The 72089-nt window shown below is 36.6% G+C and overlaps 2 protein-coding genes across 3 annotated transcripts; both read right to left on the bottom strand.

Annotated features, from left to right (window-relative positions):
* Window positions 1-6692: 6692 nt before the first annotated feature.
* Window positions 6693-12531, bottom strand: LOC137830989 (L-ascorbate oxidase-like). Its single transcript, XM_068638443.1, has 5 exons — window positions 11843-12531; window positions 11618-11710; window positions 10321-10533; window positions 9152-9346; window positions 6693-7715 (listed from the first exon to the last, which is right to left on the bottom strand). The coding sequence occupies exons 1-5, from the start codon at window positions 12101-12103 to the stop codon at window positions 6756-6758; spliced, it is 1722 nt and encodes a 573-aa protein (XP_068494544.1). The 5' UTR covers window positions 12104-12531; the 3' UTR covers window positions 6693-6755.
* Window positions 12532-40309: 27778 nt separating this feature from the next.
* LOC137830988 (uncharacterized) lies at window positions 40310-42042 on the bottom strand. Of its 2 annotated transcripts, XR_011084302.1 has the most exons (5): window positions 41646-42042; window positions 41326-41561; window positions 41082-41249; window positions 40581-41003; window positions 40310-40503 (listed from the first exon to the last, which is right to left on the bottom strand). XR_011084302.1 is itself a non-coding variant. In XM_068638442.1 (4 exons), the coding sequence occupies exons 1-4, from the start codon at window positions 42027-42029 to the stop codon at window positions 40895-40897; spliced, it is 897 nt and encodes a 298-aa protein (XP_068494543.1). In that variant the 5' UTR covers window positions 42030-42042; the 3' UTR covers window positions 40310-40894. The 2 variants fall into 2 exon arrangements, 1 of the variants encoding a protein (XP_068494543.1); XM_068638442.1 differs by having other exon boundaries at window positions 40310-41003.
* Between the last annotated feature and the right edge of the window lie 30047 nt (window positions 42043-72089).

Raw genomic sequence — 72089 nt, forward strand, 5'->3', positions numbered from 1 at the left:
AGCAAGCAACTAGAGAGTTCTCTGGTCAATTTGCCAAAAGTTCCAACCCTTTTTCCAACATTCCCTGCGCTATTTAAACTACCCAAGCATTTAAAGCGTCTTAAAGCGCTTTTAATCACAAACGTAACGCACTCATTAAAGCGTTTAATTAGAAAACGTAGCGCATTTAAGACGTTGAAACGCTCGGGAGCCATTATAGTACCTGAATGTTCGAAAGGGAAACTGTATTGAATGACTTTTAATTACCTGGCACCTGACTAAAGGGTGTTTCTATTCTGGCATGGCTGTCGTACACGTGGAGGGCCTCATGACGCCATGACTCCATCTGGGGGCGCTTCTGCCCACCTGGAGACGTTTCTACGTGTGAGTCCTCCTGCTGGGAGTGCTACTGTGCTAGGGGTGACTTTTTGGGTGCCAACTCATGCGCCCAATCATCTAGTCACTCACTCTGAGAGCGTATCTGCCTTCCTCTCGCACCCTGCACCCGGTTACCCTGGGCGTGACCTTCCTCTTGGGTCGTATCTGTCCCGAAGGCGTCTCTGGGGCGGCAGGGATACTTCACGAGTCAGGCTGCCCTACCCAGATGCTATCACTATGGCCTTGAAGCCACCTTTTCCTTCTCTTTATCACTTTCCCGAGCTATCGGGACCTGAGGTCTTCCCACGGTGTCGCTCCCTCCATGGTCTTTCCTACCCATGGGTATCGGGGAACCACACTGTGATTGCCTTGTTTTTACACTGTTTGACCTGGCGACGCCTTAGTTGGGCGACACCTTCACCTGGGCGACGCCTTCACCTAGGCGACGCCTTGCCTTGGCGACGCTTCCTCTTGGCGATGCCGGCACTTGGCGTCTCTCCACCTAGGCGACGCCTTGCGTTGACTTTGACTCTTCAGCCGTTGACTTTGACCTTGATTTGGTCAACGCCCGGATACGGGACGGTACACCTGCCCTCGGATAAACAATCTTTCATTCAGTTGGAGTATCTGACTTGAGTGTTACTTACACTCCAAAGCCTACTCTTTAACCTCGAGGTAGGTTGGCATACCCTGCCCTTGGATTGATAAATTTAAATTCTTTCAGAATACTTGAACTCATAATTTTACTGAGACAAAGGTCGTCTTTCTTAGCTCAAACCAAACGATCGCAAGCTACGATTCAGGGTACCCAAGCTCAGAGTCTCACTGAGCAAAAGGTCCTCTCGCCTAAATCGCTACGAGTCTCTATGCTCCCAATCTTGGAATCTTACCAAGGGGAGGTTGTCTTTCCCAGCTCAAGCCAAACGATGGCGAGCTACGATTCAGGAAACCCGAGCCCAGAGTCTTACTGAGCAAAAGGTACTGTTGCCTGAATCGCTACGACTCTTTATGCTCCCAATCTTGGAATCTTACCAAGAGGAGGTTGTCTTTCCCAACGATGGCGAGCTACGATTTAGGGTACCTGAGCCTAGAGTCTTACTGAGCAAAAGGTCTTCTCACCTGAATCGTTACGAGTCTCTATGCTCCCAATCTTGGATTCTTACCAAGAAAAGGTTGCCTTATCTTAAAACAATATGCACAGAGCGCTTGCTCGGGTATTCTACCAAGACAGGTCACCTTACCTAGCATTAAACAATCAGAACTTTAGATCATCAGAACTCAAAATCTTACCAAGAAAAGGTCGCCTTATCTGAAAACAATCTGCATAGAACGCCTGCTCGGGTATTCTACCAAGACAGGTCGCTTTACCTAGCTTTAAACAATCACCTGCACACAAGACGCCTACTCGGATAATCTTACCAGGGCGGGTTGTCTTATCGTGTCCTAACAAATAAACAATCTTAACGCAGTATCTTTCAAGAATATCTTTTTCATTGGGTGACCTCAATAAAAATCCTGAAATAGAACTTGAGGCTTGCCGCGTTCCCTGCCTGATGAATGGCTCCATCGTCTTGAATTTCCAGCCAATAGGCTTCATCGCCCAATACTTCTATGAACCTGTATGGTATAAAAGTTTGGTGTTGTACTGCCCTTTACCGTCTAGCTACGATAGGACATAATCATTTGTCAATCTCGACACATGAGATCTAGCAGATCTGTCAAAGTGTTTGATCTTTGTTGCATATTGTAGATCGTGAACTAGTACACCAGGTAAGTTTCCACCCAAGAAAGAGGGTGGGTCACCAACGGACGCGCTTAAATACCAAGTCTTTCCTTGCCAGAACTTTCCTTATCTTAAAACAATAATAATTATATTTTTCATCTTCAGACTAATATCACAACAGACTCAAAAGATAATAATCATTTATCTTTGGAATAACATCACAACAGATAAAATATCTCTTTATCTTTTATCTCCAGAAAAATATCACAACAGATAAAATATTTCTTTATCTTTTATCCTCATAATAATATCACAACAGACTTAAAAGATAATAATAATTTATCTTTGGAATAACATCACAACAGATAAAATATCTCTTTATCTTTTATCTCCAGAATAATATCACAATAGATAAAATATATTTTTTTCTTTTATCTCCAGAATAATATCACAACAGATAAAATATCTCTTTATATTTTATCTTCGGAATAATGCCGCAACAGATAAAATATTCCTTTATCTTTTAACTTCAGAATAATATCATAACAGATAAAATATTTCTTTATATTTTATCTTCAGAATAATATCACAAAATATAATATCACAACAGATAAAATATAATATCACAACAGATAAAATATTTCTTCATCTTTTATCTTCGGAATAATATCGCAACAGATAAAATATTCCTTTATCTTTTAACGTCAGAATAATATAACAACAGATAAAATATTCCTTTATATTTTATCTTCATAATAATATCACAAAATATAATATCACAACAGATAAAATATTCCTTTATCTTTTAACTTCAGAATAATATCACAACAAATAAAATATTCCTTTATATTTTATCTTCACAATAATATCACAAAATAAAATATCAAAATAGATAAAATATTCCTTTATCTTTTAACTGCAGAATAATATCACAACAGATAAAATATCTCTTTATCTTTGTTACCTTTTCTGGGTTGACAAACATCTGAGCCGAGCTCACGACTGACCTCTTGTGCCCAAACACCGAGATGACCTCTCCCAAACACTTGTGTCGAGATGACGAGCTCTCCTGCATGGTACACATGTCACCCGTCTTACTTGCCACTAGGTAATTATTTACTCACGGAGCGCCTATACTTGAGTGGTAGTACTAACACCGAGCTAGGTTGACTTACCTGTGTTGTGCTTAAGCAAATCAATCCCACGCAGTGCTTATGCTCGTACTTATACCGAACTAGGTTGACTTACCATGTGCAAATTCAAATAAATCAACAAAGCTAAATGCCTCATCTTCCAAGAACAAATTTATCACACATCGATCAAAAAGAAAGCATTAAGCAAGAATATCATAGCTGAAATACAACTCGAGGTTTACCACATTCCACGTGGGCTCAACTAGTCAGCCTTGGCTTCTTCATTTGCCGCTTGGAAGGCTCTCATTGTCTTCATGATATGCTGCAAAGTGGGGTCCTCGCTTCCTTCAAATCCCAGTGGACCTTGCCTCATATTCCTCATTACGTCAGAAAACTCAAACACAACTTTGGATGGGATCAAGTTTTATCGGGCCCCACGGTGGGCGCCAAATGTTCTTGTCAGTTGACCTGGTCGTCGGTTGACTTCGAGGACAAGCTCTGGCTTCGTCTATCTCTGGTCGATTCTGTGCTTCCCTTTGGATGTTGGAACGCGGCTCCATTGAGACAGAAGGGGTCCTACCTATTGATTGCACTCCGACGATCAAGTCAGTACAGGGCTTATAGAAACAAGAAGTAAGTAAGTAGTTTCATTCTTAGAAACAACGTACATTCACCTGGGATCTTAAGTCTCTTTTATAGACTACCTCTAGGCTACCTCTTGTAACAACCTTCTCTCATGAGAATCTTATCTCGAGTGAAAGCATGTTTAATGGGAGAAGAGTCTGTTACAATGCGCACAATCTTAGCGCTACAACTGCACAAAATCTTATGTCCTTGGAGTTCATAAAATCTTAACAGAATAACCACCAGGGTACCAACCCATGTACCAGCATCAGGGGTCCAATCTATTTCACGTAGGCGCCCTCAGTGTGGCGCTACGCATTAAACATGCAACTTACTTACCGTCTCGTACCACACACGGGCTTAGGTTTAAAGAGAATATTTTACTTGTGCTAGACACCACATGTACTAAACGTACCCCTATGTTCACAAATACGCTTAATTAGTATCCCTATGCTTACATATAAAAGATTACTTCAACTATGCCGTACTGACCAAATTGGGTCCAACCACGTGGCCCATTTTACTGGCCCAACAGCTGAGCTGAACTGCTTACATCATGCACCAAGATCTGACCCCCGAGCACTGAGCCTTGAGCACTCTGTCCAGTACAAATAGTGTTTGAAGAAAAATTCTTATTTTGTAATGCATTTAACATGGATTATTGATGAGCATGTATTTATTCACACTCAATAGCTTTAATCATGGATTATTGGACTATAATAATAAATAAATTCATTGTATTAATTTAGATTCATATAATTGAGTTTATTTGGGCCTTAACTATTATTATTGTTAATTTTGTGTTTTTAGAGTAAATTATTCGGAGGAAGCATCTACCTTTGTGAATGGGCCAAATATGCAAAAGTCCAAGTTGCTTCTTGAACCAAAACAGGAAACAAATTCCGAGGAGAAGAAAGAGAAAATAAAATCTACAATATCTCAAAAACAGAATTGGAAGCAAATCCTCTACAAAATACAAGAATTCTGGAAACTTGGAAACTGTTAACAAAATATAAACTACAATATTTTCCCAAGATCCTTGAGTAGGAAAGCCTATAAAAGGGCACAAGCATCATGGAGAAAGGAGAGAGCTTCATGGGGTTTTCTTAGTTTATTTTCTTCTTTGTAATTCTTTTGTTTTGCCTCCGCATGGAAGGCTAAACCTTTTTGGTTGGTTCTTTTGTAATTCCCCATTGAGTTATGAGGTTTTGTTCAATAAAAGTTTCGATTTTTAATTCTCTATAGCAGTTATTTTAATAGTCTAATATTCTGGAAAACTAGTTTTTGTGAGAGGTTGTACTTGAACGCATGATTGACAGTCATCCTTATCTTAAACTTTGGTTTCTTAGTTAGTTCACATTGTTCTAATTAATTTCTTGGGCGCATGATTCAAGAGAGAGGAGGTAAGCATTCCCATGGAGTATACGCGTGGAACAAAGTGGGTATTGATTAAACCAGTAGACGCATGTTTTACTAGTGAGTTTCAGTTAAATTAGATTGGCGAATGTTCAATCTAGTTTAACTCTGTTGGAGGATTGAGAAAAGATTAATCTTTAGAGAACCTGTGAAGAATTCAATGGTTCTCTTTTATATTTTCTGCACAACTATCTCAACCCCTTTTTATTATTATTGTTATTGTTAATTTTTATTCCTTGCGGATAGATTCTAAACACTGATCTCCTGATTTTACTATTGGATTCATTGTGAGACGACTTGGGGTTATTTGACCATAATTATACTATTATTTGTCTAGTGTTAGACAAGTCTACACTAGAATCACATTTAATTTGACTGTTAAACGACATCTATCAATTATAGTTATGAGTAATGCTAAATATGAGAGTGAAATAATTGTGTATATAGTTAAGTCAACATATAAGAGGTTAGAGAATAGGATTGAAATGCACATTTTATTATGGAAACCTAAAACTATCACTACTAGAAAATCATTAAATAGAAATCAATTTTAGAGAAAAAATAATAATTAATTACTATATTGACTACATTAGAAAGTATTTTAGAGACTATAAATATTATTGATATCTAAAGTAGTTTCTAAATTTATAAACTAGTTTACAAATTGGTATCTAATTAGCTAATTGGTATCTAAATATGAGAGTGAATGGTGTTGCTTAATTCGGTTGCCACGAAAGATAACTTGGAAAAGCGCGGTGTCTCTGTTGATAACAACCTTTGTTGTTTTCGCAGGGTGGAAGTGGAGTCAGCAAGTCATTTGTTTTTTGTATGCATGATTGTTTGGCTAGTTTGGAAACAGTGTTATGCATGGATGGGATAACGTCGGTAGATCATGTTGATCCAGTTTCACACTTCTTGCATTTTAATTTATTAAATGCTCCTGTCCAGGTAAATGTTGTTTGTGGTAATGTCTGGATTGCAATTGTTAATGAAATCTGGAAGCACAGGAATAATCATATTTTCAGAGGTGGAGTGATTGATCATTCGGAATTGTTTACCTTAGCTCAATTAAAGGTTTGGTCTTGGGTAGCATCTAAATTTTTTTCTGCTCGCTTTACTTATTCTGAGTGGTGCATTTATCCTGTGGCCTTTATGTTTTTGATTAAGTGAGCTTATGCAAGGTTTCTTCCTTTAGCTAGGTTAATTGTTGTTTTTAGTTTTGTAAGGATCTTCGGTTGGTATTGTTGTAATATGAGTATGTATAAAGGTTGGATCACTCCTAAAGTGATTCATATTTATTCATTTTTTGACTGATAAAAAAAATAAAATAGCTCTGCATGAGGCATATTATAGTCCATATAATGAGGAGTTTGCAAACATAATAACAGGAAAATGATTTATATAGAACAGCTTTTTGAATGAGCAATGCGGATGGAATGGGCATGCTGAACTAAAACATGTTATTAATTCATCATTCAAATATTACATTAGATAAACTAGTTTCAGTAGTGTCCATTTTCTACTAGTTTCTTCCCAACAAGCCCACAATTTAGTGCTTCCCTTGGAATTTTTCCAACTTTGTGGACACCCTCAGCAAAAATCACACCCATTCCCATGTGCAAATGTGGTTCAATGTGGCAATGGAAGGCCCAAACTCCTGGATTATCTGCCTTAAACCTTAATGCAGTCCAACCATATGGAAATATCACTGCTGTGTTCCTCAATGGTGCATGTGTCAAGTTGAATTTCTTCTCATCACCTTGTTTGAATTTGCCTTCTCCATACCCCAAAACCCAAAAGTCATGTCCATGCAAGTGCCAAGGGTGAATCTCACTACCATTTCCACTCAATTGATTTGCATTTTGCAATATCACATCAACAACCTCGTTAAGGTTGAACTTGTACACCCCATTGCCAATGGTTGAATTAGGGTTCACAGGAGGGTTGAAAATGTCATAGTCTTGAGGGAAGGTAACAGGTGGAGGTGTTTGATCAAAAGCATTGTTTAGTTTGAACTTGATGGAGCCCAAGTAAGGGGTTGCTGGCAATGTTAGGGACACATTGTTAATAGCCCATTTTGTGAATCCAGCAACACGGTTTTGGGTGTTGAGGAGAAAAATTGTACGATCAGAACGTTTTGGAGGTTGTGGGGTTCCCATCTTGGCAATGATTTTCTTGGTGAATGCTTTGCTACGTTCAAAATCATTCCAAAGGGGTGTGAGGGGTGGTGGAGAAGTTGGAAAAACTGAGGCAGAAATTGTCTTGTAGTTTAGAATGGTTAGACCTTGTGGTGTGTTAGGTTTTCTTCCTCTAACTCCAATTGAAAGCCAATAGTTTTTCTTTGGATCTTGATCTGTGCGAAGGAGAACTGAGTAGCTTTCACCAGAATAAATATCCATATCATCAACCACAAATGGTGTAACGTAGTTTCCATCAGCTTCCACCACAATAAGTTTGTGATTCTGCATCACATATACAAAGTTACATGATAGTGTTAGTTGATGCATGAAAATGAATCTATAGTTCTGTCATTTGTGACACACTAGTAGAATAATAAAGTGAAATTGTTTTACCCATACAATACCTAATTTGTCTGGAGTATTGACACAGGGTGAATCAGGCACACTTTCAATTTAATAAAAGAAACATTTCCTTTTTTTCTCATCACTTGCTGCATAGATACTCTTCCATTGTTTTCATTTCTTTTTTTTTCTATATCTGTTTGTACACCCCCCAAAATTAGAAATATATACACACATTAAAATATGCACTCAATTATGTCAAATTAGTTACTCTAATGCCATGATAATATTCTCCGAATCAGTGGCCATAACTTTCACGATGTCCCAGGTCCCGCCAAACCAAACCCGTGGAATCTTACTGATATATATTTTTGCCTTTTATTTTCCTAAGAACACATCATTGTCTTTATCCAGAGTGTTTCAGGGTACCACAACACAACTCAGTGAGTCCCACTCACGCATGCATTAATTTCTAATTTCCAACTCACTCCATTATTTGAAGAACAAATAATTGCCTCTATTGTGTAACATTCAGAGAAGAAGAAGAAAGAAAGATTGTATTGAACTCCATTAATTACAGAGGTAGATCTCAGCTGTATATATAACAGAGACGAAGAGAGAAGTATAGTCTATAAGAGACAAATGTCTATAAAAAGTACATCGTCTAGAGGCACCTATATAAGCGTCAATGTAACAATGTCACTTCCCTTGATAAGGCGTGTTTCCTCTGTTGTCGTCACTTTTAAAGTACTTTCATATTTTAAAAAAAAAATATGTTTCTCATTTAGGCCAGAATATAATATAAAATTGGTTTTTATCACTAATCTAAATTTTAGACTTTTATTATCAGTATTTTAACATCCTAATTCATATTTAAAATATGTTTACAACATAGAAAAAATTTATTTTAATAATTTTTTTATTACAAATACGAGGAAGTCTAAAATTAAAAAAAAATACAAAGAAGAAAACATATTCAATCCTTAAATTTTTTTTTTTTAAAATATACAAAGAAGAAAAACTTATTCGATTCTTAAAAAAATTAAAAAAACATTTTTTAGTTTTTACTACTTCAAATGGTATACATGAAATAAAAGAAAATGTCTCATACTAACCAGTCACACACCTAATGATCAAGAATACACTTCAGAGAATGATGCCACTTTTACAAAGGCATGCTTAAAGAGACAAAAGCTGTGGGATCTGACGAAAGTGATAAATATAAAAAAAAAATAAGAAGAAAATGAAATAAACTTCTTCCTAAATTAGAATTAACTTATGCATAGTTAAATATACATTTTTTTGAAATATTATAAAAGTGAACCTTTGCAAAGTATTTTATTTATAAAGAAAATATAGGGTAAAATGGAACTCACCGAAATGGCTAAGTTGAGTGAAGCCAAGGAAGTGGTGCTGGAAATTCTGATCCTGTAGGTCTTGTTTGGCTCTACATGAAGAATTTGAGGTGCACATTCTTCACCACCTCTGAATTGGCACTCGGGTAAAGTGGTGTTAATGAATTTAGCTGCCAGAGAACAATTGAATTGTCCCCTTCCATTGATCAAAAGACTCTACAAAGTCCATGTATAAAAGGTAAGAAAAAGGGTGACATTATTATATTTTACTAATTACAACACATATATTCCTACAAATAAGATACAATAAGTAGAAATATTCTCAAAATAGATAATGCATTTTCTACAAATAAAAGGGTTTTTTTTAATAGTAAGAGGTATTTAGTGGATTAGGATGTGAAACTTTGTCATGTATCAATGATCAAAGAAGGTTTTGAAGTGATTTGTAAGTATCTTTTTATAAGTTGTTTGTTAAACTAGTGAGCTTAGAAACCTCAATTATTGAAATTTTACAGCTTTATTATTACTATATAAAATAATAATAAAATACTCATTTTTTGATGGTATCCAAAAGGCACCCATACCTTTCTTCTAACAGATTTAGTAAAATTCAATTAAAAATGTCAAAAGTGTAATGATTTATGACAACAAGTTTGAGTTAATTTTATTCTTTGAATATAACAATTACTCAAATTATTGTACTTGATCTGAAATTTCAAAAAAAAGTCTCTCTCCTTCTGTTCATATTTCACTTTAATTAATGAAACGATTGTTTTGATTAAAGAGTTGATTTTCTTGTTAGAGAGAGAGGGTAAAAGAAAAGCAAGAAATATCAGATTGAATATTTCAATGATGCCAAATATAAAAGTCCAACACCACTTTCCTCAGATGGGGCACATGTACTGATGCAGGTTTTTTAAGGTTACTTTATGGAATTTGATATTATTTCTACCTGGAATTGTTACCTTCCAATGTACTAATTTCATTTCTATGTTCCATGTGAAAAGGTGTTTATAGTGACTAAATTTATGCTAGTTATGAAAATAATCTTAATTACATTACTCAGTAAAAGAATGAATAGGTTAATTTTGAATTTTCTTAAAATTTAAGTTTTTTTTTTAATAAGCTAAAATACGTAGCAATATAAAAGGAAAAGGTTTGATATTAGGTTAATTTAATAAAGTTATTACCTGAGGTTCACCAATCCATTTGAATGGTAGGGAAGAGAGACCAACTTCTTGTTCATGTGAGCTGGTGTGCCACAAATCACTTAGAAGAAGGTTGAACTCATCATCATAGTGAAACGGTTCGTTTTGTCCCTTTGGCAAATCTACTATCAGTGAACCATACAACCCTGCTGATCTTTGCATACCATAGTGTCCATGGTAGAAATATGTTCCAGGCTGCACCATATAATTACAATTAATCATTACAACACACATGTTTTGTTCTTTGCTTAAACCACAAACCAAAACAAAATATCCTTCATACACCAATAATGTTTCATATAATTTAAAAATGAAAGTGAAAGATAATTTATAAAATTCTTCTCTCTTAACTCATAAGTGCCTTCCATGATCTACCATGTGAAGATTCCTACCAGAGACAAAACGAATAATACTTTTAAATGTGATGGCTCTAATACTTTAGATAGAAAGAGATGTATATTTTTAGTTATTTAAGAACTAGAAAGTAAGAAAAAAAACACAACTTTTTAAATAATTTTTTCTCTCTTCATATTAAATTCTTAAAAAATGTCTGTCTTCAGATTAAATTTTAAAACATTTTCTGTCTTCATATTAAATTTTAAAACATTTTCTCCCTTCTTTTGAACCAAAGAATATAAAAAAAATATGGACATGGAGGGCATCAATCAAAATGTAATTTTCTATATAACTGAAAATGAAAATGAAAGATGCTTGATTCAAGTGAAAAGGATTATAGGATCTCCATTCCCACCCAAAGTTAAAAGTGATTTTATAGATTCTATTGATAATATGTATCTATTTCTACCTCAAAAATTCCAAAACCACTTCTAATTATATATATATATATATATATATATATATAATATATATATAATACCCCACCCACTTTCTTGTAATTAATGAAAAATTTCATTTCTTACTTTTTGTGGAGTTTTCTCACCAAACTACACATTTTTTTGGTCTAGAAAGTCAAAACTTTACTTAATAACACAAACACTTATATAAGAAAATTTGAAGTGCAGACTTTCTTCACTTTAAACTTGAAAAGGAAAGAGTTAAATATGTTTCTTTAGTGAAGTTGATTTTCTTCTTTAATTTAAACTATTGTTATAAGATTATAATATTGTTTATATTGAAGTTTTATTTATGATGTAAATAAAAAATATTAATAAAAATTTATATTAATAGTTTTCTTAATATAAATACACAGGTGATTTAAAGTTTGAATTAGATATATTTAACTGAAAAATAAAAAATAAGAGGGCAGAAATGTAATTACCCTGTCAACTATAAACCTGTAGTGAAAAGTTTCTCCTGGATTTATAGCACACTGTGAGATAGCAGCAGTTCCATCTGCCCAAGGAGTTCCAACCTGCATAACCAAAATCTAGAATTAATAAGCCAGTTTTGTTGAGAACAAGGCATAGTTAAAGGCCATAAGTTTGAGATTTGTTGAGATTATGATGCATAAAAGAGAGTAAAAAAGAAAAGAAAAGAAAAGAACCTGTCTGATTCCATGCCAGTGAATAACAGTTCCCTCAGTGAAAAGCTTGTTGGTGAGAGCAATGTGAAGAGTGTCACCAACTTCAGCCCTAATAGTTGGCCCTGGAAACTGCCCATTGATTCCCATCACAACGTGTTCCAAACAATCTGGCTTTCTCATCATGTACTCCACATCAAACCTGTAGTGCCTCACCCTTCCTCCAACTGAATATTGTATCAGCCCCAACCATATGCACCAAACCAAAACTGCTTTCAACCCCATTATTCTCACCACGCAAACACAAAACCTTACCAGTACCACCAAGGTCTCAGCTACCAGAAGAACCTATTGGTGAAGAAAAAGGAACTGAAAGATATAGAATTATTAATAAAAGAATAGGTTGTGCTTGGATGGTGTCACCACTACCTAGGTAGACACATATATAATAGACACACAGAGAAAAGGACCTTTGAAATTTCACATCGTGCTCTTGTTATTTTGATTATTATATTGATCTTCCAGTACCGCGTGCACCTTATTCTTTTAATGTATAATTATTGAACTAAAAAAGATTTTTTTATCAAAAACTAGTAAGCAAAGCAAATCGGTCTAAGTTGGAATGATTTTCATAATATAGTGCTGGTTATTTTACGCATGATTGAGGGGACAAAGCAAACATACAGTATTTACTAGTTCAGTGGACTGATTTTGAAAAAGTAGCATTGGAAAATTTTATTTATAAAAACAATTTCTGTTTATAAACAATTTTATTAATATATATGTATATATATATATATATTTTGTAGATATTTTTTATATGTTTGTCTTACACAATTTGTAGAATTGTTTGGCAATTTAATATTATTTATGAATTATTATTTACAGATTTATATTCAATAAAATATACTTACAGATAAAATTTTATGAACGAATAATACAAATTAAGAATTTTATAACTTCTTTAATTACCTATTAGTAAAATTCGATGATAATTTCAATGATATTTATCTCAATAATATTATTATATATTATTATTATTATTGTTCTCGAGGTACTTAATGCTCTACTGAGATAAAGGGATCTCTATCTTGTTGATCACACTCCGACGATAAGTGAGTGAGAGTATACAAAATAAATATTCGGTTTCAGTCTCAAGTATTCAGAAACAACTTACTTTTACTAGTGTAACATCCTATTATTTTTTTTACCCATATTTACTAATATATTATGCATGCAATATCTAAACATATACTATTTTCTCATATTTTTATCTCAAAAAGATATCCCTCTACATAGGAATTTAATATATACACAAAATTCTATGAATAAAACATTCAAAATAAAATATTTGTTCCTCCGACTGCTCAATGAGGAGCTTTATCACCTGCAACTTCATCTGCTCCTGTGTAAATTAACACGATCATCACAAATTTAAAGAAAACAAATACAAAACAAAGCACATGGTAAGCTAGCTATTTTTTAGAATTCTAATATAAAGTTCATTTTTAAAAACACACATAATTCATCAAATTCTCATAATTTGCACATAGTCATCAAGTGTTTCACACCTTTATCATCCATATTATTCCTATCAGATTTGTACTGACTCGCATACTCAAACACTCGACTCTAGTTCCGAAAGACACGTGTATTAAAATTAGCATCCAAAGACCTGCACCTGTCATACTACTCACTGTGAATCCACACAGTCATGCACATAATCAATCTTAATATCTCATCATCTCATATGATAGGATAAATCTATTTGATTTGCTCTATTAAGTTCTTTCAACCCTCAGAATTGGCCAAATGAACCTCCTTCAACTCTCACCAACTGAATAACTTCATCTATATGATTCCATTATATCAGTAGAGTTAGGATTGTCCCATTCATAGAACACTCACAAATCAATACACCCTAATAACAATCTCAACACGGTATTTCCTTTCCTGAAAATACTTTGTCTTTATCACGCTTTCATCTACATCAATGCACCATTCAATCACATCATATTTTAAACTTTCTAAATAATCCAAATATATCTCAAAATTCACTTAAACACATAACTAAGTTCCAAATATATGCTCTCTAAATCAATCATCATCTAAAATCAATCATCATCTAAAATCAAACAACCACTTCTCATCAAACATCTCATTTAAGTAATTTAACAAAATATTCAAAAAATAGTTCAACTCATTTATATTATCATTCAAACACTTTCAATTATCAATCACAAACACTTTCAACAACTTATAAACCTTAAAATCAATATAAAATATTCAAAATCAACCACTTCAGTCAATATATTACTTTACTCTTCAAAAGAGACAATCATGTAAGTAAAAATTGGAATTGGTGACCACATCACCCCCACATCCAGATCTTCTAACCTAGGGTTCTATAGAAAAGAATAAGACTAGCTTCCCTTACCTGAACTTGAGCAGATGCTCCCTAAGAGCTCCAAACTACCAAAAGCTCAAGGGTAGCCTAACCTGCACCATAGAGTCCTCATAAAAAAACTAATTATACCACTAGGACCTTGAGCTAACAGAGTTTGTTTCTAAAGATAAAAGCATCACATGCATGCTTAAACTAAAGGCAACCCTAACAAGATCAAAACTAACTCAAAGGAAAATGAGCCAATAGAACTTACTCCATCTAAGATTCTGATCGGCCAATCTTGTAGAGTTCAATGTTCTCACCGGTTGACTCGCTTCGTCGATTGACTCGAACGACAGCCTTTCGCCCTCCTATCTCCGCTTGAGAATCATTCTTCCTTGATCAGAGAATCTCTCACCTGCAAAGACAAAGGGTGCCTTGACGGCCGTTTGCACTCCAACGCTCAAGTCAGTATAAGGGCAAAGAAACATCAAGTGTATAAAGTAGTTTCAGTCTTAGAAATTGTGTACCTTGCTAGGGTTCTTAGCACCCTTTATATAGGTTAAAACTAGGATTTACCTTTGTGTTGTTATCCTTGTCTAGGGTTCCTTGGGGAACGTCCTTGCGCCGCTATTTACATAATCTTAGCGTATCTGGCACATAGAACTTCCCTTAACTGGAGTGCAACGACTAACAGAGTGGCCGCCTGGGTACCAACTTGTGCACCTAATCTCTAGCGCCATCTGTTTCTGCGGGTGCCCTAAGTATTCACGTGCCATGCATGCAGATTTTCTTGGAAACCCTAACCCTAATGGGCCTTAGCGCCTCCAAGGATTACTTTCCCATGTCGCGCCTGTATGCACTATACACACCACATGCATGGATCCCTAATGACTTAGGCTTCCCTCATATCTGATGTTTTAACTGATAACTTAGTATAATTCTAGGGCCCACCTTACATGGCCCAATACAAATGTTCAGACCGTCAACGTCTGATCTCTCCCTCTGTTGGTGAGGTCCAATCCCTCCTTCTGACGTCGAGGTCTATGGTACCGATGTCCGAAGACTGACCAATCCCTGATAGGTGCGACTGGGGCCCACCTTACATGGCCCACTTCCACTATCAGGCACTGGTGTGCGATGTCTGAGGTCAGTCACTAGAATCGATGATCGAGGACTGGTCGGGACAGACTCCGATCATCAAACTGATATGCGAGGAGGTCATAATTTTAGAAAAAAGGAAAAAGGAAACAAAAATGAACTTACTCTATCAGGGATTCTGATCGAGCAGTCTTGTAGTCTTCGCTGCCAGGAGTCTAATAGTGTACTCCAATCATCAAACTGATGAGCGAGGAGTTCAAAATCTTATAGAGAAGGCATAGGAAAAGAAAATGTAGATTTTAGAAAGATGATGGTTCTTTTAAAATGAAACCTGAATAACTGAATTTATATTTATAGGCTGATATGAGTTGGATAGACACTTAATAAGAAACAACACTTTAAGGAGGCTTAAGGTCATCTCAATGGAGGATAATGCCATCCAAGAGAGAAGCCAAACTTATTGAACAATGAGTGCCATGTCCTTTTTACAAACACTTGGCGGAATTGAAAGGAAAACAAGAACAAATCAAGAACACAAATAGAAACACAATTGAAATATGTAATTAACTAAAACTGGACAGAATTGAAAGAGGAAACATATCTACCGATTAAAATCATCCAAAGAACACAATGAACTGATTAGAAACTCAAGAACAACAGAAGAACCAAACTAAACGATACAAATTGATGAACAAGATATAATAGCAGAAACTAGCGAATGAAAACAGCAAATGAGATGAAAAGGAATGGAACTTAGATGGTTGAAGTCCGGCTGGAATGGATTAGGAGAATGATAACGCCACTTGGTGATGGAGTCCTAAGATGAGTGAAGGAAGCCGCCACTTGAAGCTCTCCAAAAGCTCACAAGATGAGACTATGCTAAGGAGATCAAAATCTCACAAAAGGCTCTCTCAAAATGAGTAGAGTTTCTCTATATCAATTATCCAAATCTGAATTTACAAGAGCCCAACCTCTCTATTTATAATAGAAGAGGACTGAAATGAAACTCAAAGTTCCCTCCAAATTCAAATGCAAATTGGTGCCACCTAGTCATGAAGTAAGTGTGACTCGTTTCCTATTTTCAGCACCTCCTAAAATGCGCCTACACCCCCTAACTATTCACACTCTTTATTTAATATTCATACCTCTTACAACTATACAAAAGTAATTCAAATGATGCTCTTTTATTTAATGTTTGGCCTTGCCCCTCGTGGTTTGGACTTGGGCTTTCTTGGGCTTGGGCTTTGGGCTTGGGCCTCATCTTTTACAAAGACTAATAAGAAGAACTTTAAATGCTTTGGCCCTTGTCCATTTCTTCTATTGATAACATCTTTTTGATTCTCATCATACTCCCCAAGTTGGAGAGAATTTGTCCACGAATTCAGTACTCCTGCATAAAACAAAGTCAGTTTGCAATTAGATAAGAGAATACAAGAAGAAATAGGCAAACATGACTTAGTACTTTGAAATGTTGGGAGTTCAGAAAAAGATGTTCTATACACAAACCATGTTGGAAAAGATTGTTTAGAAATGATATTATTTGGAAAACTAGAAGGTATGAAAAAATCATCCTTAACATTCTTTATCCAATATGGTGTATAAGTAGGAACCTTGGGTAATGAAAAAGACAAAGAAGAAGGATACCTTGTAGGTGTAGCACGAGTCAACAAAATTGATTTAGTTGAGAAGGTATCATGACTCGGTTTATCATGTACTTCATTTGCTTTTTCATTTTCTCTTTTAATTTTCATTTTTATTTGGTCCTCATGAACCTCTTGTGGATTGGTCCTATATGTAGGGCGATTTGGTAAAGAAACCCTGGGCATGAAGTCTATTTGGTGTTCAATCCCTCTTAGAGGTGGTAAGCCTTTAGGAGGATCTTGAAACACATCTTCATATTCCTTTACCAAATTGTCCAAACATGTGGGAATATCCTTAGCCGACTCATATTCAATAGTCCTAGGAATAGCTAAAAAATAGGCTTTTGAGTAACTATTACCTTTTTAACTTGTTGTGTGGACATGAGAAGGCTTCTCTTGGAACTTTTTTTATCATTTTCTTTCTCTCTCTTTTCTCTCATTTTAACTTGGTCCTCCTGTACTTCCTTTGGAAAGAGAGACTTAAGAATGACTTTGTGCCCATGGAAGTTAAAAGAAATTTTGTTGGTAAAGCCATCATGAAAAACTTTTCTATCAAATTGCCATGGCCTACCTAAAAGAATATGTGTGGCTTCCATTGGGACAACATCACACATGACCTCATCTTTATATTTACCAATAGAAAATGTAAGGAGGACTTGCTTGTTAACAATAATCTCACCTACCTCACTTAACCATTGTAATTTGTAGGGCTTGACATGAGAGATGGTAGATAATCCAAGCTTGTCTACCACTCTTGTGCTTGCCACATTAGCACAACTCCCCCCATCCACAATTAAAGAGCATACCCTATCATTAATAAGACATCTTGAATGAAAGATATTTTCTCTTTGACTTTCATCAAAGGGTTTTAAAACTTGTCCAAGCATACGTCTTATTACCAATAGGTCACCCTCATGTGGGCTTTCACTCTCATTCTCACTTGGGGACCTAGAAGGTGAGGAATGTCTAGAGTTTTCGAACTCATGCTCACTAACCACTACCCCATCATGCATATACATATTTAGTTTAGAAGGGAAATTAGAAGCAATATGTCCATAGCTTAAGCATTTAAAACACTTCATACTAGATGATTTAGGTCTAGAAGTGGAAGTGGAAGGCTTAGAATCTCTAGGTTTGAAAGTAGAGTCCTTAGAAGGGAGATTTGAAAAAGAGCTATTTTTATTTTTCCAAGAAGAGTGGTAGTAGCTATCTTTAGAATAATTTTTTAAAGCATTTTTCCTTGCAATTTGATTTTCAATTTTACTAGCAAGGTGAACTACATTTTGTAATGAAGAATATTCTTGTAGCTCTACCACATCTTGAATGTCCCTTCGTAGGCCACTAACAAATCGAGCTATTTTAGCTTCCTCACTCTCATCCATATTAACTCTAATTAAAAGCGTGTCGAGTTATTTAAAATAATCATCCACACTTAGCGTGCCTTGATGAAACCTTTGGAGTTTCATCAATAGGTCTTTCCTAAAGTGTGGAGGAACGAATCTAGCGCGCAAACAAGCTTTGAAATCGTCCCAAGAGACCACGGGCGGTCTCTTGTGTAGGTCAATGTCCAAGAGAGTTTGATGCCACCATTGCATGGCATAGTCTAAGAATTCTAAGGATGCTAATCTAACCTTATGATCATCTATAACCCCATTTACATAAAATATTTGCTCAACCTTGGCCTCCCACCCTAAGTACACATTAGGATCACTCTCACCACTAAAGCTAGGTAGTTTTACAATAGGTGAATAAGGGTCAACCACATGTTGGCGCCTCTCTTCATGATGATGGTGCCTTCGCCGTTCATTGTCTTCATGATATCCATGAGAAGAGTGAGAAATCCTTGAAGAATGTCGATGATGATGATGATGTCTTCTCTCCCGGTTGTGATGAAATTCTTCACGAGTTTTCTCCAAGCTTTGGAGCCTTGCCTCCATTTGTCTTATCACATCAAGATATTGTGCATTTGATTGTCTAACATTCTTTAAATCTTCAAAGAGAGCTGCCTTTTGAGGTGAGCAAGGTTTGGAGGATTCTCCACTAGAAAAATTATCCATGATCATAAAAGGCACAAAAATAGAAACAAACAATTAAGGAAACTTGTTAGCAAAATAAAGCAAAATGTAGCTTGCTGGAAAAGGCCAAAAGAATGTACTCAAACCACTCCAAGAAAAGTGTTATTTCCTTAACCAAGCCTCTCTTGTGGATTGGATGAGCTTCAAATGAAAAATGTCAAAGCAAACCACACTCACTTAAGAACAAATCACCACAAAACTTAGAGGAAACAAGAAGACAATCAAGAAAAGATATAAGCAAGAAAAGCTAAACCAAAACAGAATGTAAGATATGACAAAACTGGAAAAGAATATGAATTAAAAGACAAGCAAGAAAAGTAAGGCACACAATGAAAGGCTAGCACACAATGAAAGGCTAGCACACAAAGGAGTCCTAAGGAATAGTACTAGAATAGATGAAGAAAACAAAAACAATGCTACATGAAATTTTTTTGTTAAAACTGTGCGTGACTTTAAAGATTTAACTGTAACTGTAGAAAGCGAACTGGAATGTGAAATTTTAACCACTGGAAATTCAAGATGTTATCTAAAAATTGGCACTGGAATCACTAAAAACAGTAAGCCAATTAATTGTGATAAATTTCCGAAAATTACTGTCGAATCACCGTTTTCCAGCATCAGAATTTTACACACTGTACGTATTTCATTTATCATTTTTTTTGTACTTTGAATTTTGAAGTACTTATTTTTTCTATGCTTTTATAACACTTCAAACGACTAAAATCAAGAATTTCAGAATTTTCCAGTAAGCACATAAATTTTGATAAACCAAACAGTCAGCACGCTTTTATGAAAAACAGAGGAACCTATACTGGAATGAAAAACAGAATTAAAGAAACTACAAAGACACAATAGAAATGATGTATAAGAACTTGTATAGATCTAATACACAAGCATGAACTCAAATCTAAAAAGAAAATGCACCAAAGGATCAAGAAAAATAGAAACCAAAATTTGTACTCAAATAAAAGCAATCAACCAAAGATAGCAAGAAAAGTACTACAAAGAATTGATGACATTATAGGAAAAAACATGACTAGACAAAACAAGTAGGGATTCAAAAATTAAAATGACTCAAGCACAATGAATTGTACCAATTAAAACAGCAAGAAATACTCAAAAAACACAAAAAGCAAAATCACTAACACAAAACAGAATCAAAGTGTCCAGCAACTCAAATTTTTTTTGCACACAAACAGAGCTCTAGATACCACATGATATGAGTTGGATAGACACTTAACAAGAAACAACACTTTAAGGAGGCTTAAGGTCATCTTAATGGAGGATAACGCCATCCAAGAGAGAAGCCAAACTCATTGAACAATGAGTGCCATGTTCTTTTCACAAACACTTGGTGAAATTGAAAGGAAAACAAGAACAAATCAAGAACACAAATAGAAACACAATTGAAATATGTAATTAACTAAAGTTGGACAGAATTGAAAGAGGAAACATATCTACTGATTAAAATCATCCAAAGAACACAATGAACCGATTAGAAACTCAAGAACAACACAAGAACCAAACTAAACGGTACAAATTGATGAACAAGACATAAAAGCTGAAACTACCGAATGAAAACAACAAAGGAGATGAAAAGGAATGGAACTTAGATGGTTGAAGTCCGGCTGGAATGGATTAGGAGAATGATCACGCCACTTGGTGATGGAGTCCCAAGATGAGTGAAGGAAGCCGCCACTTGAAGCTCTCCAAAAGCACAAGATGAGACTATGCTAAGGAGATCAAAATATCACAAAAGGCTCTCTCAAAATGAGTAGATTTCTCTATATCAATTATCCAAATCTGAATTTACAAGAGCCCAACCTCTCTATTTGTAATAGAAGAGGGCTGAAATGAAACACAAATGAAACTCAAAGTTCCCTCCAAATTCAAATGCAAATTGGTGCCACCTAGTCATGAAGTAAGTGTGACTCATTTCCTATTTTCAGCACCTCCTAAAATGCGTCTACACCCCCCTAACTATTCACACTCTTTATTTAATATTCATACCTCTTACAACTATACAAAAGTAATTCAAATGATGCTCTTTTATTTAATGTTTGGCCTTGGCCCTCGTGGTTTGGACTTGGGCTTTCTTGGGCTTGGGCTTTGGGTTTGGACCTCATCTTTTGCAAAGACTAATAAGAAGAACTTTAAATGCTTTGGCCCTTGTCCATTTCTTCTATTGATAACATCATTTTGATTCTCATCATATGCTCTTTTAAATTTAATAATAAAATATTCAGGTATCATTTTAATTATACCACTTCTACTCTAAAACTACTTTTCCCGGTCTTTACAACTAGGGGTCTCAAGAACCTTTTATAGATATCCCTTCAACGGTTTTCTCCAACCTCAACAGAGCAAGATTTCAACGAGGAGAATATAATATCAACAGAAAACATATAATCATAAGAGAAAAACATATTGCTTACATGCACCTTTATTTTCGGGTGCTTAACAACAATAAAATATTTTGTTCACATGCACTTTTATTCTTAGGTACCAACTACTCTATTCTCAACAATTTTTATTGGTATTTAATTAGTGTTTGTATTATAAACAATCAAAATATTCCTTCTATTTTAATTATCTTTTTCGAGTTGTCTTCCAGCATCTGGGTCGAGCTCATGGCCCACCCTTTGGTCTCATTCTGGCCCAAAAACCGAGCTGACCTAAAAGCTTGGACCGAGGTCCCGAGCACTCCTAGCCAATCCACAGCCTCCCAGGCTTGAGCCGAGCTTGGCAAGGCGAAGAGTCTTTCTAGCGTTGGCAACTAACGTGATGTTTTCACAAATGGTAGGTAACGCACGGTTACCGAAGCGTTTCCTGACGAGACATCTCACCACACTAAATCTGAGACATCCACGTGGCATGCGCATCAACGGCTAGGAAGCACTGCCGCTTCAACTCCTTTTTTCAAATAATTAAAAACTGATTTCTTCCTCACTTACTTGTTACACAATCTTTCTTCTCTCTAGAACTTTGGTGCTCTCAAAACCTCTCCTACACCAAAACTTCTTTCGCACTTCCTCTCCTATCAAACTATTACCCTGCATCATCATACCAGATATTTTCTCCACTAATCTCTATTTCCATATATTTACTCATCTTACTGATTGCATTTCTTGAACTATGATTTCATCTTTTCTGCTTGACCTGAACTGTGCTTGCATCTTGCATCTTGACCAAAAAAGAGCTTCTAAAAGAGTTCTCTTATTACATCACCCATTTACGTCTTAAAGAGTTAAGAGAGAACGAGTGTAACATGAGTAAAAGATATAAGGGTAATGTCAAAACCGTAGAGTGTAGGGAGGGTGAACCCATCTGCTGTGACAAGTCATCAGACCCTGGTGGTCCATTTTGTTTCTTTTATGCCACACTTTTCAAAAAGGTTCTCTTGCGTCTCCCTCTATCCATTTTTTAAAAAGAGCTATTAACCGAGCTCAATGTTTCCCCTGCCTAGCTACACCCTAATAGGTGGGCATTTATTCGTGCTTTTATCATTTTGTGCTCACAGCTCAGTATCTCACCATCTGTTGAAGTTTTTATTTATTTCTTCGAGGCTAAACACACGAGCGGTAAACTGTAGGTATCTCTGAACAGTGCCCCTGGAAGAGCTTTGCTCACCCTCTTACAATCTTCTTATAAAATTTTTAAAGGAAAATTTGTTAAAGTTCGAGCTTCAACAGGAGATCCGACCCTACTGGACGGATTTCCCCTTTACTGGATCCCCGAACCTAAATTCCAGAGTGCTCGACGCCGGGAAGATTTGTCGTCAAAAGATCAAGGAATTTGCGAGTTCCTGACGAGCCTGAAGGTTGTTTTTGACACCTCCTACTTGTTAACAAAAGAGTACATCCCCAGTGCTCTAAAAGCTTACACTAGTACTCCTCATTTCCTATCCTTGGTGAAAATTGTTACAATTATAGGCCTTTAAACAAGAGGGGGGGTGAATTGTTTAATGAAAGATTTTCGAAAATTCTAGACAAGAATGAATATTAATACATAATCACACTTTTCCGTACAGCTTAACCTAGTTAACCATCCTTTAATCTTAATACATTTTAAACATGTCGGTCGATCAGTACCGAGTAATGAAACACCTCGGAACCATCCGGTCTCGACTGGTACAAAGTGCATTTATACCCCTTATTTTGTTCCTTTTCAAGGGCAAGAATAACACCCCTAATGTCAACTATTAAAGGAGTCTGAACCCCAAGAAAAACAGAGAAATAAACTCTCCCATACAATAACTAAAAATCCTAGCACATGATGAAAATTTGGAGAACCGCTGGAAGTCTGTTTAGTATTAATCTTAATACAACCAGAAAATGAAAATTGTAAATATAATCATATCTGACATGAACATCAAAGTGTCTTTACAAGTATTCTCACCATACTAAAACAGAACAAGAGTAAACGAGACTGAGTGGACAAAAACTTAAAATACTGATAGGACATATTTAACCTTGTAAGAACATAAACAATTATAATTTTAACTTTCAATCATTTAATATAGGAAATTTGTGCACTTATAGCACATCATACAATAATTATTCAATATATTTAAAATATAATATTTTATAAATAAATTACCAATAATAAAATGGTTGATAAATATACAAAAGATAAATTTTAATCATATACTCGTCTTCTATATATATTTGATATAATAATAATCATAATAAATTAACAAAGAATAACGATTCTATGATTATTATTCATATCTTTAATCATAAAAAATAAGGTTTCGGAATTTGTATAATAACTCTCCCATCATAGGAATATTCACCTCTTTTTTAATAGTACTCGTTTTCTATTATTCAATGAATTCATATTTCCATATATTCTGGTTGAATTAAGTGCCAGAGTATAATTTTGAACGTGATTTTCATTTGATTCTTGGTAATATTTTAATACCTATGCCTCAACTATTATAAAACTCAAAACTTACGCCCCTCATTATCATCTTTGTCAGATACCAATCTAAGAGCTTTTTTGTTTCTTATTTTATAATAATTATTTTAAAATTTATTTCTAAAATAGTTTTTGATCTGATAGTAATTTTAAAATGTGTACACTGTTAATATACGTTAATTGAACTATAATTAAGCTCAATTATCACATGTTCTTATTCTAGTTTTATAAGTAAAGAGCCGTTTGATTACGTCAACCTTCAACTGCGGAAAACGTGGCTAATACCTGTGCTGTCGTGGGTAGAGGCAACAAGGTGTTAGGTTTTTCAAAAGCAAATTTGGTGGCTTCTGCTTTTTATTTATTTCTGCTAATAAAAAAATAAAAACAATCAAAGTTTGTTTATTTAACATTCCAAGAGAAGTTCACGGGCTCTGGATTTGTTTTTAAAAGGAAGAGGATAGGAGAGTGAGATTTTGAAGGGTGAGTACATGTCTTGAAAAGTTCTGGCCAGGAAATACTTGGTATTTAAGCGCGTCCATTGGTGACCCACCTCTCTTTTCTGGGAACTTACCTGGTGTACTAGTTCACGATCTACAACATGCAACAAAGATCAACTTTGACAAATTTTCTAGAACTCATGTGTCGAGAATCACAAATGATTATGTACTACCGTAACTCGACGGTAAAAGGCAATATAACACCAAACTTTTGTACCATACAGCTTCATAGAAGTGTTGAGTGACAAAACTTATCGGCTGAAAAATTCAAGACGATGAAGCCATTCCTCGGACGAGGAACGCGCCAAGCCTCAAGTTTAATTTCATGTTTTTTAATGAGGTCACCCAATAAATTTCGATTGAAATATTTTCTCGAGTTTTGTACAATGCAATTAAGAACTTGTTTTCCTTGCGTTAGAGGTCTCGTGAGTGGAAAGGCAGGTTCATAGAGACCGCCTCCCCCTTCGAGTGAGAACGCCAAGCTTGAAAGAAATAGTTCACCAGATAAATCCTCCTCGCCCAAGCTGAGGTCAGTTAAGAACTTGTTTTCCTTGCGTTAGAGGTCTTGTGAGTGGAAAGGCAGGTTCGTAGAGAACTTCTCCCCTCTCAAGTGAGAACGCCAAGGTTGAACAAAATAGTTCACCAGATAAATCCTCCTCACCCTCGAGCGAAGCTGAGGTTAGTTAAGGAATTGTTTACCTTGTGTTAGAAGTCTTGTGAGCGGAGAGGTAGGTTCATGAGAGAACACCTTCCCTCTCGAGTGAAAGCGCAAAGGTTGAACGAAATAGTTCACCAGTTAAATCATCCTCACCCTTGAGCGAAGCTAAGGTCAGTTAAGGACTTATTTTCCTTGCGTTAGAAGTCTTGTGAGCGGAGAGGTAGGTTCATGAGAGAACACCTTCCCTCTCGAGTGAAAGCGCAAAGGTTGAACGAAATAGTTCACCAGTTAAATCATCCTCACCCTTGAGCGAAGCTAAGGTCAGTTAAGGACTTATTTTCCTTGCGTTAGAAGTCTTGTGAGCGGAGAGGTAGGTTCATGAGAGAACACCTCCCCTCTCGAGTGAAAGCGCCAAGGTTGAACGAAATAGTTCGCCAGTTAAATCCTCCTCGTCCTTGAGCGAAGCTAAGGTCAGTTAAGGACTTGTTTTCCTTGTGTTGGAAGTCTTGTGAGCGGAGAGGTAGGTTCATGAGAGAACACCTCCCCTCTTGAGTGAAAGCGCCAAGGTTGAACGAAATAGATCGCTAGTTAAATCCTCCTCGCCCTTGAGCGAAACTGAGGTCAGTTAAGGACTTGTTTTCCTTGCGTTAGAAGTCTTATGAGTGGAGAGGTAGGTTCATGAGAGAACACCTCCCCTCTCGAGTGAAAGCGCCAAGGTTGAACAAAATAATTCACTAGATAAATCCTCCGCGCCCTTGAGCGAAGCCGAGGTCAGTCGAGGGTTTGTTCCCCTTGCGTTAGAGGCCTCGTAAGTGGAAAGGTAGGTTCGTAGAGAACACCCCCCCTTTCGAGCAAGAGCGCCAAGGAGGAACGACCTAGTTCACAGTTAAAACCCCCTCCTTACTGTTGAACCAAGTGTGTTCAAGCTTTGAAGAATCCAAACCCTTTGAAGGTTGATGAAAGGCTGGATGTGCTTGTTGTTGCTGAGCTGTCTTTTAGATAGGATCTGGGGTAGAATTTATGTATAACCCACTCTTGATTGAATCCAAAGCATAACCATTCTCAATCATTTTAAATGAAAAATGTTTTTCAAACTAAGTGAAAAACAACCTGTTGTTTTGTCAAAACAACCGATTGTTTTAGAAAGGTTGAAAACTGTTTTCAATGATTGACTTGCTATCAAAACCAAAACAACCGATTGAATCATGGAAACAACCGATTGTTTGTTTTGGGACCATAACAGAAAACTGTTTTGTGCTTTGACTGAGCATTAAATGATTTTCTAACTGTTTACGCTCCAGTTTTTAATGCTTTGACGAATCTTTAAATGCAATTAATAGTTTCTTAAGATTATGCAACAAACAACTTTGTTTTAAATACTGAAAAACAGATTTGAGTTTTTCAACTAATTTGAGATTTTGAAAAGTTGAGAATTGCTTAGAGATTGCATTGATCAAAGAGTGTAAGATAGGATTTTCATATTGTATTGATTTTAGATTTGTTCTGTAACAAGTGTAATCCTTTGTATCTTTTGAAAGAAACTTTTTGTGTATTGTTGAGAAGTGTTGTGTGTTCTTGAGGGGATCCAGATCAGCATTCTTAGTGTTGTGCTAGACCAAAGGAAGTGTGTGTCTTGAGGGGATCAAGGTCACTTCTTTGGTTTTGTTTTAAGTAATCTAGGGTTGATTACTTAGTGGATTCCCAGTGGTTTCTGGGAAGACTGGATGTAGCTCTGGGTTTAGAGTGAACCAGTATAAACCTCTATGTGCATTCTCTCTATCCTTAATCTCTTTAAATTCAGTTTTGATATTTGTGAACTGGTATAAACAACCGATTGTTTCTGCGAAACAACCGATTGTTTTTCTGGTGCTGTGCGTTTTGCTTTGTGTTTTGGCAAACTGATTTCTTTATCAATTGTTTCTCGAAGTAATTTCATTATTGACTTAAAAGTTTGCGAAAACCCTCTTTAAACCATTCAACCCCCCTTTAGTTTAAAGACATACATTCTAACAATTGGAATCAAGAGCTTGGTTCTTTAAATTTATTCAAGTGTGATCCTAAAACTGTTTTTTAATGGTTGATAGACTACCTTTTGGGAAATGTGCTTCAATCAACAGAGCACCTCTATTTTGTGGTTTGAACTACTAATTTTGGAAAGTCAGAATGAAAATCTTTGTGGAATCACTTGACAAAGGTATTTGGGATGCAATTGAAAATGGTCCTTTTGTCCCAAAATTTGAAAAAGATGGATCCTCCATTGAAAAGCCTTGGTCTCAATGGACTGATTCTGAAAGCCAGAAGGCCAAATTTGATTGCATTGCTAAAAACATAATAACTTATGCTTTGAATTCAGATGAGTTTTTCAGGGTCACTCAATGCAAATCAGCAAAGGAAATGTGGGACACCTTGGAGGTAACTCATGAAGGTACAAATGAGGTGAAGAGAGCTAGGAAGCATACTCTAATCCAATAGTATGAAATGTTCAGAATGCTCAAGGGTGAAACAATTGCTGAAGTGCAGAAAAGATTCACGCACATCATCAATCCTCTCATGAGCCTTGACAAGACCTTTGAAAAGGAAGAGCTAAACATCAAGATTTTGAAATGTCTTGATAGAGCAAGGCAACCTAAGGTAACTGCAATATCTATATCTAAAGATCTAACATCATTGAGTATGGCTTCTTTGTTTGGCAAGCTTAGGGAACATGAGTTAGAGATGAATCGACTCAATGTTCAAGAAAGCGAAGACAAGCATGTAAGGAGTATTGCCTTAAAAGCTGTCAAGCACAAAGGCAAACAAGAATCCAGCGATGATAGTGATGAAGAGAACCTTAGCCTGCTATCCAGAAAGTTTAGCAAATTCTTGAAGAGGAACCGCAACAAGGACAACAACAAAGATAGGTATGGAAATAAGAAATCCAATGATTATAATTCCAATAACTATACTTGTTTTGGTTGTGGTGAGCAAGGGCACATAAAGGCAGATTGCCCCAACAAAGAAAGCAAGGAGAAAAAGCCTAGCTACAAGGAAAAGAAGGGCGAGACAAAAAGAGCCTACATAGCTTGGGATGAGAATGAGGTATCCTTATCAAGTTCATCATCAAGTGAAGAAGAAAGAGCAAAAATCTGTTTGATTGCTAAAGGAGATGATGAATCTTGCAGCTCAAGTGAAGTAAGTTCTTGTGCTTCTTTAAATGAACAAAATTATAGTGAATTGCTTGAAGCTTTTCAAGAAACTCACGATGAAGCTAATAGATTGGTTCTTTCAAACAACCAATTGAAAGAACTTAACAGCTGGCTGGAAAAGAGAGTGAAGGCACTTGAAGAAGAGCTGGAAAAATCTAAAAAGGATTTTAAAAATCTTGAAACACATTTCAAAAACTCTTCTTGCAAGTGTGATACTCTCATTTGTGAAAATTGTGAAAACCTTGAAAAGAAAGTGCTTTATCTTGTTAATACTGTGGATAATCTTTCGAAAGGAAAATCTAACTTTGAGAATGTCTTGGCATCTCAAAAATGTCTTTTTGGAGAAGCTGGTTTAGGTTTTAATCCACAAAACAAACAAGATAAGTTTTCAATTTTTTTTCAAGAAAGCAAGTAAAACAACTAATTGTTAAGTCGAAACAACCGGTTGTTACATGCTTTTACTGCATGAAAAAGGGCCATTAGGTTAGATTTTGCAAAATAAGAAAGTTTTTCGTTCCCAGGGGCTTCATGAAATGGATTCCTAAAGGGTGTGAGGTTTCAAATGAGAAAAAGAAATCAAATGGACCCACATTTGTAAAGGGGCCAAATCTTGTTGCTTGAACTCATGTTTATGCAGGAAATCTAGAGAAGGGTGAGGGACTGAGTCATCTGATCAAGTTCTTGAAAGAAAAAGGCTAACATTGAAGTTGAATCAATGTTCTGTATCTGTCCAAAGGCTCTCAATGATCAAAAGAGGCTTCTTGATCACAAAGCATATGGCTCATTGAAAGAACATCATAAAGGATAAGACCTTCCTTATCTATATCTTTAATTTCTGTTTAAGTCCATATTCATGCTTAAACATCTCTTTTAAAATGTTCAAATTCATCTGCTTTGAATTCTTTCTGCTCATGATTAAAAATTCAAAATCAGTTTTACTGCTGCAGAAAAACAACCGATTGTTTTGTGTTTGACAACATTGTGAAGAAATCAATTTAATTTCTATTTTGAATTTCTGTCTGTTACAAATCACATTAAAGAAAGAATCCTTGGTCAATGAACCTGTGTTGAAAGTTGATCATGCTCAGAAAGAAGTTACAACAGTCATAAAGGAATATATTCCAAAATCTTGAAAATTCAAGAGCTTTTATGACTAGTCAAAGATCACATGTGATGACCATGTGATTTTCTGCTTTTTCTGACGTGCAGGGCTTGGTCAAGTCTTTTCTCTCTGAAAATCTGATACCTACTCACGTCATTGAATGCATTGTGATTCTGTTTTTGCTTTAAAATCTGTTGCAGTTGATCTATTTCAAAAGAACAACCAATTGAGCCATCTCCTGCAACATCTCTTGCTATTCTTGTGTGAGTTTTTCTCTGCTCCTTTTCTGCCATCATGGAATCAACTCCTCCCACCTCAAAGAGAGTTAAAACCAGAGCAGTAAGGTCTGGAGGAAGACTAGAAGGATGGTTTTCTGGAGATAATGATCTTATTGAAAGGTATAGGTTTGAGACTAGCACAAAGGTGATAAACAACCCCAAAGTTGTTTCCTTTGATTGGCTGAAAAGCCAAAAGCTAGACAATGTAAGGAGGCTGCTCAAAGATCAATCTCTCAGAAAGTTCTTGGAGATGAAGGGGAACATCTACCCAGATTTGATTAGTGTGTTCTACACAAACCTCAAAGTTGAGGGAAACAACCTTGTCTCTCATGTGAAGGGTGTAGATATGGAGATCACCTATGATGTGTGGACTGCAGTGGCGGGTCTGAAGTATTCTGGTATCAAAATCAACAAGGGGAACCTTGGTGTAGTGGAGGATTTCAACAAAGTCCAATACTACAAAAGCTGTTTGAAAAATCAAAATGGTCAAGTTAGGACTTGTTCGGTTGGAGGCTTGATGCTTGATGAAAGGTTGTTGGCCCTTATTGTAACTTGGCATTCTAACTTCAAGGAGGAGCAATCATTCTGTTCTTACAGAGGAGGACCTTGTGTATATCTACTGCATAATGAAGAAGATCATAATCAATTGGATCCATATCATCAAGGAACACATGCAAAAGGCAATGAGGTTAAGTGACTATCACTATCCATATACGGTTTTGATTTCTAAATTTTTGCTGTATTTTGAAGTGAATCTGGAAGTTGAGTCATCTGAGTTGGTTAAGTCATCTGAGTTGGGATTCACCAAAATAGGTGGCAAATGGATAAGCAAAGATGGTGACCTTGGTGCCTCATCAAGTGCTGCTGCTGATCTTGATGAAGAAGAGCATGCTGCTGATGTGGAGTTTCAACATGAAGATCAACCTGAAATAAATCAAGATGTTGGACCCAGTGTTGGAAATCAGGAAGATGGATTGCCAACAATGTCTTCTTTTGAGAGATACACGGTCAATGGGCTTGATGGATTTGCGGAGAATCAAAGAAATGTCCATGATCTGTGTGTAAGCAACTTCCATAGCATTGATAACAGGTTCAACAACATGGATTCACGCTTCATGACATTGGATGAACAGATTGAAGCTGTTCATAATCAGATTTTTGATCTACAATATGCCAAAGATGATTAAAGAAGAAAAACAACCGGTTGATGTCACAGAACAACCGATTGTTTTTATGGCTTGTATCAGTTTTTCTGTTTTCTGCTTATGCTCTTTAATTCTGTTTTATCAAGAACAATTATCTTTATATCTCTTCTTTTTGTCTATTTGTGAAGACAAATAGGGGGAGATTTATGTTGTGTGTTGTTATTTTCGTTTTTAATTTCTGCAAAAAAGTTTGTATGGTTGGTTAAAGAAAGCCTTATAGGTTTTTCTGTGCTCTGTGTGTCTTGAGGGGATCAAGGTCACTTCTTTGGTTGTGTTGTAAGTAATCTAGGGTTGATTGCTTAGTGGATTCCCCAGTGGTTTCTGGGAAGACTGGATGTAGCTTTGGGTTTAGAGTGAACTAGTATAAACCTCTGTGTCCATTCTCTCTATGCTTAATCTCTTTAAATTCAGTTTTTATATTTCTGAACTGGCATAAACAACCGATTGTTTCTGCGAAACAACCGATTGTTTTTCTGGTGCTGTGCTTTTTGCTTTGTGTTTTGGCAAACTGATTTCTTTATCAACTGTTTCTCGAAGTAATTACATTCTTGACTTAAAAAGTTTGCGAAAACCCTCTTTAAACCATTCACCCCCCCTCTAGTTTAAAGCCATACATTCTAACACTTACGATGAGGGCAACATATCAAAGAACGCTATAAGAAGCATCACGATGCCAGACACCACGAGTTAGCAGTTGAGCAAGTTAAAGAGCAGTTTTCGGTTTAAGGAAATAAAAGCAGTTATATGTTCGAGAAAGTAAAGTTACAAGCGGATAATAAATTTTTGTCTGAAAACTAAATACAAGCTAAGGAAGAATCCTTGGAACGATTTGACCGTTTACAACACGGATCAATACCACAAAGGGTGAAGCGTCCATCTCGGGGTGCAAACAGGCAACCTGAGCAAGGGCATCCTCGAATCCCGCGTCATAGGCATCAACAGCATCTTCGGTCAGCTCAGCTCTTAGCTTGTTGAAGGAGTTCGGCCTCCACTCGACCCAGCTGCACTTCTCGATTGATGATCCTTTCTTCAAGCTTCGTGATCTTGGATTTGGATGCCTCAGCTGTCTCCTCTAGCTCAAAGACTCGGATTCGTAGGGGCAGGATTCTTGCCTCCAGCTCGGCAACCTCTCGGCACTTGGCGTGAAGTTGTTTAGAGAGATCTTTTTCAGAACGGCGAAGGCAAGCCAACTCCTGCTTAACTGTAGTCTCGCAGGCAGCAAACGAACGAGCCAGTAGGGTTGTTTCTTCTTTAGTCTCTCTACTAGCGCCACCCTCGTTTCAGGCCTAGTTAGGAGAGCATTGGACTGTGCAAGAAGAGCCCCAAAATTGAAGCCCAGTCTTTCCCTAGCAGCTGCTTCATCCGAGTCCACCATCACCCCTAGTTGGAAGCCTTTAAGGGCATGCTGAAGGACAAGGGGAAGCTCAAGGGCAGGAGGAGTCGCAGAAGCACTCGCCCACCAAAGTTAGGGAACAAGGGAGTGCTTGTTGTTCGATCATCGAGCGAAGCCGAGCGACCAGTAGAAGAAGAATGGGAAGCCCCCGCCGGCGTAGGCCTAAGCCTCTTAGAGATTGGCCCCTCGGTGGAGTTCTCATCTGAGTTGATTTCCACCACCCTACTCTCGTAAGGAAACGGAGCGGGAGATGATTGGGCGGCAGCAAGAGGGACCACCACTACATGAATGGAAGGAGTAGGCGAGGGCGCGACTGTAGCAGAAGCAAGGGCGTGGGCGCTAGAAGTGCCCGCACCCCTAGACATCTCTCGGCGGCGAGTCAGGATACCAGCCAGCTTGGCCCGTTTCTCCTCACTCAGAACCATCCCTACGTGCAAATTTCAGAATAGGGGTTGATAACAGTACGACAACAGTAATCAGCTCCCTTAGGATCACAAAATGTTGTTTTTAATAAAAACGGGATAGGATACAATCCAAGAAGAAAGAATAATGTGAGAAAGCTGTCAATTTTTTTGGTTCGAGCAAGAACAAGTTTTTCTTCTTTCAGCAATTTAAAATCAAAGGTTGTTCCTTCATGTTTCTACGGTATGAAATTTGGTCACACATCACGAACATGCAAGTTTAAGAATTACCTTGTTCCAAAAGGGCTAGTTACATGGCTTCCTACAGAAAGGTGATAATCTGACAGGACCCAATGCTAAAGAGTACCATATATTTGATGTTTGCTTTGCAGAAAAGTAGCAAAAAACCAAACTAGTGCTATTTAAGAAGTGACTGCTCAAAACATATGACTGGTGATCTTACACAATTCACAGATTTGAAGCTTAAAGTTGAAGGTCATGTGACCTATGGGGACAACAACCATGGAAGAATCCTTGGAAGAGGAAATGTTAGAACTAAAGGATCAACCTTAATAGAGAATGTACTATATGTGGAAGGATTGAAACATAGCCTTCAAAGCATCAACCAATTGTGTGACAAGGGCTACCATATTAACTTTGAACCAACAAGTGCACAATCTAAAATGAGGCTTCTGGTAAGGTGTTGTTCATAGGTAAAAGGGTAAATAATATCTATCTCCTAGATATCATGTATAACTGATCTGAAAATTAATGCCTTTTATCAAAGGATGATGACTCATGGCTATGGCATAGGAGGTTAGCCCACATCGATACAAATCATTTAAATAAATTGAAATTCAAAGAACTTGTTTTTGGTTTAGCAAACATTAAATTCCAAGATAACAGATTGTGTGATGCATGTGTGAAGGGTAAACAAACAAGGATCTCTTTTAAATCAAAGGACATGATTTCTACAAGTAAACCTTTCGATGTTTTACATATGGATCTGTTTGGGCTCTCTAGAAATGCTAGCTTATCTGAAAATTATTATGCTTTGGTAATTGTGGATGATTTTTTAAGATATACTTGGAATCTCTTTCTTGTTTCTAAAAATGATGTTTATAAGGCTTTCAAGAAATTGGCTAAAATATTGCATAATGAAAATGGTTACAACATAAAATCTATTTGTATTGATCATGGGGGGAAATTTCAAAATGCTAAGTTTGACATATTTTGTGAAAAACATGGGATCATACATAGTTATTCAGCCTCTAGGACTCCCCAACAAAACAGTGTAGTTGAAAGGAAAAATAGATCACTTGAGGAGCTAGCTAGAACCATGTTAAATGAATCTAATTTACCTAAGTATTTCTGGGTAGATGCAGTATACATTGCTTCCTATGTGCTAAACAGAACATTAATTAGACCAATTCTTAAGAAAACTCCCTATGAACTCTATAGAGGTAAAAAGCCTTATATAAGCCATCTTAAAGTGTTTGGATGTAAATACTTTATCTTAAATAATGGGAAATATAATATGGAGAAATGTGATCCTAACTCTGATGGAGGTATACATATTGGTTGTACTATTAATGGTCATGCTTATCGAGTTTACAATACAAGTTTGCTAACTGTAGAGGAATCCATGCATGTTGTGTTCGATGAATATGATAACTACTTGCCTAAACTTGTTGTGGATGAAGTTGAAGTAGATGATTTAAGAAATGTACTTTAAAAGAATAAATTGATTGATTTAGATGCAACTAGTTCATGTGACGTCAAAGAACTTGTTGTTACTGTAGATTTTCCTAAAGAGTGGAAAACTCATAGAGACTTAACACTTGAGAATGTGATTGGCAACATTAAGAGAGGAGTCTCAACCAGAAAGTCTCTGAACAATTTTTGTGAGACAATGGCATTTGTTTAACAAGTTGAGCCTAAGAATTAGAATGAAGCTCTACAAGACAACAAATGGATTTTGGCTATGCAGGAAGAGCACAATCGGTTTACAAGGAATGAAGTATGGTCTCTAGTTCCAAGAACATCTGAGATGAATATGATTGGGACTAAGTGGGTGTGCAGAAACAAAATGGATGAGCATGGGGTAATCACAAGGAACAAAGCAAGGCTGGTTGTCAAGGGTTATAACCAGGAAAAAGGAATCGATTATGATGAGACATATGCACCAGTGGCAAGACTTGAAGTTGTCAGACTTCTCTTAGCCTTCTCATTCATAAGGGGATTCAAGTTATTCCAAATGGATGTAAAGAGTTCATTCTAAATGGTTATATAAATGAAGAAGTCCTTATATCACAGCCCCCAGGATTTGAGGAGTACAAATTTCCTGAACATGTATTCAAGCTCAAAAAGGCACTCTATGGACTTAAACAAGCTCCTAGGAAAAGATATGAGAGATTGAGTGATTTTCTGCTGTCTCACGACTATAGTCGTGGTACATCTGACAAGACATTGTTCATTAAGAAAAAGAGTGAAGACATTATACTTGTACAAGTATATGTGGATGATATCATTTTCGGTTCTACAAATGAAGGTTTATGTGAAACATTTGTGGAGGTTATGAAGAGTGAATTTGAGATGTCTATGATGGGGAGCTGAATTACTTCCTTGGTCTACAAGATGTCACCTTGATCAGGACACCAATTTCTACAAGTTGTCACCTTGATCAGGACCCTGCTGGAAAATCTGTTGATCAAACCAAATACAGAGGTTTAACCGGTTCATTATTATATCTAATAGTTAGCATACCTGATATTATGTTTTTTGTATGTACGTGTGTCAAGTTCCAATCTTCTCCCAAGGAATTACATTTCAATGTAGCCAAGAGAATTCTGAAATACTTACAAGGAACCAAAGAAGTTGGTCTATGGTGTCCAAGTAATGTATCATTAATCCTAACTGAATTTTCTGATTCAGATTTTGCAGGTTGTAAAATTGATAGGAAAAGCACAAGTGGAACCTGCCATATGCTTGGGTCAATCTTAATCCCTTGGCATTGTAAAAAACAAGCATTTGTTGCTCTTTCTACGACAGAGGCGGAGTATATTGCAGCTAGAAGTTTTTGTGCTCAAACTTTATGGTTAAAACAACAACTAAGTGATTTTTGTATCATGCTAAGTAGAATATCTATCTTATGTGATAACACTAGTTGCATTAACTGGACAAAAAATCCTCTTATGCATTCTAGAAGTAAGCATATTTAGATAAGACATCATTTTCTACATGAACATATTGCTAATGGGAATTATGAAATTAAATTCATTAGAACTGAAATGCAACTAGCTGATCTTTTCACAAAACCTCTTGCTAAATATAGGTTCAATTTTCTACTAAATGAATTAGGCATAATAACCATAAATTGCTCTCAGCGGTAATATTTTAATCTGTTGTTTCTCATTTTAATGTGTTGTTTTTTTGATTCAGGATCACCTGTATGACTAGAAAGGAGAAACACATTCTTTTCCTTTAACCATTGACTGCTTTTTATGGTGGTTACTGACCAACAGTTTTTTTACTACTTTGTCTAGGAAATCCTAACTGAATTGATGCATTCATTGGGTCATAAATTGTATTGATTGGGTCATGAATCAAAACAAAACTGAAAAATTCATTTCCAACATATTATTGCTATACCCAAAATAGAATCCTGCTGTACTTCAAGAATAAAATTTGTACAAACATCTATTGCATGATATTTTCCCCAAACCCACACTCAAACTCCTGAACCTATTCTTTCTATATAAGCATGTGCCTAAAATTGTTGATTCCTACACTTTACTACATTTTTCTCTAAGTTGTCTTTGTTATTTGTCTTCGATTAGTTTTGCATTCTGATTCTACCAGTTTTTTTTCTAACATATTCTCTAGCTGTTGTTTCTTCTTCTCCAGCGAGTGCAAATAAGAAAATATTTAGAAATGATATCCTTCTCACACAAAAAGAGAAGATCCCGAGAACAACACAACAACAATCAAGGGATACTAGAAAACTGGTTTGTTGGAGATGTTGAACCCATGACTACCTTCATACACGAGATTAGTAGAAAGCAAATCAATGTGCCAAAGGTGTTAGAGTTTTCCTTGTTGAAAAGTGAGAATTTAGCAGAACCAGGAGTTGTCCTCAAGCACCAGAGGCTGAAACATTTCCTGAAGATGGCTGGAAATGTATATCCAGATCTGGTAAAAGTCTTTTATACTAATCTTACTATGGATAGCACAAACCTTGTCTCATATGCTAAAATAAAAAAGACTCATTGATTATAGATTTCCATATGCTATTTTTTGTCTCCAAACTAATTGATTGTTTTGAGGTTGACACCACAAATGAGAGAAATGAGACTATCAAGGCAGTGAGTTAAATAGACAATTCAACTCTCATAAAGATGGGCTTTCAAAAGGAGGAAAACACATGAGTGTTTAAAAGAAATGTTGCTCCTAGAATGGAACATGGAGCATCCAACCAAGGCAATGCAAATGAGGATGATGTTGCTCCTCACATGGAAGATGAAATTATGGAAGTTGCGGAGGCATCTTGCTATGAGATGCATAATTCATCATCTCACAGTGAATTCACCAGCCCCGTCAATGCATGAGGATGTTGTTGCCAATAACTTCAATGCTCTAGTTGCATATCAGGCACTTGAGTATCGTGGTGAACCACTTTCCAGTTTTGAAAGAGAAGCCCTTCATCACATGGATACTCTCTCTGCTGACCAAAGGACTTACTTTGAAATGACTCAAGCTAGGTTTCAACACCTAGATATCAAATTGAAGGTGTTCAAGAACAACTTGCAGAGCTCTATTATAGGCACAAGTGATTTCTCCTCTATGTGCTTTAATCTTATCTCTGGACTATCTTTAATTTTTTCGCATTGTTTTTTATCTTGGACTGTAATGTGCTTAGACACTTTATTTGGTTTTTGCTTGTTTTTCTCTTACTATGTAAACCAATCCTATTTAATGAAAACAAATGGGGGAGAAGAAAAGCTCATGTAGGTACAATATGCAGAAAGGTGAACTGTATGCAGGATGGTATTGATTAAGTATGGTATTGCATTTTAGTTTGTCTATTTTGTTATTTTTGTTAAGATGCAGATTATTGTGAAAAATATGAAATCAAAGTGCAGATGATATTGCATTGACCACGAGTCTTCCTTCAAAGCAATAGGGATTTGTCTCCATCGAATAGGGGGAGATTGTTGAAGATAGATGAAGAATCTTCTTAATTTGGACAAAGAATATGTTTGATGAAGAAAATCTTTTTGAAGAATGGTGTATTGTAATTCATGGTCCCTATTAGGTTAAAGGTTGTTTATACATGCCTTTTGCACTATGATCTAACTCATATCTCGTAACCAAGGTGATGAGCTCAAGCATAAGGGTTTCTTACAAAGTTTTCTCAAAATCTGTTTTAAAGTTTTTCTAAACTAGTTTACTGCAAAAATAAATAAATCTGTTGTTTTATAAAACATTAGATTCTTTTTGTACTGGTGCAAATTTGATAAGCCTTTTTCAAAATTATGTTTTAGGACCAAAATCAGTTTAGCTCATTATTATTGTTATAAACTGATATGAAAGTGGTTATGTAACTACCAAATGTATTTTCAAAAAATAATTTGTTCATTTAAACTTCAATTTGTTTTTTTTATAACAACTTTTAACTGATTTTTGAAAAAATTTTGTGATTTGAAAGCTATAAAAGGAGAAGTGTATTTCATATCCAAAGAAGTTAGAAACCATACGTGTGAATACAAATTAAAGAGCTTTCACTGAGAAGTTTGAAATTCTTTTTGGTTTTTGAAAGTTTGTCTCAAAAATCTCAAGTGTTCTTGTGTTGGTGAGTCTTGGTTAGAGGTACCAGGTTCTGTCACAGTGGTGCTGCAGAGATAGTTTTGTTCTTGACCTCTTGCATCTGCAATTCAGGTGTTTTCATTCCTATTATATTCTTTTGTAAAGGTGTTTGTAAAGATTTGTAAAGAATCAAGAAGTATTTGTAAAGATTACTATGGTTTAGTGGAATCCACCTTGGTATAAGGTGGGACTGGATATAGCCCTTGTTGAGTGAACTAATATAAATTGTGCGTGCCTTTCCCTCTTCTTTATCTTTGCACATAAATCTGGAAAACTGATAATATGCTATAAAATGAATCTATTGATTTGAAATTGAATCTGTTTTTTTATAGGATGATTTTGTACTTCAAGATTCTGAAAAAATCTTTGTCTTCTTAAGAATCACTAAATCTGTAAATCCTTGATTGGGTAACACAAGTATTGAGGGTCACTAAATAATTTTGTTCAAGATCCATATTCTTTTAAAATTGATTTCAAAGATTTGAGATTTGTTTTTCTGAATTGGGATCTTTTTCAAATATCTTTGTTGTTGCTTGGTAAATCTGCTTGTGTTGAAATTTGTAAAGCTAGAAATTAAATTCATTGATTCTAAAACCAATCTGTTTAATTTCTGGAAGTGCTTTTGAAATCAGAAAAATAAATTTGTTTTACTCTAAATCAATATGTTCTTTTTTGTCATGATTTCTGAAAACAGTATTCTTTGCAAAAAAAATTATAAGTTCAATCCACCCCTCTTGAACTTATACACTAATAAACCCAAGAGTTTGATCTAGGGTTTAGGGTTTGTTGTACTCCCCAAGTAAGATTTCTTGCATCAATGTATAATTTGTGGTAGGGAAAGTGTGAACTTTATTGCAATTAGAAAAGTCAGTAGAGTATAACCTGTTTAGTGTGTTTCAATTTTGTATCTTTGAATTGTGAATGAATTTTGGGGATGGATAAAAAAAAATTATATTTTATTATATATGGTGAGAATGGAAGAAACTTTTGTAATCAATGTCAATTTTGAAATTTCAAAAATATAATAATGATTTATAACTATTTATCCAATTATATCTTGGTAGTTTCTATATTTATTTGGTTTCTATTATATTTAATTCTCTTTTATCAAAATTTATAAGATGTTTAGAAAACTTAACACTATTTTTTTGTATTTTTTACGGCTTGTGGACAATGAAGACAATCATAAAGAATAATGAACTTATTGTTATGTAGTAAAGAAACAACACATTATGTTTTTTAACTAAGTTTTGTAGTTTTAATTTTGAAGACTTGATCTTTATCATTATCCTTCAAGACAAATTTTTTGATTATGTAGTTTCAACATATCCATTAAAATATGAGAGAATTCTTGTTGGGTCCACTAGTGCAGATAAGTTAAACAAATGCGGCTATTTTAAATTTACAAATGCGGTCATAGAACCGCATTTGATCAACACGCATTTGTAAATCTGGAATTTACAAATGCGGTCCTATGACCGCATTCATAAATCACATTTACAAATGCGGTCATTTTAGATAACCGCATTTGTATATTATTCTGAATTAGGGAGTGAGTTTGGGATTTAGGATTTATGAATGCGGTCTTGGTAAAAACCGCATTCATAAATCACTATTTACAAATGCGGTCATTTACTAAGACCGCATTTGTAAATGCGAATTCACTATTTACAAATGCGGTCTTGGTAAATGACCGCATTTGTAAATAGTGTTTTTTTTTTTTTGGTACATCCTGTTTTGTGCAGAAACCGTATTTAAATAACCTGCATAATGATTAAACCCAGCCAGACAAATACAAAAATGTAGTAACCAATTGAAATCATCAAAATGTACATTTACAAGTGATCAAATTACATATAATAAAACCACTAATGTTGTTTACTTATGCTAGAGTTATAAAAATTAATGAAGTATGTGGACCAAGAATCTCTAACATATGAAATGCCTTCCTCACTCATTGGTGTTTCTTCTGTGAATAACTGCATTGCAAAGTTGACATAAATTAGTTTCTAGATATATATATGTTCAAGAATTATAAAAATGATTTAACATATACCTCCTTCCAACCAGTTTTAACACCTAGTCTTATAATGGTAATCATCCATTGCATAATGTAATAGCCACACTCATAGCTTCCTGGTTGTTTATTACACTATATAATTCAATAAAAAGTAATATGTTAGTATATTGATAAACAATGATAATAGAGAAAGAAAAAAATTACAAACCTTTACTCTTATGTAGTTCAAATTATTTGAACTGGATCGACCTTTTAGGATGTTATATCCACGCCATGAACTGGTTAATACAAAAAACCTCGTTAGTAGATGGTTAATTAGTAACATATACAAAGTTAAGTTTATACTATACTTACGTATCAATGATATCCTTAAATTTTGTGGGCATCTTCTTGTGTAGGGAACAGAACCACACAGCAGTCTTATCAACCATTGATAAGACAAGTAACTGCCAATGATGCCTATATGATCATTGAAAAGAGTTAGTAAATATTTAAAACATGAAATAATAATAATTGATGACATATAATTAAACTTACTCATTAATGTAAGGGCATAAATAAATTTGTTTTCCCTCTTTTTCCAGGATGTTAGTGATGTATGCTTGAGTCTCAGTTGAGTTTGGTCCAACGGGATTAGTATATGCAGGATCTACGAATCCATACATATTTTCCTTCCCCTCAGTGATACAGACTCTATGCAAAAACCTACAAGTTTTTAGTTAAAGCATAATCAATAATAATTTAACATAAAGTAAATTGAATAATAGGTAAAGATACTTACATCATAAAAAATTGAATTATACTTATATTGAGCTCCTGGTTCCCAGATATAAATTCTGATAAATCTGTGTTGTAAATCATCAGTGGCAGTTCAGTGTTGATTTGAAAAAATGTATTATCCCACGGAACTGGAAAATGATCATTGCCAATCTGACTAGCAATGAGACGTAGGGAAGCCATAGGATCGTCAACTGGAACCTCACGCTTCTTTTTCGGAGTTGGTGGCTGAAAAGGTTCCTACAAGATAAACAACATTTGTATTAAATTATATGTAATATATAAATATAAATAAAAAATAATATAATGAAACAAAATTATTACATGAGGTTCGGGCATAGATCGAATGAGCTCTCTGGGCCAGGCAACGAATGTCTGAAATGCATCGGCCACAGTGGTTACCTCATCTGAAGGTAGTGGAACACGAGCATCAGGAAATCGTACTTTTTCAACAGTTACCTTCGCCACATCAGGGGAGAGAGGAACGCTATGTAAGGTGGTGGCGTTTTTATAGACTTTTCCAAGTGCCACCACCCGAGGAAGTTTGCCGCCCACTACCAGTAGCTCACAATCCTCTGTCTGCCCATTGATATCATCCCCTGATGTTGGAGGAGCCGCACAACTCCCCTTTGTGCTCTTGGGAGTGGGACTAACAAGGGGTTCAATCGGCTCAGCACAAACTTGTTGCGATAGAAACTCTTGTCGCATTCGATCATTCTCCTTTTTCATCTGCAGCCACATCAAATCAGTCTCCTTTCTCATCTCCTCCATTATTTCTTCACGTAACTTAGTCTTCATTTGAGTTTCCTTCTTGGAGGAGGAGGATGGTTGTCGTTCTGAAACTCCAAAAAAAAGTTTAATTCCGACCCCTTGTCCAGCGGCACGAACACGACCAGAGTGTTCAGGTCGTCCAATTGCTTCAACCAGGATATCGTGACGACCTTCAGCAACAAATGTACCGTCGGATTCCAAGGAATCCTGCAAGAGTACACAAAAATCATATTTTCAATCATTAATATAATTAATGCTTTAAAAAAATTGAAAATAACAAAAATAACTTACAATTTTTTCGATTATAACCCCGGATTGCTCGGAACTTGGTGCACCGGACTTTTTAATTCGGGCCCTCTTCCATTTTTCATGGCGAAAAGGTGGTGGAGGAGAAGTGACCCCTGTTTCCACATTCTCAGAATACGTCCCCTGTTGAGATTTCTCCTTTTCCACCATCAGTGTTTGCTCAAGTTTTCTATACCCCGAACGAGACATAACGTGCGGGGTAAGATTCTTCAAAGCTATCTCTTGAGCTTTCTTCCGACGATCCTGTCATAATTGAAATAAACAAACTGAAGTAAATAAGATAAACTTATTAATGTTATATAAACAAAAAAGTTACTTCACTTACCATCCAAGCCTCATTTTCACGGCTTTCTCTAAAAAGACGCCATGTCTCTTCATCAATATGTTGGTACTTTAAACATGGATTTTCGTCTTTAAGGTCGCCAAAAATGTATCTCGATGTCAGTCTTGACTTAAAGGTACGAAATTTAAGTGCGATATTGGATAATATCTTTGATCGAAGCAGTTCCACATCAGGAATGTCAAAGTTTGCCTGCAAAATAACATCATGAAATTAAAATTAATTAATCAATATTAAAAAGCATTATATGATAACAATAATAATGTAAAGCTTACCAGAACATCCTCCCATAGCATGTTCCGATCAACCTCTGAAACCTCATCCCATGAATTAATCAAAATGGAGAGCCTCTCACGAGAAACAACTCCAAGATAGCTCATAAACTCATCTGCCTTAGGACCAAAAGCCACTCCAGTGTTGACGTCAATGTCAACATGTGTCTTCTCACCAGCAGCACGTCTCAATGCAAGACGCTTCAATCTAGTAGGTCCTCTACTACCTCGCCCAGATCGAGGTCTGACTGGAGTCTGGTCGTCATCCATGTCTCTGTTAAAAAAATTAGGTAACAAACATTAGTTAATGTGCATCGAATTAAAATCATATAAAAATAATACATAAAATTATAAATGTTTATTTACATGTTGCATGTGGGTTGAATGTTTATATGTAAATTCCTTCACTGTGGTCTTTACGGGTTGCATGTACATCATCAAGTACATCGTCATCTTTATTAGTTATCATTGGTGTGAATGAACGAGTTTCGCCATATTCAATATCATCTATGGCTTCCCCTTGTTTTTTCCCGTGTAAAACGACATACCAATGTTCTAACGTAGGATCTTTCACATAGAAAACCTGAGATGCTTGTTGAACCATTATAAATGGCTCATCTCGATACCCTATCTTTCGAAAGTCCACTAGTGTGAATCCTGATTCATCAATTTTAACCCCACTTTTATTATCAACCCATTTACACTTGAAAACTGGAACGGAAAACTTAGTGTAGTCAATCTCCCATATCTCTTCTATAAACCCATAGTATGCCATTGATCCAAGTACTGGATTTGTATCTTTCGAAGTCGAAAACTGCATTGACTCGGCTTCAAGAGTAACACCAGAATTTTGAACTGTACTCTTTTCATCCAGGGACTTCGTGTAAAATATACAATTATTCACTTCGTACGCTGTACATGAAATGACATCAAACTTCAATCCAGCAGCCAACCAAGTCAAGGTCTCTGATGCCGTTGAATCCTTGAACACCTCATCTTTAAACCAAGGCATGAAAGTTCTATTATGTTCCATCAAGACCCATTTCTCTGCTTGTCTTGGGTTATTTGCCTTCACAATGGCTTTATGAGCTTCTATGTAAGGTACAACTTCATCTGTGTTATTCAATATGTACAAATGTGCTTGCAAGACTTCTGATCGAGATTTGCTTACAATATTCACACCACGTAAACATTTACTTGTAGAACGCCTGTGGTGCCATGAATTAGCTAGAACACCTATTGGATTTGCTTTTGTCATGTACTCTGAACAAAATTCAATACTTTCTTCAGCTATGTACCTTTCAATCATTGAAGCCTCTGGACGATAATGATTTTTCACATAACCTTTCAAAATTTTCATATACCGCTCAACAGGATACATCCATCTTAAGTACACTGGTCCACACAATCTAACCTCTCTTACCAGATGCACCACTAGATGAACCATGATGTCAAAAAAAGACGGAGGAAAAAACATTTCCAATTCACACAAGATAACAACAATTTCATTTTGAAGTTCATCTAGTTTTGAGGGATCAATGACTTTACAACAGATGGAAGAGAAGAATGAGCACAAACGGGTTATGGTGTGTCTAACATTTTTTGGTAAGATCCCACGGATAGCTACCGGCAACAATTGTTGTATCAAGATGTGACAATCATGAGACTTCAACCCAATTAACTTCAAATCTTGCATTGACACTAGACTCTTCACATTTGAGGAATGTCCTTGTGGCACTTTCACACCCTTTAGACATTGACAAAAACTAATTTTTTCATCTTTTGACATTGTGTAACAGGCTGGGGGCAAATATGTACGCTTACCCATTTGTATGGGTGCCAACTCGCCGCGTATGTTCATCTCAATCAAATCTAAACGAGCATTTAGACCATCCTTCGTCTTCCCGTTAATGTTAAGAAGTGTACCAATTAAGCTATCACACACATTCTTCTCAATGTCTGACTTCTAACCTCGACCAGTACGGAAGATCAAAGAAGATTGATTTCTTCTTCCAAATATTTGTCACAGATGACTTTTTTTTGGACTTGCCGAAGGTGTGGTCTATGTTATTTACCTTTTCGTAAACCTCAACATCGGTTAATGGAGTTGGTGGACCACTACCCTCTTGGTGTCCATTAAAGGCTTTTTTCAACCTCCGGTAAGGATGATGACTTCTAAGAAACCTCCGATGCCGAAGATATACTGTTTTCCTTCCATGTTTCAATTGTTGAGAAGCAGTGTCTTCTTCGCATATTGGACACGCTTTGTGACCCTTAACACTATAACCTGATAAGTTACCATATGCCGGAAAGTCATTGATGGTGCAAAATAACATGGCATGAAGCTTGAAAGTTTCATTAGCAAATCCGTCAAATACTTCGACACCCTGGTCCCACATTAACTTCAAATCTTCAATTAGGGGACTTAGATAAACATCAATATCATTCCCTGGTTGTTTCGGACCGGATATCATCATAGACAACATCATGTATTTTCGCTTCATGCACAATCCAGGAGGTAAGTTGTAAATAACTAGTAATACAGGCCATGAACTGTGATTTGTACTCATATTACCAAACGGATTCATTCCGTCTGTAGCTAAACCAAGTCGGATATTTCTTGATTCTTTACCAAATTCTGGAAAGTCATCATCAAATTTCTTCCATTGAATAGAATCAGCTGGATGTCGGTACATGCCATCGCATTTCCTCTCATCTGCATGCCATCTAAGATTCTTAGCATCGTCTGGGTTTGCAAACAAACGCTTCATCCTTGGAATGATGGGAAGATACCACATAACCTTCATTGGGGGTCCATGCTTTTCCATGTCATCAATAGAATCATCATCTTTTTGTTTCAACTTATAACGTGATAACCCACACCTCGGACAACTTTTCAACAATTCAAAATCTTTCCGGTATAATATACAATCATTAGGACATGCATGTATCTTTTTGTACTCCATACCCATTGGACAAAGAATCTTTTTGGCCTCGTAATTACGATTAGGTAGACTATTTCCCTCTGGAAGCATATCCTTCAACAGCTGGAGCAATTCCGTGAAGCTTTTATCAGTCCATCCGTTTATTGCCTTCAAATTCATCAATCTTAACACCGCCGACAACCGTGTGAAGTTAGTTGATCCAGGATACAAAGGAGTCTCTGCATCTTTTGACATACTTTCATATCCATGCGCTTTTGCAAAACACTCAGCTCCCACATCACGAATCATGTCCTCCAATCGATCATCATCTCCATCATCGTGTACTGCTTCATCCATGGTAGAACCCACATATTCTTCAGTTACGGAAACACGTGGTAAATTTAATAATTCACCATGCCATGTCCAAGTTGTATAAGATCGAAGAAACCCATCACATAGCAGGTGTTCCCTCATGATATTCACATCCAGTATCCTTCCATTCAAACAGTTAACGCACGGACACCTGATCTTTGCTCCATCATGACCACTAATAATCGCGTTACGCTGTGCAAATTGTATAAATTCCTCTACTCCCCTTTCGTACTCATCACTTATACGAACAACATTAATCCAACTTCGATCCATTATATATTCTGGAATATAGTTAGGATTTTCTAATAATTAGTATTCTCTTCAATCTCACACATTTGCCGAGGGTCGAACACCCCCGGACTCAATCCAAACACGATATTTCTATTCTAAAAGTAACAATAACTAACATAACATAAAACTTTTATTAAAATGTAATTAACAACTAACTAAATATTTCACTTCTAAAATTAAAATTCTAGAACAAAGTTTAATACACTATAGAATTATAATTCCATAAAGATTAATATCATATTCATTTTTATTTAAGTAAAAGTAGTTTAAAGTGACAATTATAAAAAATAAATGATGCCAGGGAAAAAAAGAAAGATATGCAAAGAGAAAGTGCAAAAAAAAAATAATTACAAAAATAGAATTTATATATAATATAAATTTAAGAAAATAGAAATTATATAATACAAAAATTCAAAATACACACAAATATATAAATTATTAGTTATTAGTTATATACATTCCAAGTTATATTAGTTATTAATTAAATATATATTATAATACAGAAAAATAAAAATTCAAAATATTAAATATGAATTCAAAATTTTAAATAAAAATTCAAAATATTAAATATGAATTCAAAATTTTAAATATAAATTCAAAATATTAAATAAATACAACACCAACCTTTTAGGTTGATGGTGATCGGAGACATAGGCGAAGGCGGTGGCGGAAGCAGTGGCGGTGACGGAAGCAGTGGCGGTGGCGGAGCAGAAAAAACCAGAGAACCAATAGAACAGTAACCACCTATATGCAGAAAACGAGTAAGGAAACGAAATGACAATGCCAAGGAAGTGAATAATGACAATGACAAAAACGAAAACGAAAACAAACGTTGAAGCAGAGAGAGCTGAAACTTACAATGCAAAGCGGAGACAGCTGAGAACGTTGAAACGAAGAGCGGAGAAGACGAAAGTGAAAGTGAAAACCAGTGGCGCGCTTCTATTTTTAGGGTAAAATTGATTTACAAATGCGGTTCTAGGGTAAGACCGCATTTGTAAATCAATTTAATTACAAAAATGCCACCGCGTTTTTTACAAATGCGTTTAAACGCAAAGCCGCACTAAATAAATAGTCGTTGTTTTCAAATTTTGTACTAGTGGTCACTACTACACATAGCCTTTGTCTTTCGTGTGTTAGATTCTCTCTCTCCTCAAGGCTCTTTGTGTGTTGTTGTGTTGTATTGGTGACTCTTTGTGCCTGTTGTTGCCTGCAGTCCACTATTTCCATGGACCAATAGCTCACTAAATCATCATTTATTCCATATTACCATCTTCATTATTTATAGTTTATACACAAATTATCGATTCAATTATATTTATTTTGGTTTATACATGTTATATAAAATGATATCCTCACTTAGAGATATATGATCTGAGTTGTGTAATTAATTATCTTTAAAATGTATTGCAGCTTTTGTCAACACTTTAAACAATGCTTTTAAAAGTGTGGTTATTGTCAAAAACTTTAAGCAATAGTTTTAAAATTGTCATGTTTATAAAACTATTGTCTATTACAAACGACAATGTCCACGTAGACTACGACTGAAAAACCATTGCCTAAAAATTAGACCATGTCTTTTATGCTTTAGATCACGAATTTATTATTGTTTAAACGACAAGGGTAAAAACTCTTCCTTCATTCCATGACTCGTTGAGTCTTCCCATTCCTTTGTAATAGTGTATTTACATGTTTTCATAAGTTATCATATCATTTGTGCTCGTCATAATCCTCTCATGCTTGAGTTGTATTTTTACGTCCAATTCGTTTCTTTCTAATGTTTCTTTAGAATGTGTCAGACGAAACTTTTCATTGTAAAATTCATTGGACGAATAGTGTCAAATGAAATCATAAAGTTTTCAGCTTTGGTAACATTTCATGAAATAAGAGGAAATAAGAGGTGAGAGAGACAAGATCTTTATATTCATTTATTCTTTGACTTCACGAGACAAGATCTTTATATTCATTTATTCTTTGACTTCACGAGACAAATGTTCAATCTTTGGTCTTGTTAGATGAAAGACATTAATCATAATTTTAATTGGTAATCATTGAATTAGATGCAATATTTCATATGAATTCTTCTTTCGTTTATAGTAATACTAATTAAACATATAAAATTTTATCCAAATAATTTAATCATTGTATTAAAACAATAGTATATTACATTTTTGAAATGTTTAGTTTCAATATCTAATTGAACTTGTATGGACAATTTGTTCATGAAATCTTTATTTCTTTTCAAATTTTGGGTTTTTGACCATGATGGGGTTTTTGACCATGATGGTTTTTTTTTTGTTTTTTTTTGCTTTTTACAAAAATGGGGTCTGTTTAAAAAAAAATACAAATTTAGGCCAGTCGTGCCAATTCGGCACGACTTCATATGCACAAATCGTCCCAATTAGACACAACTCTGCCATGTCATACTGAAGTCGTGCCAAGTTGGCACGACTTCTCTCATGTCATAATTGTTTTTTTTAATTCTATTGTTTATTTATTGGGCCACAAATGTCGTTATTTAAAAGGTCCTAGTATACAATTTGCACAATATTTTAAAGGCTTATGAGGTCCAATTTAATCCAGTTCGAAGTCAGGATTATTGGTCTACTTACACGGGACCAAATTTCTTACCTGACTCCATCATGCGTCGACATCAATCAGGAAGACCTAGCACTCAACGCATTCGTAACGAAATGGATGATTCAATTCCAAATAAGCCAAAAAAATGTTCATATTGTAGAACGGAAGGTCACAATAGAAGCAATTGTCCGCACAAACAAGCTTAATATAAAATTTAATTCAAGTTTGATTATTAATTTTCTCATTTTTTTGTCTATGTATTTATTCATTCATAACACTCTTAGAACATTCATTTTCTTTTTCTATGTATTTATTCATTCAATTCAAACATGATCCATACACGATTATCCAATTTTTTGTTCCTTAAAACTAACACTCTTAGAAAATTATGTATCAAATTAATTTTTAATATTACATAACTTACTACCCAATATATAAACAATAAAATAAAAAAAAATAAAAAATATGACGTGGCAGAAGTCGGGCAAGTTGGCACGACTTCAGTATGACAGGGCAGAAGTCGTGCCAAGTTGGCACGACTTCAGTATGATAAGGCAAAAGTTGTGCCAAGTTGGCACGACTTCATTATGACATGACAAAGTCGTGTCTAATTGGGACGATTTGTGCATATGAAATCGTGCTGAATTGGCACGACTTGCCTAAATTTGTAATCTTTTTTAAACGGATCCCATTTTGATAAAAAGTAAAAAAACATGATAGTAAAAAACCCTAAAATTTTAGACACTACTACTTGCATTTTTGTGCACAAATATTAAAACACGGACATGGACACTACAACATTGAACCACGATACAATATTCTACATAGAAAAATAAAATCCAAAGAAACACTTTTAATAAACTATTTTAATCAAATTTAGATAAAAATTTACAAAAGTACAAATTATTCATTAATTATATATTTCAATTTTTACCGCATCTGAAAATTAATATTATTTTATTCCTATATTATAAATTTAAAACATTAATATAATTGAATTTCAAAAAATAAAAAATAAAAGACCTTAAATTAAATTTCCACTTACTAATATAATATAATATACTATAATATGGAAATTCTACAATTTAGTATACACACATTGTTTTTCTATTTAATTCTTACTAATATTCTTAAATTATAATATAAAATTTACAAGAATTTTAATTTAAGAAAATAAATAAAAATAAAACTTTTTAAAATATAGTGGAACTAAAAAAAGAGGACAATTTTTATTAAAAAAAGTAAGTATTTCCATTTTAGATATTTTTTTTTTGATCAGCAATGAATAAATAAAATTAAAGGAGATACTTCAGGGGTATCCCAACCCATATACATTATCCAGAAGTGGATTTCCTAAAAATAACCAACATCGGCGACCACCGACTACACCTATGGGTAATGCCGTTTCATCGATCGGCGATCATGTTGACAGAACGCCGCTTCATCAACCGGCGATCATGGTGACCTTTGCTTACCTACGGCGACCACCGACTACACACATGGCGATCGCCGTTTCATACCGGCGATCATGTTGACCTTGTATAGCTTCTGCACCCTCCGACTACACACAACCAGCGATCATGTTGACCTTTACATACCTACGGCGACCACCGACTAAGCACATGGTGATCGCCGTTTCATCGACCGACGATCATATTGACCTTGTATAACTTCAGCAACCTCCAACTACACATAACCAGCGATCATGTTGACCTTTGCATACTTACGGCGACCACCGACTACACACATGGAGATCACCGTTTCATACCGGCGATCATGTTGACCTTGTATAGCTTCTGCACCCTCTGACTACACACAACCAGCAATCATGTTGACCTTTACATACCTACGGCGACCACCGACTAAGCACATGGTGATCGTCGTTTCATCGACCGGCGATCATATTGACCTTGTATAACTTCAGCAACCTCCAACTACACATAACCAGCGATCATGTTGACCTTTGCATACTTACGGCGACCACCGACTACACACATGGAGATCACCGTTTCATACCGGCGATCATGTTGACCTTGTATAGCTTCTGCACCCTCTGACTACACACAACCAGCAATCATGTTGACCTTTACATACCTACGGCGACCACCGACTAAGCACATGGTGATCGTCGTTTCATCGACCGGCGATCATATTGACCTTGTATAACTTCAGCAACCTCCAACTACACATAACCAGCGATCATGTTGACCTTTGCATACTTACGGCGACCACCGACTACACATGGAGATCGCCGATTATGATGACCTTGTATAACTTCAGCAACCTCCGATTACACACTTATGGAGAACGCCTCTTCTTCGATCGGCGATCATGTTGAATGGAGAACGCCGCTTCATCAATCGGCGATCATGACAACCATGCAAGAGGTCACTAAGCTTAGAAGATGTCACTGGTCTCCTCTCGCTTAGAAGAGGTCACTACGCTTGACGTGTATGAACGTATTTTCCTGCGTCCTCATCCACCCCTGCCACAACCGAGTGCACACTATGCCCTTCCTACCCAGACCCTCGTACAGCCAACTTCCCTTGGAAGATTGATATACACCCGCTCGACCAGATAGCAGCTGCGACAGAACCTCAGTTTACTGCTAACACACGCCCCACCTCTACACTAACCCGCACCTCCAAGCCTCCAATTTTCCAAATTGAGCATATGTTGTTTCCAGGCTACTGCACCCTTAGGTACTGGAGCACCAACCCCCTCCCTTACGAACATAATCTATGCAAGCGAGACAGCATCATCCTACTTACACTACTCCATCTCGATTTTATGCAACCACCTTCCTACTTACAGATTTTTAGACAGATATTTGGGTTGAGAACCCATTCTACAAAGGAGTGATTAAAGGATTGCATCTTATGTTTCATCCACATCCAAGTCTTAAGTTGCACCTTTTGGAAAATCTCCTCCGCGTCTACTACCCCTTGCTTGAAGATGATCAGGTTCCTTTGATCCCATATGCATCTGACAACAGCTACCCATACTCCTTTCCAAATCAGATTTTGGTTGTTACTGACTTGGAACATGTGGAAGCTAAGGAAGTGTGACCTCAGTATCTAACCACGGGAAACACATAGACCACACTCTTTGAGCGTGACAACACTCCATAAAGAGATGTTGAGCCGACTCCTCCTCCTGCTGGCATAGGGGACACTCCATGGAACTTAATTGCACCCCTCTCCTGTTTAAGTTCACTCTCGTAGGAAGTTTGTCCAACAACACCCTCCACGCTGTCACAACTGCATTTGGAAAAGCCTTAGCCTTCCACAAGAGTTCGTACACCTCGGACTGATGACCTCTAACTTGATTGGACAGTATCTCATATGCAGACGTCACGGAGAACTGCCCTGGTTCCTCCTTCCCCCACACCTGAATATCCGAAACATTGTATTTCATATTGACCCTGGACAAAAGCAAGACAAGCTCCTATTCCAGATCTGACTCCCATACAAATCTATCACGTCTCCACCTTAGCCTCCACCTCCACACCGAATTACTCCATTCACCAACCTCGCCTACTTTTTGTCCCTTATTCATGGACAGGGAGAATAGCCGTGGGAACAAAGTCTTTAAATCCTTCCTACCAAACCATCTTTCCTCCCAGAAATAAGCTTTGTCACCACAACCTAGCTCCCATCCTAACTCTGCTTGAAACCACCTTTACCTCCTCCCTCCTTACATATTTTCAATAAATCTCTCCACCACCACGATTGGAATTTGAGGGGTGTATGGCCACTTTCATGCCCCAGAATATACTTCGAGTCCAAAATCTGCTTCTACCTCCCAGTCTCTTCCGATATACATCTCCACCTCCATTTAGCTAGAAGAGCTTGATTGAATCTTCTTATGTCCCTACATCCCAACCCTCCCTCCTCCTTTGCTTTACAAACGTCTTTCCAGCTGACCCAGGCAATAGGTTTATTTACCTTCCCCCATCCCCACAAAAATCTCGATTGAATGCTTATAATCTTTTTACAAATCGAGGACGGTGCTTTGAACATAGATAAGTAGAACAACGAAACAGCAGTAAGAACAGAATTAATAAGACAGATTCTCCCTGCCATGGATAAAAACCTTCCTTTCCACACACTGAGTCTTGCTTTTAGCTTGTCTAATACTGGTTCCCAGAACTGCTTCTTTCTTGGATTTCCTCCCACTTCCAATCCCAAATACTTGAACGATACTCCCATTTGAGTACAATTCAAAATCTTCGAGTAATATGCAACGACATTGCTTTGTACATTTATGCCTGCTAGCCTTGACTTATGGAAATTAATCCTCAGGCCTGAGGCTATCTCAAACCCCCTCAAAATAGCCTTCAGGGTAATCACATTATCTAGTGAATCCTCACAAAGGAAGAGAGTATCATCTGCTATTGGAGAATACTCATCTCTACCTCTTACTACCAATCTTTAGACCCGTCAGCATATTGGCCCTTAGAGCTTGTCTTACTATCCCAGCAAGGCCTTCTGCAACCACTAAGAAGAGAAAAGGTGCTAAGGGGTCACCCTGCCTCAATCCTCTAGATGGCTTAAACTCTTCCGTGGGGCTCCCATTAACTAACACAGACACGGTTGCGGATTCAAGGCATCCTTTAATCCATAAAATCCATAAACTATGAAATCCCATCCTTTGTAACATATCATATAGGAATTCCCATCTGACCAAGTCGTATGCTTTCTCGAAGTCCACCTTAAGGCACAACCCACTTTTCCCTTTCTTTCTAAGTTCCTCCACCGCTTCATTTGCCATGAGCACACTATCTAACAACCCTCTGCCCCTAAGAAAGGCTGATTGACTTTCGTCTATGATCGCAGGCATCACCTTCTTTAATCATCCGGCCAACACCTTTGCAATGATCTTATATAAGGCTCCAACTAATGAGATGGGTCTATACTGTTCAAGCTTTGAGGGGTCCTTTACCTTAGGGATTAGAGCTATGAATGAGGCATTACAGCCCTTCGGGATAATCCCAGTCTCATGAAACAAGTTCATTGCTACTACTAACTCATCTTTTATGAAGTCCCAGCTCTTCCTGATGAAGTTGAAATTAAAGCCATCTGGCCCTGGGCTCTTAGTTCCATCACACTGCCACACTGCCTCCCTTATCTCTAACTCTGTGAATTCCGCTACAAGGCTCTCGTTTTCCAACCAGGTTAGACACTTAAAATCTACCCCGTCCAACCGTACCCCGAAATCCTTCGTAGCTTTGAATCTGGCTTCAAACAACTTTTTTGCTTCTATGCGAACCGTACTTGGTACCTCACACCAAACACCTCCTACCTGCACACCCTTCACTTCGTTCCTAAGCCTTCTCCACCTCAAAGATGAGTGATAGAATCTAGTGCACGAATCCCCATACTTAAACCAGCTTGCTCTAGCCTTTTGACATAAGAGAGAGTCAATCTTTCTATCAATCTCTACCAAGCGGCTTGTTAGCTCCATTCTTTTTAACCTTTCACTTTCCTCTAAACCCCCATTGCAGTCTTCACAATCTAACTCCTCCAGTTCCTGTACAACCCTCCCCTTTGTAGTATGCAAGTTACCAAACACATCCTTATTCTATGATTTCAGGTCAATCTTCAGGAGCTTTAGTTTTTCTTTCAATTTCCAGATACCGTTTCCCTGGACTGAGTACGACTTCCATTTAACCTTGACCATGTTGTTGAAACCCCTCTCCAAGAACCACGCATCAATAGACCTGAATGGTTTAGGTCCCCAATCCTTCTCCACGAACTTTATTACCAGAGCGCAGTGATCGGAAACTTCCCTTCTCAAAACATATTGTCTGCTCATAGGCCACTGTTGTAACCATTCCTCTGTAACAAGTGCTCTATCAATTCTACTCTTGGCCGTTCCATCAGGTTTAAACCATGTGTAGAGCTTGCCTACCAGAGGTAAATCTAACAAGGAATTAGATTCAATGAAACTATTAAAGCCATTCATCTCGCTTGACTGATCGCCCCTACCAATACCTTTTCTTTCACTTCTACTCCTCACGGCATTAAAGTCACCACAGACACACCAAGCTAACTCTTGAGAGTCTAGTTTAGCATTAGTGAGCTCCTCCCATAGAGACTTCTTGGCACTCAGGGCACAGGGTGAATAGACGTTGACCACGGCACACCTGAACGAAGATTTTAAATGCTGGCCAAAAACCACAATATACCCTCTACCCATAAGGTGATTTTTGTAGCAGAAGGCTTCTTTGTATCACATGGATAGCAAACTTCCACTCCTTTCATCCCCTCTATTATGAATCCAACCAATTTTGTTCGCACCCCATAAGGAAAAACACCTAGCTTCCGTAATCCCTTTAGCTTTCGTTTCTTGCACACACAAAATCCGCTTCCTCCCTTCCTATTATATGCCTCAAGTACCTAGATTTCGTACCTCCCCCCAACCCTCTTATGTTTAAGTTGACAATAATCATAAACCATCATTCTTCCCCTCTTCCACACTCTTCGTAACCACCAAATCTCTTTCTTCCATGCAAGCGTATTCATCAATAACCTTCTTTTCAACCCTTTGACAGATGAGCCCTACTCGTTTACCAACCTCCCACAACTTGGTCGGCTCTGCTGGCAATACAGGATCCCGCAACTGTGTGTTACAATTCTCGATATCCCCGTTGGATAGAGAAACCGATGCCACTCCTTGATTGGATTGGGAGTTCCTGGCAGTCAGTTGTTGTCTGTTTTTTAATCTACCTGATCGCCGTGGATGAGACTTGGACACCTCCAACCTTGATGATGCTTTGAACTTTCGTCGTCGCTGAGTAGTTCGTAATGCACTCTCCGGTGATCCTAGTTTTCCACCTGGGCATGTCGAGCGTGCGCTGTCTACATGTGAAGCTCCAAGACCAATTTCGTCGTCCACGGGTTCTGCACAATGAGTCCCTGCTTGCTCGGTACTCCCGATGTTATTCGTCGCCGACCCACACTCCTTTATTGCATTCTCGAAGGACCTCTGGTCATGCACCGCCTGGGTCCCCGCGCCTCCCATGAGAGGGTTCCTTTCTTCCCGCTCCGACCCAGAGTCCAAATGGGTCTGCCCCGATCCGGGTCTAACCTTTTCCACCTCAACCTGCCCCTCCTCTTTTTGGGCCTTCACCTGTCCACTAAGGCCCATACCTAATGTTTTTTTCGTTATGAGATACCCCTCTTTCTATATCCACCACTAGCTTTGCCAGTTCAGCGTGTGCACATGGTTTAAGAAGGGGGGAAACGCATGCTTCGACTGAATCAACAACAAAAGTTGGTTCTGTAAAAGCCATTTGAATCTGGATTTCCTCCTTTGTGAAAGTTTTTCCGCTTTTTCCCTGACAAGCCCTGCTGCTGGATGAATTTTCCACAAGTGAAACCTTTGACTTTTGTACCGCTTCACCTTCCTCCCTCCCTTCTCCGACCTCCTTGCCTTTCGCCCGGCTGTCCTCCCCGACCTTTACACTCTGCTCCTCCTCATCACTTTTCACAGAAAAAGCCGACTCCTCTACATAAGTTTCAACAGATGAGATACTATCTGAATCCGTGTATAAACGATGGTAACCTTTGCACAGGCCTGCTTGAGCTGCTGGTTCTTCCTCTACAAGGGCAATACTAAAAGATTGATTATTAATCCTCATTATCTTTGCCGTCTTAACAAACCAATCTTTCTTAATACGGACTTTCATGCGTGCATAGTCCAGATTATCCCACAACAACGTAGCATTATCAATATCAATCAACGTGGCTTCTTCTCCGAGCAGTTTTGCAAAGCAATCTCTATTCCAAAGGGATATCGGTAGGCCGAAACATCGAACCCAGACAACTCTGTGATTTGTTGCAAAAGCTGCTGACCATGGCTCCATCCTTACAAAGATACTGTCAAACCATTCTCTATTTAATTGTATCAGTTCCTCCATGGTGTCCCCTTCTCTTGGTGTTAGGAGAGCATAGTTGTCCCCCATCGATCTGACCCGTATCATGTTCATGCCCCCTCTTACAAACTCTTCACCCAGCTGAACAAAATCCCACTCTGCACTGTATTGACCGACCACACTAGCCTTCATCCATGGCAAGGATATTCTTTGAGTTGTAAGAACTTGTCCTTTCCACTCTCGTCGTGCAGGCCCCTTGACAGCCTCAGCGTAGGACTTGTGCCCCCTGTTCTCCTTCCACGCCTCATTCCTTTTATTGGTGACTTTCCCGTCCACTTCTGCCCTCCTGTTCTCCCCATTCTCGGACTTTCCTTCTTCCACACTCATACCCTTCTTACCCACCACCCTGGGCGTTTCTGTGCGGTGCCAACGGTATTTGGGTATGTTGACGAAAAGCTTTCGGCTCCCAATGTACACTTGGTGTAACTCCTTCTCCAGCTTTCTGCATTCTTCACATCCAACATCCGCAGGAACCCAAATCTGCACCCCCCCTTGTTTAGTCTTCGCGATATAAATACCTTCTTCACCCTTGCCCACCTTTGAAAGATGTTGAACTTGTCCTTTTCTCCAAAGCCGGACGGAAAATTCGAAAAAAAGAACGTTGTGAAGTTGTTATCCATGATGTGTTGGTTATGCCGCGAACCATGGCCTCCTTGCCTTACTGTGTCCCTGCCTCCGCTTCTCCCCGCCACCGTCATCGTTGTTTTAAAGATAATGAAGAGAAAATGATGAAACAGAAGCCAATTTTCAGATACCAAAATAATTAGTTGCAATAGTAACTAAATTAGAGACCATTTTAGAAATTAAAAAAAAAATGATTTCTAAATTAGTTTTTATTATTTTAAATAGTTTTTAAATTAGTATCTAATTAACAACCAAGGTTTTTCTACCAAATTTAGAAACTAAATAATTGGTAGTTAAAATCTTGGTTGCTAATTAAATACCAATTTAGAAACTATTTAACAATAATAGAAATTAATTGGTTTGTAAAAATTGGTTTCTATTTCATCATTTTCTTGTAGTGAATTAGATTTTTATTTTTATATAACTAATTTTTTTATTACAGCATAATATCAATACAATATACAATAAATATTATATTTAATTTTTTTTTATATAATAAATATAATCACATAAAATAAAACCAGTTAATTAAAATGTAATTATAATTATATTATTCATTTATATAAATAAAATATTTTTTTTATATTTTTTTTAAAAAAGCTCAGGATTTAATTTCTCTGTGATCGAATTCTGACACATTTTTAATATAGGTTTACTTCTATAAATATTTGGCAGAATTTGATTTTGGTGAATATTTTGGAAATAGAACTTTTGAAAAATATTCTGAAATATTCTGAAAAGTATTCTGAAATATTACAAACAAAAAGTTCTTATATTGAGTAAGTGTTCTTTTGAACTAATTTACTCCACGCATCTCAACAATATATAATTAAACATTTTACTAATTTATGAATTTTGGTCTATTTTATTTTATTTTTTTAATAATATTTTTTTAAATGATGACTGGTGATAATTACTATTTAAAATATCAGTGATGTCAAATTTCATAATAAATAGGAGAATTTTTATTAAAAAAAAGAGTGTAAAATCTAGTAAACAAAACCAATATATCTTTTAGAAGTTATAACTTGATAACTACTCATTACAAAATTAACTAGTTAAAATTTTGATAAAATTAAATATATATATATATATATTTTTTTATTTTTTTTTTAAATTTAATTATTAAATTAATAATTAATGGTTGCAAAGTGTATTATTCTCATCTTACCAGAGTTATATCTATGAAGTAAAAAAGAAGTAAAGAAAATGCAATAACAAACTAGGCATTGATTACGGCTTCCATTCTATAAAGTTAGAAAAAAAAAGGAGCACAATCATTTTTAGACATCATAGGACTAAGATTTATAACGTCGCACTTATGTCACTTTTTCTTTTTTTTTTTATCTAATTTGGAGCATCAATAGCATGGCTCCCTAATAATAATAATAATAATATATTAAAGTTCAAAATTTTGTGATAATTTTATTTTAAAAAATATTTAAATAAATTAAAAAAATAAAATACATTTAAAATATCATTAATTTTAACTGTTAAATAATTTTAAATTATTAATTGTACGAAATAATAATAATAAATGAAAATAAAAACATAAATGCGTTGGACCACGTTTAACCAATAAAATAAAGTGAAAGATAAGCCCCCACACGTTTTGTTCTTTTTCTTCCTTGACCACGTTTGTGGCGGCTGTCCAAAGCTTAAAAAGTAAAATTCTTTAAATGATATTTTATATATAACTATGGCATAAAAATATAAAGTTGACATTTTTTATATTTTTTAGTTGTTTAATATATTTTGCCAATTTGTTTGGGCTAACTTCTTAGCACGTTACTGAGTTGATCTTTTTAATGTTATTGGGCCAGTTATCATTTTGGGCCAATCAAGTATCTTATCATATTAAGTCAATTTAATTAGACTAACGTGCTTACATGCTCGGTAGGGTCCTGAGTGTTAGAATTAATGGTCTAAACAAGACTGGGGGAGGGAGGGGTGAATTGTTTGACAAAATATTTTTGCAAATATGTGCTAAGAATGAAGATTTATGAAACAGTTACATAAAGAGCAATCAGGGGAGCCAAGAAATCAAAGCTGTTAAAATTGTTTGCAGAAAAAAAAAATCGGTTGAAATTTCGTTTTAATCGGTTATTTATAGAAGCAGAGACAAAAACCACATCAAACAGTTTTTAATGAGTGAGAGAGAGAGAAGATATTACACAATCAATTTATATTGGTTCACTCCTTAGCAGAGCTACATCCAGTCCTAAAAAAACCACTGGTATTCCACTAAGAATCAATCAACAGATTATAATTACACAACACTACAAAGAGGTGATCTTGATCCCACAAGAACACACATACTCTTTGCCTTTTCACACAACCACAGTCAAAACAACCTCTAGAGGAACAGATTACACCTGGTGTACAGGAAATCACAGAGCTCCTAAAGCACTTCTTGAATCACTTGCACAACCTTAGGCAATCTTAGCTTGAATCAAATCTCCCTAAAAAACTTTCTTAGTCTCACTTTTTGTGTATTTTCAAATATGGAGGGTAACCAGTTTTATAGCTCTTCAATCTAGCCTATTTAGGCAGCTCAACACGAGCCAAAACAAATTTAAATCAATTGAAAACAGATTTAACAGGTTTTTGAAAAGCTGTTAAGAAATTTGACAATCAACCGTTGAATTGGTTTTGATAGTTAGTCAACCAAGTCAAAATCAGTTTTGAAAACCCTCAAACAAACTGGGTGTAAAACAACCGACTAAACCGTGAAATCAACCGGTTGTTTTTAACTTGGCTTAGAAAAACACTTTTCTTTTTCAAAACAGAATGATTCATCTGTGCATTGGTTTAAGAATGAACTTTAAAAATTCTAAACAACCTAGAACTTAACCCAAACACAGCAGCACGCGCACAAGAATTCCCATAGATATGGAGGCATCAAAGCTTCATTTTCTACATTCACCCCCTATTTGATGAAGACAAATACCTGGGATGCTTTGGAATGTTTTGTTTAGAATTTGGCACAACCTGTAATCACAAACAGATGCATAAACACAGGAAAATCTATTCCAGATTAATCAAGCACCACAAACCAGTTTCCACTAGGTGATTTCCAAAGAGGAACATCAACCAAATCAATGTGAAAACCAGCAACACATGTGTATTAGACCAGAGCGCTGGGCTTAATGCTCAGGCGATCGGACATCAGCACCTGATGTGAGTTATGATTGATCATTTTTATGGTGACACTTTACTTAGATTTGAATTTTAGACAAGTATAGGTGAAGACCTCCTATTTATAGGTGAAGGAGCCTTGAAGAACAAGCTAAAGGGAAAGGATGGGAAAAGGTAAAAAATGGGCAGCCTTAGGGTTTGACTAAGTCAATCCCGCATCCTAAGCTTGTCCTTCTAGAAACTAGGTCAAAATGCATTCAAATGGGCTAGGAACAAGCTAAAATGCTACCCACACCCCCTATTATACTTAAGGTACCTTATTCTAGCCTATATTTTCTATTTGGACCCCTAAAGTGAGCCCAACTTATTTACAACATATTCTAAACATTTTAGAAGACTAGTAGGAAGAACTTTAGGTGCTCTGGTTTATAGCTTCTTCTTCTGTTGATGCTTTCATGAGTTTTGGTGGGGCCCGACTTTGTATACTGAGATGACTGACCCTCTTGAGAAGTTCTTGTTGTGTCCTTAGTCACCTATCAGTTTGTATCAGCACCTGTATCAGCAGGTCAACTCGGTGGTCTGGTCGAATTAATGGGCCACATAAGTGGGCCCTAGGAATGCGTGCGTTGATTCATTCATATATATAAGGCTTGATCAGCGAAAAAGTGCATGTGGTGTGTATAGTACATTCGGGTCTAGCACAAGTAAATGTTCCCTAAAGACGCCTAGGCCCAAGAGCGCTAGGGCTTTTGGGGATAAGCTCATGCATGAACGTGAAGGCTAGAACGCCTATAGTAAACAGATGGGCCCCATGATGCTGGTACATGAGTTGGTACCCTGGCGGCCATGCTGTTAAGATTATGCACTCCAAGGAGGGAGATTTTGTGAGTTTGTTGTACAAAGATTGTGCACATTGTAACAAACTCTCCTCCCATCAAACCTACTTTCACTCGAGATAAGGTTCTCTTGAGAGAAGGGATGTTACAAGAAGTAACTTAAAAGTAGTCTATAAAAGGGACTTGAGATCCCTGGTAAAGGTACACCGTTTCTAAGAATGAAATTACTTGCTTACTTACTCATTATTTCTTAGCCCAGTACTGACTCGATCGTCGAAGTGCAATCAACAAGTAGGCCCCCTCTATTTGAAACAGAGCCCCGTTCCAACATCCCAGGGAAAGAGCAAATCCATTAGAGGTAGACGAAGTTACAACCTGTTCCCAGAGTCAACCGATGACCAGGTCAACCGGCAAGAACATTTGACTCCCACCGTGGGGCCCGATAAAAATAGGTCCCATCCACAGTTGTGATCAAGCTACTAGACGATATGAGAAATACTCGACAAGGTCCATCTTGATAGGAGTTAGGTGACAATGCCACCCTACAACAACTCATGGAGACTGTCAACACTCTCCAGTAGGTAGTGGCGGCGTCCAAGGCTGACCAGGAGAGGGTTTTGGCTGAGGTCTGCGCCGAGCAGGCTCACAGACAAGACCAATTCAGGGTCGAGCTGGACGCATCGCTAGCAAGCAACGAAGAGTTACGCAGGGCCAATGAGGAGGTGCGAAGAGATTTATAGCGCTTAGGGGAACGCGCAGCGGGGGAACGAAGCCCTCCCATTCCGATCAGAGCTCGCCCCATGTCGTTCTCCCAGACGATCATCAATTTCGTGATACCAACAAATTTCATGACTCCCAGAATCACTTTCACAGGTACTAAAGACCTTGAGGCCTACATCACAACTTTCCACATTCAGATGATGATCTTGGGAGGAACAAATGCTATGTGTTCCTGCCGGTTGACTAGATTGTTCTTCGTGCGTAGCTAAGACCTGCGTATCAAGGACTCCTTCTTCCTCGTTCCAAACCTTCACCCTTCGCCGCCGTGAATACCTGAAACAGAGAGAACAAAGGACGCCCTCGCGGACGTTTGCACTCCGACGCTTAAGTCAGTACTGGCAGAAAACACCGTGCACATCCGTATCGAAACACTGCAACTACAATGTTTTGAATGTGCGTAACTGAATTCTAACTGATTTCTCTCTCGTTCTCAAATCACTCGTGCGTACAGTGTGTAAGCGTCAAATGAATAGAACGTACCTTAAACTCTTGACAACGAGAGCTTTTATACCTCATCAGTGCTTCTGCCACATGTCTCTTACTAACTTAAGCGCAACATTGTGATGGAGATCAAACTCAAGTGGACATGGAGGCCAATCATCAAGAGCAAGAAGAGGATGAGGCTCAAATAGAAGACGCCCATGGAGGTCAAAGCCCACCTCAAAGGCTTACAAGGAGCATGTTCAAAGCTTTAGGAGCTAATGGACGTTTATTTTCTCTTTTTGTAATTTCTTTGTTTGAAGGTGCTTAGAGGGAAACATTAGAAAACTCTTTTGTTAAAGCATCTTTAGGTCTTTAGATTAGGAGTCTTAGGGGGGGTGCGTTAGTAGATAGGTGTAGGAGTAATAGGGAGGTGCCAAAGTGAGAGAGAAGGTTACACCTTCCTCATGACTATAGTTGGCGCCACTTTCATTTGTATTTGGGGGGAATTTTTAATTCATTTAGCTTTACATTTCAGCACCTCTAGGCTATAAATTAAGGTGCTGCCCTTGTATTTTTCAGATTTGAATTTTGATTAGAGAAACTATACTCAATTTTTGAGAGAGCATTGGAGAGCTTTGTGCCTTCCTCACTAGTCTTATCTTGAGAGTTCAATGGTTCCCTCAAGTGGCGGCTTGCACACTCATCTTGGAGTCACCATCCTCTAAGTGGCGTGATCATCCAACCATTCCTCCATCTTCATGAGCTTTCTCTTCTCCTTCCTTCCTTCTCTTTTTATGTTCATGTCTTAGCTTGTGTTCTTGCCTTTTTTGGTTCGGCTTTTTCAATTTTCAGCTGGTTGTTCTTCTTTTGTTTGATTTTGGTTCGGTGCTTTTAAGTTTCCAACATTTCTATTCGGTAATCTTGCCTTTTGTTCCATTTTAATCGGTTCAATTTGACAGTACATGGAACTTCCAATTGAGTTTGGGTTTTGGTACTAGTTTTGGTGAGTTCTTGTTCATAGAACCTTGATCCAATTCTAAGAAAAAGTGCCTATCTCATATCCAACTCAACTTGATTCCTAAGAATGTCAAGAATCATTCATATTGTGCTATTGGAATCATATCATGTGGTATCAAGAGTTTAGGTGTGTTCTTGTTTAATTTTTGAGTTGTGTAGCACTTTAATTTCAAGAGCTCTTTAATTTCTTGCAATTTACGGTTCTGTTTTAGGCTTATTTGAGTTTTCTTGCTGTTTTATTTCTTTTTGAATCCATACAAGTTTTGTCTTAGTCTTGTTTTTCCATAATTGTCATCACTTCTTCTAGTACTTTTATTGATTTTGTTGTTTCTTGCTTTAGTGTCATATAATTTTTCTGAGATTGATATTGATCCTTTGTGCATTTTCTGTTTTAGATTGAGTTCATACTTGTATTCTAGACCTATACAAGTTCCTATACATCATTTTCCATTATCTCTTTGCTAGTTCATAATTCTGTTTTTCATTCCTATTAGGATTCCTCTGTTTTCTGAAAACGTGCTTACTGTGTTTCCTTATTGCAACTGATTTACACACTGGAAAATTCTGAAATTATGGATTTGTGATATTCAAAGTGTTAGAAAAGAGTAGAAAAAAGAAGTACTCAAAAATTCAAAGTACACAAAAAATTATAAATAAAATACAAAAAGTGTACAATTCTGCCGAAAAAAATACGATAATCTGGCAGTGATTTTGAAAAATTTATCTCAATTAATTGGCTTACTGTTTTTGCGTGATTCCAGTGCCATTTTTGTGCTAAGATCTTGAAGTTTGTGTGGTTAAAATTTCATAATCCAGTTCGCTTTATATCGTTCCAGTTAAATCAGTGAACATCAAGCACAATTTGCATAAAAATATTTTCCAGTAGCTAAATTTTTTGTTTTCTTCATCTACTCTAGTGCTTTTCTTTAAGTATTCTTTTGTGTGCCTACTTTCTCATTGAGTTCCTTATTTTTCTTGCTTGTCTTTTGTTCATTAATCTTTGAGTTTGTCAAGCATCTAGTATTCCTTTTGTTCTAGCCTTTCATTGCTTATACTTTTTCTTGTTTGTCTTTATTGCTTCATTGGTTTTGTTGTGGTTGGCTTTGAGATTGGTGTGCCTTGCTTTGACATGTTTCATTTGAGGATTCCAAGACCTCAAGATCAGATTGGTGCAGGGACATTATTTCTTTGAGAGTGACCTCTTTTTATGGCCAAATTCACTTCGGCAATTTTGATGTGATTCCACTAGCACAATTAGAATGATTCTTGACATTCTTAGGAATCATCTTGAGTTGGTTAAGAGCTAGGCACTTTATCATAGAAATGGATCAAGGTTCTATGAACAAGAACTCACCAAAACTAGTGCCAAAACACAAACTCATATAGAAGATCCAATTATTGTCAAATTGAACCGAACAAAAAGGCACAAAAGCTAAGCAAACTGAATTTGAAAGCTGGAAATTAAATTGAACCGAACAAAAGCTGGAAAAAGAAGAGAATAAGATGAAGAACAACAAGGAACATAAAAGAACCGAAGCTACACAAATTAAAACTGAAAAAGCCGAACCAAAAACAACAAGGAAACAAGCTAAGACAAGGAATTAACAAAGAAGAAAGGAAGGAGAAGAGAATTGCTCATGAAGATGGATGAATGATGAATGATCACGCCACTAGAAGTGTGGTTGCTCCTAGATGAGTGTGCTGCCGCCACTTGAGGACACCATGGATCCTTCAAGATAAGACTAGAGAAGAAGGCTCAAAAGCTCTCCAATGCTCACTCCAATTTTGAGTATAGTTTCTTTAGATAAATTCAAATCTGAAAAATACAGAGAGAGCACCTCTATTTATAGCCTAAGGTGCTGAAAAACAAAGCTAAGAGAATTCAAAATTCCCTCCTAAACCTATTTAGAACCGGCGTCTAAAACCATGCATGAGGAAGGTGTGACCTCTTCCTTCACTTTGGCACCTCCTTTTCTACTTCTACACCTATCTACTAACACACCCCCCCTCCTAAAGCTCCTAACTAAATCCTAAAAGATGCTATAACAAAAAGAAGTTTCTAATGTTTCCCTCTAAGCACCTTCAACTAAAGAAATTACAAAAAGAGAAAATAAATGTCCCCTAGCTCCTAAAGCTTTGAACATGCTTCTTGTAAGCCTTTTGTGGTGGGCTTTGACCTCCATGGGCGTCCTCCATTTGTGCCTCTACCTCTTCTTGATCTTGTTGATTGGCCTCCATGTCCTATTGAGCTTGATCTCCATCATACTCCCCGAGTTGGAGAGAATTCGACCACGAATTCTGGAGACCTACAGAAAAAGGAGTTAGATCGCTGACATTAAAAGTATGACTACCTAAGAATGTATCAGGCATATCTAACTCATAAGCATTGTCATTAATCCTCTTGAGGATTTGGAAAGGTCCATCCCCTCGAGGCATTAGTTTGGACTTCCTTTGAGTAGGAAAGCGACCTTCCTCAAGTGAAGCCAAACCCAATCGCCCTCATCAAACAACAATGCTTTTCTCCACTTATTGGCAAGTTCAGCATACTTGCCAACCTTCTTCTCAATTCTCTTCTTGATGTCTTTATGCAAAGTTTTCACAAAAGAAGCCTTTTCATCCCCATCTTTGCACAAGACATCTCCAAGAAGGGGAATAGGAAGAAGATCAAGAGGTGTTAGGGGATTAAACCCATAGACCACCTCAAAAGGAGAATGTGAGGTGGTAGAATTTACTACACAATTATATGCAAACTCAACATGGGGTAGTAAATTCTCCCACACTCTAGGATTCCCCAAAATAAAACATCTCAATAGTTGTCCCAAAGTTCTATTCACCACCTCGGTTTGACCATCAGTTTGTGGGTGGCAAGTGGTAGAAAATAAAAGCTTAGTCCCAAGCTTGCCCCACAAGGTCTTCCAAAAGTGACTCAAGAACTTGGGATCTCTATCGGACACTATAGACCTAGGAATCCCATGTAGGCGAACCACTTCTTGGAAGAAGAGGTTTGCAATGTGGCATGCATTATCCACTTTGTGGCAAGGAATAAAGTGAGCCATCTTTGAAAAACGATCCACTACCACAAAAATGGAGTCCTTTCCCTTTGATGTCTTGGGTAAGCCTAAGATGAAATCCATAGATATATCTACCCAAGGCATTGAAGGGATAGGAAGAGGAGTATATAGTCCATGGGGATGCATTTTAGACTTAGCTTTGCGGCAAGCTATGCATTTATCACACAAACTATGAACATGTTTATGCATATGAGGCCAAAAGAAATGTTCATGCAACACATCCAAAGTTTTAGCAACCCCAAAATGTCCCATTAAACCCCCCTCATGAGCTTCTCTAACAAGAGATAATCTAATAGAGCATTGAGGAACACAAAGACGTTTTCCTTTAAAAAGAAAGCCATCTTGAATAAAAAAGTCTTTGTGTCCTCCCTTAAGACACTCTTGATAGATGAGAGAGAAATCAAGGTCATCATGATAAAGTTCCTTAATGTGATCAAAACCAAGATATTGAGAGGTTAAAAGATTTAGCAAAGTGTATCTTCTAGAAAGAGCATCCGCCACAATATTTACTTTGCCTTGCTTGTGTTTGATCACATAAGGAAATTGCTCAATGAATTCTACCCACTTAGCATGCCTCTTGTTAAGTTTGTTTTGGCTTTTCAAATATTTAAGAGATTCATGATCACTATGTATCGCAAACTCTTTGGGAAAAAGATAGTGTTGCCAAGTAAACAAAGCCCTAACAAGTGCATATAATTCCTTATCATAGGTGAAATAATTGAGATGACTTCCCTTCAATTTCTCACTAAAATAGGCTATGGGGTGGCCCTTTTGAAGGAGAACAACCCCAATACCTATGCTTGAAGCATCACACTCAATCTCAAATGTCTTAGTGAAATTAGGAAGGGCCAAGATGGGAGCATTAGTCAATTTTTCTTTCAAAGTGTCAAAAGCATTTTGTTGTGCTTCTCCCTAATGAAAGACCACATCCTTTTTCACTATGTCATTGAGTGGTGCGGCAATGGTACCAAAGTTTGGGACAAATCTTCTATAGAAAGAAGCAAGTCCATGAAAACTTCGGACCTCATTTAAAGATTTTGGTGTAGGCCAATTTTGAATGGCCACCGCCTTTGTTTTGTCCACATGGACCCCTTTACAACTCACAACAAACCCTAGGAATTCTATATGATCAAGAGCAAACATACATTTAGCAAGATTAGCATACAAATGTTCCTTCCTAAGGGTTTCTAAAACTTGCCTAACATGCAATCTATGGTCATTCAAAGATAAGCTATAAATGAGAATGTCATCAAAGTAAACAACAACAAACTTACCAATGAAAGGTCTAAGAACATGATGCATGAGGCGCATGAAAGTACTTGGTGCATTAGTTAGACCAAAAGGCATAACTAACCACTCATATAAACCAAAGTTGGTCTTAAAAGCCGTCTTCCATTCATCACCCGGTTTGATACGGATTTGATTGTAGCCGCTTTTAAGATCAATCTTTGAAAAGATTTTTGAACCATGTAATTCATCCAACAAATCATCTAGTCTAGGTATGGGATGCCTATACTTAATTGTAATGTTATTGATGGCCCTACAATCCGAACACATTCGCCATGTGCCATCCTTTTTAGGCACTAAGATGATAGGCATAGCACAAGGACTCATGCTATCTTGAACCCACCCTTTTTCAATCAAAGCCTCAACTTGTTGGCGAATTTCCTTGGTTTCACTTGGATTGGTCCTATATGCTGGACGGTTTGGTAAAGAAGAGCCCGGTATCAAATCAATTTGGTGCTCAATCCCTCTCAAAGGTGGAAGTCCTTTTGGAGGATCTTGAAACACATCTTGAAACTCTTCTACCAAATTTTCCAAACAATGAGGACTATCAACAAGTGGTTCTATCTTAAGAGTTCTAGGGATGGCTAAGAAAAGAGGATGATGAGCCACTATTTCCCTTTGAATCTCATGGACTTCTCTTGGAGAGAGAGATTTTAAAGTAACCTTGTGACCATGGAATTCAAAAGATAGTTTGTTGGTAAAGCCATCATGTAAAACTTTTCTATCAAATTGCCAAGGCCTTCCCAAAAGAACATGAGTGGCTTCCATGGGCACAACATCACATAATACCTCATATTTGTATTTTCCAATGGAGAAATGGATGAGGACTTGTTTATTAACAATTATTTCTCCTACTTCACCAAGCCATTGTAATTTGTAGGGCTTTGTATGAGAGATAGTAGGCAATCCAAGCTTATCTACTACTCTTGTACTAGCCACATTTGCACAACTACCCCCATCCACTATCAAGGAACAAATGTTGTTTTGAATAAGACATCTTGTATGGAAAATATTTTCCCTTTGACTTTCATCAAAAGGTTGTGAAACTTGTCCAAGAAGTCTTCTCACAACTAACAAGTCCCCTTCAAGTGGACATTCACTCTCTTCCTCACTAGATGCATGAGAATGCAATGAATGCTTAGGAGAATCCGAATCATGCTCGCTAACTACAATGCCCTCATGCATGTACATACTTCGTTTGGAAGGACAATTTGCAGCTATATGACCATAACCCATACATTTAAAGCATTTAGTATTGGATGTTCTAGTGGGAGACTTAGGTCTAGAAGTAGATGGCTTAGTTTCCTTGGGTTTGAAAGAAGAATCTTTGGAAGGATGTTTAGAAAAAGAATTTTTGTTTCTCCAAGACTTGGAGTAGTATCCATCATTGGAAGCATTTTTGAAAGAGTTTTTCTTAGCAAGTTGGGCTTCCACCTTCATTGCAAGATGAACTAAAGAGCCCAATGATGAATACTCTTGTAACTCAACAATCTCTTGAATATCCTTCCTAAGACCACTCACAAACCTAGCAATCATAGCTTCCTCACTTTCTTCTAATTCAATTTTAAGCACAAGCGTCTCAAGCTCCTTATAATATTCATCCACATTTAGCGTGCCTTGTTGAAACCGTTGGAGTCTCAACATGAGGCCTTTCCTAAAATGTGGGGGCATAAACCTAGCGTGCATATGATCCTTTAAAGAGTTCCAAGAGTCCACGGGAGGACCCTTGTGATAGATAATGTCCTTTACAATTCCATGCCACCATTTCATGGCATAATCATTAAACTCTAGGGTGGCTAGCTTAAGCTTATGCTCATCTTGGATCTCATGGATCTCAAATATTTGTTCACACTTAGCCTCCCAATCTAAATATACATTAGGATCACTAGAGCCATTAAAACAAGGTAGCTTGACCGAAGGAAGCCTAGACTTTGCATCATGATAGAAGCCATTGCCGTAGTGAGTTCTTTCCCCTTGGTGATGATGTCTTTGTCCATGGACTTGGGGTGGAGTTCTCCTTCTCCTATGCTCATCTTCACGGCCAAAATCATTGGAAGAAGCTCTTGTTGAAGGTCTATGATGCTCATCATGAATTGAAGGAGATGGTCTAGCTTGTTGCACCTCCATCTTTTGCAATTTCTCCTCCAACCGTCTAATGGTTCTTTGAGCTTCATGTAATTCACCAAGGATTGAAGCTTTGGAAGGAGAATTCTGCTTGTATGATGCATCACTTGAAAATCCAGCCATTTTGGAAATAAAAAAACAGCAAACACACAAAAAACAGCAAACAAGTTAAGAAACAAAAATTAGCAAAAACAGTGAGTGTTTTAAGCAAAAATGCCGAAGTGAATTGAGGCAGAAAAAATAGGTCACTCTCAAAGAAATAATGTCCTTGCACCAATCTGATCTTGAGGCCTTGGAATCCTCAAATGAAAGATGTCAAAGCAAGCACACCAATCTCAAAAGCAACCACCACAAAACCAATGAAACAATAAAGACAAACAAGAAAAGGTATAAGCAAGGAAAGGTAATTGCAAAAGGAAAACTATATGTAAGACAAACTCAAAGAGTAAAGAATGAAAGACAATCAAGAAAATAAAAAACTCAATGAGAAAGTAGGCACACAAAACAATACTTAAGGAAAAGCACTAGAGTAGATGAAGAAAACAACAAAATTAGCTACTGGAATTTTTTATTTTTTTTAAATGCAAACTGTGCTTGATATTCACTGATTTAACTGGAATGATGTAGAGCGAACTGGATTATGAAATTTAAACCATAGAAACTTCAAGATGTTAACTCAAAAATGGCACTGGAATCAATTAAAAATAGTAAGCCAATTAATTGAGATAAATTTTTTAAAATCGTTGCCAGATTACCGTATTCTTTTCGGTAGAATTGTACACTTTTTATTTATTTATCATTTTTTGTGTACTTTGAATTTTTGAATGATTCTTTTTTCTAATCTTTTCTAACACTTTGAATATCACAAATCCAGAATTTCAAAATTTTCCAGTGAGTAAATCAATTGCAATAAGGAAAAACAGTAAGCACTTTTTTTTCAAAAACAGAGGAATCCTAATAGGAATAAAAAAACAGAATTATGAACTAGCAAAGACATAATGGAAAATGATGTATTGGAACTTGTATAGGTCTAGAATACAAGTATGAACTCAATTCTAAAAAAAAAAAAATGCACAAAGGATCAATATCAATGCAGAAAATTATATGACACTAAAGCAAGAAACAATCAAAAAAACAATAAAAGTACTACTAGAAGTAATGACAATTATGGAATAACATGACTAAGACAAAACTTGACATGATTCAGAAAGGAAAATACTCAAACATATGATAGGCAAAAGAATTAAAACAGAAAGTAAACACAAAATAAGCCTAAAACAGAAACTTAAATTGCAAGAAAATTAAAAGAGCTCTTGAAATAAAGTGCTACACAACTCAACAATTAAACAAGAACACACCTAAACTCATGATACCACATGATGTGATTCCACTAGCACAATTAGAATGATTCTTGACATTCTTAGGAATCATCTTGAGTTGGTTAAGAGCTAGGCACTTTATCATAGAAATGGATCAAGGTTCTATGAACAAGAACTCACCAAAACTAGTGCCAAAACACAAACTCATATAGAAGATCCAATTATTGTCAAATTGAACCGAACAAAAAGGCACAAAAGCTAAGCAAACTGAATTTGAAAGCTGGAAATTAAATTGAACCGAACAAAAGCTGGAAAAAGAAGAGAATAAGATGAAGAACAGCAAGGAACATAAAAGAA

This window comes from Phaseolus vulgaris, chromosome 6 (genome assembly GCF_000499845.2).
Source record: "Phaseolus vulgaris cultivar G19833 chromosome 6, P. vulgaris v2.0, whole genome shotgun sequence".
Taxonomy (NCBI): Eukaryota; Viridiplantae; Streptophyta; class Magnoliopsida; order Fabales; family Fabaceae; genus Phaseolus; species Phaseolus vulgaris.

Excerpts from the sequence above, each read along its gene's own strand:
- LOC137830988 (XM_068638442.1), bottom strand. The coding sequence starts at position 42,029 with ATGCGACAAGAGTTTCTATCGCAACAAGTTTGTGCTGAGCCGATTGAA. Across the intron at positions 41,250-41,325 it reads ATAATTCAATTTTTTATGAT|GTTTTTGCATAGAGTCTGTA; the intron begins GTAAGTATCTTT and ends AAAAACTTGTAG. Across the intron at positions 41,004-41,081 it reads TTATGCCCTTACATTAATGA|GCATCATTGGCAGTTACTTG; the intron begins GTAAGTTTAATT and ends ATGATCATATAG.
- LOC137830989 (XM_068638443.1), bottom strand. The coding sequence starts at position 12,103 with ATGGGGTTGAAAGCAGTTTTGGTTTGGTGCATATGGTTGGGGCTGATA. Across the intron at positions 11,711-11,842 it reads ACTGGCATGGAATCAGACAG|GTTGGAACTCCTTGGGCAGA; the intron begins GTTCTTTTCTTT and ends TTGGTTATGCAG. Across the intron at positions 9,347-10,320 it reads AATGGATTGGTGAACCTCAG|AGTCTTTTGATCAATGGAAG; the intron begins GTAATAACTTTA and ends TGGACTTTGTAG.